The 65,962-nt window shown below is 40.2% G+C and overlaps 2 protein-coding genes across 4 annotated transcripts; one reads left to right on the top strand and one right to left on the bottom strand.

Moving 5' to 3' along the window:
* The first annotated feature begins 7,919 nt into the window (after positions 1 to 7,919).
* On the top strand, positions 7,920 to 17,687 carry LOC110603203 (retinoblastoma-related protein). 3 transcript variants are annotated; one of them, XM_043951886.1, is made up of 16 exons: positions 7,920 to 8,234; positions 9,196 to 9,274; positions 9,403 to 9,449; positions 11,530 to 11,728; positions 11,968 to 12,034; positions 12,124 to 12,303; positions 12,403 to 12,596; positions 12,725 to 13,595; positions 13,705 to 13,867; positions 13,978 to 14,050; positions 15,773 to 15,838; positions 16,052 to 16,171; positions 16,288 to 16,435; positions 16,524 to 16,636; positions 17,110 to 17,225; positions 17,324 to 17,687. In XM_043951886.1, exons 2-16 carry the CDS (start codon positions 9,242 to 9,244, stop codon positions 17,472 to 17,474), a joined length of 2,541 nt encoding a protein of 846 aa, XP_043807821.1. In that variant the 5' UTR covers positions 7,920 to 8,234; positions 9,196 to 9,241; the 3' UTR covers positions 17,475 to 17,687. The 3 variants fall into 3 exon arrangements, with proteins under 3 accessions (XP_043807821.1, XP_043807820.1, XP_021596599.2); XM_043951885.1 differs by having other exon boundaries at positions 7,921 to 8,234; positions 15,773 to 15,952; XM_021740907.2 differs by having other exon boundaries at positions 7,921 to 8,234; positions 9,179 to 9,274; positions 15,773 to 15,952.
* A 14,416-nt stretch (positions 17,688 to 32,103) lies between these two features.
* Positions 32,104 to 34,056, bottom strand: LOC122722070. Its single transcript, XM_043951720.1, has one exon. The coding sequence runs from the start codon at positions 34,054 to 34,056 to the stop codon at positions 32,104 to 32,106; it is 1,953 nt and encodes a 650-aa protein (XP_043807655.1).
* Between the last annotated feature and the right edge of the window lie 31,906 nt (positions 34,057 to 65,962).

Genomic DNA, 65,962 nt, shown 5'->3' with positions numbered 1-65,962 from the left:
AAGGAAGGCATAAACTCACCTGAGCTCGAGAATGGGGAGAAAACTCATCCATTTCCGATCTGAGGGCCCTTTATAGGTGGCCTGGTCGAAGACCTTCGGCAGCCTAACGTGCCCCCTAAACTCATGCATGTTCGGCGGCCGAACTTGACTTTCGGCGGCCGAACCTTGGCTCGTTCAAACAAGACTTTCGGAGGCCAAAGGCGCTCCCGAAGCCTTCCCATGTTCGGCGGCCGAACTTCACTTTCGGCGGCCGAACCTGGCAATTGCCTCCTTGGTCTTTTTCCTTTCAAAACTCAATTCTCTTTCAATTAAAACCATTGAAATCATTATAAAAACATTTAGAAAATACATTTTACCCCTTCTAGAGAGATCCAACACCCTAGATTCCGCCGGAGGGCAGGAATCCCGATGCCGGATTCTAGCCGGGTATTACAGCCTCCATCTTTCTAGCAGCATCCACAATAGAGTGGAGACTTTCCTTCTCCGCATGAAGAATCAAAGAGAAATACCTGGGATGAAGCCTTGTGGCATATCTCTTTGCCTTCTTCTGATCTGTATCATGTGCCTGACCGATCGACATATGGCAACAATTCCAGGAACTTATCTGTATATTCATCAACACTCATCTCTTCCGTCTGTCTCAACTGCTCAAACTCCACAACCTTTAGTTCCCTGGAACTGTCAGGAAAAGCCCATCCAGCAAATTCGTTGGCGAACTCTTCCCATGTCATATTCTCAAGTCTCGGGTCCACATAGTTCTTGAACCATTCTCTAGCTTTCTTGCACTTTAAAGTGAACCCTGCCATCTCAATGGCTCTACTGTCATCAGCTCCCAACTCACTTGTTATCATTCTGACTGCACTGAGATACTCAAAGGGATCATCTCCTGTATTGAATTTAGGAGCATCCAACTTTAAGTACTCGGTCATCTTCACCTTACTTCCCCCTGAAGAACTGGGTTGCTGTGCTTCCACAACAGGGGCTACTGGTTCAGGAGGTGGTGGTGGAGGCACTGGTTCCCTCACTACAGGCTGTACTGGACTTGGAGGAACAGGTGGGGGTGGATACATGTGATATGGTGGATAAAAGGAAGGATAGGGCATATATGGCATGTAGGGTGGATATGGGGCAAAGCTGGAGTAATCCGACGTGCCTCCCATCGGATACTCTGGGCCCTGAGGAAAGGGTGGATAGCCAAACCCCGAGGCCTGCATGCCTCCCTGGGACTCCCCCATACCTTCTTCTGACCTTCCTACACCCATGCTTACATCTCTACTCTGATCCTCTTCCATCACACCTCTTTCTTCTACTGACCTTCCCCCTCTGCTTACTCCTCTCTTGCTCTCGTCAGAAGACCTTCCTTCCCTGCTTGACCTGTGAGATCTTGCCCTTGGCAAGGCAGGTGGACGAGCAGCTGTACCCTCACTTACAGGTGGGACTCCAGTCAATCTCGCGGATCGACGAGTTCCTCGCATCTTCACTCTCTGGAAAACAACAAATCACATAACACATCAACAACACATCAAAAACATGCACATGCATAACTCATGGCATTGCACATCAGCATAACATCCTATCCTCATGGACATGTTTTTCCTATGGTGCTTGACCTGATAACCCTCTCTATGAGCCCAACTCTCTCTCATAGGTCCGACCATGTGAACCTAGGGCTCTGATACCAATCTATAACAGCCCGGAAACCGAACTGCCACCGGCACTAGGATCCAGATCGACTTAAGGTCGCCGGGACCCGTAGTAAGCCTGCTATCCTGTCTGTATACCTGTGAAATCCCATACATGATCATACATTTGCTGTAAAAACATAAAACTTTTCTTCATTCCAAGGCTTACCTGTGCATGCACTCTCTCTGTTCTCTACTAATCTCTACTAGAGCTCCTCATGGCTCTAGGCGGATCAAACTCATAATGTTAAGCCTGGTTTTGCTCATAAACATACAACAAGAAAGAAACATACATAAACTGATCATGTGACTCCACAAAGGGATTACAACTCTTATAAGTCAAGCACTATTCTAAACACTGACCATATACACTATCTCTATACATTTACATGTCCACATTAGCTATTACACCACTCTGTACTCTTCCTGTACCTTGCTGAGTTCTCTCTGACCTCTGAACCTGCACAACTGGAGTTAGGGGAGAGGGATGAGCTACTATAGCCCAGTGAGTAGAATAGTGATAAAAGCACAGGTGCTAAAACATGCTCTCATGGAATGCAACACATAATCACATCACCTCGGCCGGACGGATCAAAACTCCCTCTATCTCATCTGGGATACCGGAGTACCATGTGCCTGGTCCCCGTAGGGCTGTTCCAGGTCTTTGTGCCTGGTCCCCGTAGGGCTGTTCCAGGTCTTTCCTCTGAGGGCTAATGAATCCTCCCGAAGTCCGTGCCGTCTCATAGAAACAATGTACAAGGAGCAGTGCCAAGTACAAGGATAAATGCAATGCATCATCTTTGTGTACATTAATGCACTCACCCTATAGCATATGCATGATGCATGAAGCATGATAAAAGATTCAGTTCCATATTAAAACACTAAGTTAAGTTCCACTCACCTGTAGTTATCTCTGAACTGACTCTGCAGGTTCTGACACTGGACTCACTGCTGACCTCCCTGATTCCTCTGGTCCGTACCTACACAGGTGGACTCAAATGAGGGACCAAACTCACTCAAGACCATCTCTAAGAAACTCCCCAAAACCCCTCTAAACAACCTTAAAACCATCACCTAAAACATGCAAAAGAAAGCTGGACAGGGCACTTTCGGCGGCAGGTTCGGCGGCCGAAACCCCACTCCAGAGACGAAACTCATGCATGTTCGGCGGCACCTTCGGCGGCCGAAGGTCTCGTCCAGAGACGAAACTCACACACTTTCGGCGGCCGAACTCCCTCTTTCGGCGGCCGAAAGTCTCTTTCTAAACCGAAAGCCTAGCTTTCGGAGGCAACCTTTGGCAGCCGAACTGCCTCCACAAGGGGTTCGGCGGCCGAACCTTCCTTCGGCGGCCGAACCTTCCTTCGGCGGCCGAACCTGGTTTTGCCCGAAGGACAGAACCCTGCTCTGTTTCATGCAAACGTTGCCCAAAAACCTACAAACATGCATATCAACGACTCCCAACTAGCATAGACACATCTATAGGCACAAAGGGGTCTACACCTACCCTAAAACCCCAAACAAACATAGCACATAACATGGTGGAACACCACAAATCATCAAAACCCTCACCTAAACCTAAACATGCATACTACCCATACAAACTTCATAAAATCTTTCACAATCATCAAAGAAGCTCAGGATCTTCACTTACCTCTTACACCACTTGAGGATGAAGGATCCTAACGTGGAGATATGAAGAAAAGCTCTTCCAAAGCTCCAAGCTTCAACACTTGGTTCTTTTGCTCAAAACCTTCATAAGTCACCAAAACTCTTAAAACTCTTGAAAGATTTGATGAAAATCATGGAAAACATGAAAGTCAACGTGGGAGAGGCTGAAACTCACCTCTGGCTGCAAGTGGAGGAGAAATAACCTCCTTCCACCGACCCTTGGCCCTTTTATAGGTGGCTGGCCAGACCACCTTCGGCAGCCGAACGTGAAGCCGCAACCATGCAATGTTCGGCGGCCGAAAGTGACCTTCGGCGGCCGAACCTTTGCATTTCTCCCTTGTTGCTTTTCTTTCACAACTCAATGCTTTTAACACGTCAAAACATGAAAACAAGTGAAACTACTTTGGAAAACAAATGTATTACCCTTCTCGAGGGTTCCGACACCCGAGATTCCACCGGACTACAGGAATTCCGATGCCGGACTCGAGCCGGGTATTACATATATCATTTCAGCAAGTGGGCAGAGGCTGAGGCAGTACAGTCCATTACCACCCAACAAGTGATTTCCTTCATCAGCAAAAGCATATTCACTCGATTTGGGATATCAAATATAGTAATCACCGATAATGGAACTCATTTTGCAAGCTCCAGATTCAAAGACTTCTACAAGAAATGGAAAACTGACTTAAGGTTTAGCTCAACCTATCACCTTCAGACTGATAGTATGACTGAGGTGACAAACAGGACCATCCAACGAGGTTTAAAGAAAAGGCTCAACCAAGCCAAGGGCAACTAGCCCGAGGGGTTACCCCACATACTATGGGCTTATAGAACCACCTCCAGGACAGCTACAGAATAAATGCCATTTTCTCTTGTATATGGGGTCGAGGCAGTCATACCCGTGGAAATCTAAGTAGGCAGCTTCAAGACACAACACTATGAGATTTTAGGGAATCCCAAAGAGATGTAATTCAATTTGGACTAAGCAGAATTCCTGCGAGAAAAGGTCGTAATCAGAATGGCGGTTTACAGAAACAAGATATCCAAAAAATTCAACGGTAAGGTCAGGCCGCACGCCTTTAACGTGGGGGATCTAGTCCTTAAAAAAAAACAGATATAATAGGTGGCAACACCAGGTCTGGTAAGTTGGGCAAGAACTGGAAAAGACCGTTTAAGATCTTGAAGTTTATTTGCTCAGGGTCATATAAGCTGGCCAAGTTAAATGGTCAAGTCATTCTCCATTCTTGGAATATTTGTAATATGAGAAAGTGTTATCAATAATAAATTAATGAGGTATTTTCACATGTGGTGTTCTTCAGTAACAATGAACGATGGAATTATCTTCTTCGAAGAGAGACTAAATAAGATTACAAGGCAATTTTCGCTAGACTATTCGGACATTGATCCTACTAAGCAAGACCACAAGACAGTTTTTGTCAGGTTAGGTCATAAGGCAGTTCTCACCAGACTATTAGTGTAATATCCGAAATGATATTATATCAAGTTATAGTTTTCCATCAAACGTATTCTTAAAATCATTAAATCATCACATTTGCTCATATTTCCAATTACACATAATAGTGAAATATGCTTGAAAAAAAAAAAGGAAAGCCTGAATTTAGTTTGGACTAAAGTATTATAAAAATTATATTTAATATGGTTCAATATCCTGAATTTTGATATGAACTCTTTGACCATTGAACTTTTGGATATCTATTATGTTGATATGGGAATAAATACTCTATGATGATGGGACATAGTTGTAAGAAGATGAATCCAAAATAGCTTAATTATAATTCAGAGGTAAATTAATAGTCAATATTTAACTAAATTACTTTTTTAAAGAGTATTTATTAATTAAAAAAAAATTAAAATTAAAAAAAATAAAAGGAAAAGGAAACAAAATAGCTTTCAAAGGCTAAATAATTTTGATATAAGTAGCTTTTAAGTGAAATATTTTTTTTAAAAAATATTAATAATTTTGATAAGATTTATTTTTTAATTTAAAATCAATTCTCACGAAAATTTAAGAAAATTGAATCTTTATATTATTAGTTTTGTTAAACACAAAAATTTTAAAAAAAAAATTATTCCTTTTAAATTATTTTAAAATTAGTCATTACAAATAAGGGTATAAAGCCTTAGACTTGAAATATAAATAAACTAAGTATAATAATTTCGATAATGAAAAAAAATTCAGGTATCAAAATATAAAATAAATAATTTAATTATAATAATTTCGAAAATGAGGAAAAATTCAGATATCAAAGGTCCTATTATAAAAAAAATAAATGAGATTTATTTTAATTATTCCATCCATTAGAAGAGACATCCATTTATTTTTGTTGTTGTTATACAGTTGGCAAGATGGTCAAAAGATACAGTTTTTTAATTTCAAATTTATCCTCCGATACTCTCCCCTTTCCTCTCTCTCTCTCACCCATTGTGAATCCCATTCAAACATTTAAATATGAAATCTCCTTGTTTCATTTTTTAGTCTAAATATTCAATTAAATAATTTTTTTTAAAGTAAATCTACGGATTGTGTTAATAAAATTTCATCAAATAAATAGAGATATCATTCCAAACAGAGAGACGATTATGCCTAATAGATTCTCTAATCAAAATATGAGTAGTTGAGTAGTATTACGACGAATCCATCTAATAGAAATATTAGTTTTAGAGTCTAACAAAAATTTATAATTATTCAAAATTAAACCCTGCATAAGATAACTGGGCAAAGATGCTTCTCAAGTGTCTGTCTATACCCTGCATAAGATAATTTGGTAAAAATGTTCACCATTCTTTCTCATCTCTCGAACATAAATTATTAAAGTCTCCTAAACAAAGTCACGAAATAGAGTTTTTACGAAATAAAACTCAAATAAAAATTCAAGATTGACGTTGTTATTGCGATTCTGGAAACCCGTAATAACTAGTAAACCTACATTGAATATTACCTTCCGAAATAACTGAATCAATAAAATTTGAAAAAAAGCCAACTACACAAACAAACACACGATTCTTCCACATTAATGAAATGTCTCATCCTAATCCTTATCTATTGACTGATAACCAACTATCAAAATGTAAAAAATTACGAAAAAATTTTATACTAGAACTAATAGTTTTTATTTCCGTAAAAAAGATTGGAAATTAATGACTGAAAAAATAAAGACAAAAAAAAATTATAATTTATATTTTTAAATTTTTTAAACTGATGTTTTCATTTATTTTTTTTAAATGATAATTAATGAATAAATTAGACTTAAAAATAAAATTTAATATTTTTTGTTCTTACTCAAATTTAATTTTAACTAAAAAATTTTATGACTCAATAAAAAAAAGGGTAAACTTGAAATTGAAAAACTCTATCTTTCCATTAGCCATTTTGCTAGTGTTATAAACATAGTTTATTTAATTAATTTAGATTTAAATTTATAAATCACTTATGATTTTTAGAATTTTAAAATATTTATGCTAATAAAAGGTTTAAGTAGAAAAATACTGAATGAAAATATTAAATAAATTTATTTAAATGAGTTAAGTGAGAGTTTGTTATAAATATAGCATATTTAAATAAGTTATGAGAATGAAAAATAAAAAATTTCAAGAATTTTTAAATATTTATATTGTGAGAAATTTTAATTTCAATATAAAGTGTTATGGAAAATATTTTATAAGAATTCAAAATTGATAAATTATATTATAAATTAAAGATTTGACACTTGAAATCTAATTAATTCAGATAAATTATATTATAAATTAAAGATTTGACACTTGGAATCTAATTAATTCAGACAAATATTTTTCTCCAATAAATTATTTTTTCTTATCCAAATATATCTATACATGTTTGAAAACGTATTTCTAATAATTACAACCGTCAATGAATATGTCTATAACAGCTACTAATAATTATTCTAAATTCTATATATTTTTTCTTATTCTTCTTTAACTCTTCGATCTAAATTTCTTTTGAAAAATCAAAGAATTGCGATATGTGATTTTCTTAAATTTATTATATCTCGAGAGATTATTGTCACAATTTTATAATAAATAATATAGCGAGGGCAATTAATTTAAAAAAATATATTTTTCATTTAAATTTAAAACTAATTTATACACTTACCATTATAACAACTAACACTACAAATATAAAAGAATAAATAGATATCCTTTAATGGATGAAGTTAAATTATAATAATTTTTTTATTTAATTATCAAAATATTAATTATAATAAATTTTAAAAACATCATAATAATTCAAGATTTTGAATTAAATACCATTTCCTTAAATTTAAATAGCACTAAAGAGAAAAAAAACATTGTATTCAGGATGTAAGAACATAAAATTTCATGCATCACAAATTAAGTAACAATATCAACGTAAATCACTCATACAACGTTGTCCTTTTTAGTAAATCCCGCTGATTAGCGCGGGAAATTGCTTGTTGATGTCCCGCCGAATCGCCTTTTTATATTTCTCTTCCTTTAATGGGCACCATCAGATGAAGTGTAGATTTAATCTTCACCGTCCAATCAATCCTTTAAATGTACCTTCTTGTAATCAAACCCTATCTCCATTGTCTGATCTGCCGTTCCTTCCCTACGAATTCCTTCACTCTACCTTTTCCCTGTCAAACCCTAACCCTAAACAGCTAAACTCACACGTGTCGCCGCTGTCACCTCTGCCGCCGACGCCTACTTTCTCTCGCGGTCAACACATTTCCCAGTCTCCCAACACCCGACCCTCATCCGCCGGGATCCGCGCCAGTTCTGATATTCTCCTGCGTAATTCCAAGCAAAATCCTCTCAATTTCTTCCATATTCGCGCTCGGTGGTTTCAGCGACTGCTGGGTGCAGTCCTTAGTTTCGCTCTTGGTGAGTTAGCTATGTTGTAAAATTTATCTAACTGTAGTCGAGTATTAGTCTATGAGTGTCAAACACAATCCACTTCGGGCCACTTCTGCCATCACCGTAACGTACATTTTCCCGGGTTGTTCTTTTATTTCTACTCATGCACTTCTGAATTCTGCATTTTCTTGTTCATCCAAGAAATTATGAAAAAAAAAAATAGTTTTCTTGTTTAGCTCGTAACTTAGGTGCATTGACAGTTTTGGGAAATGGGGAATTGAAATTACATATTTCTACAGCTTAATCTTTCAATTTGAAGTAATATGCATAAGGATGAGAAGGTTGGAGTTCCAAATTTGTCATCTTGTATCCAAAGGACTTGCTTAGATTGGCTGTATAATGTGGTACATTTTTTTCTAAGTTCTTCGTGCTGGATTAGAAGCTTGGAAAACACAGTTTTTCCTGTTGGGTGAGGAGTGTTGTAGTTAGATTAAGTCAATAGATTAGTGTGGTTTATTTGATTGTCACACGCAGGTTACTATTCTTCCAACAGTGGAGAACATGGAAATGTAATCAAACTAACAGAGCGTTTCCTTGTAAAATTTAAGCCTTACCTTTTTTCTCTTTTCTTAGACGTCGATTTCTTATTTGTTTTTTTCACTTCTCCATCAGCTTATAACACTATTTTCAAATTCTCACCTTTTTGAAGATAATTCTGTAGACAGCCACTTGTCTCAGTTGAGCTGCTTGTTTCTCTTCCATACTCCGGCAGCTTCAATTTAGCACTTAGTGTTGCAGCACCTTATCCCTGCTTCTGCTTACTACTTTGTTCCAAGTGAAAAAAAATTATTGCTGCAGCTTGCTTGTGCTGCTTTTTTATTCGTTGGACAGTGAAGAGATTCACTGTTCATTTTCAAGAGCTTTACCGTTCAAGTTACAGTGTATGCTGTTTATAATATAACATCTTGCAGCATTTCAAATTCTTTAGGACGCTACCACGATATGTTATCAAGGCTGGTCCAATCTTGAGTAATATGTATGGTGCAGATTGGGAGAGCAGATTTGAGGTATTGAAATTGATGAGATTTATGGTTGCCTTTTAATGTGTTTCTGTTAATATTCTTTTTATATGCATTTTTCTGTATATTTGTTTGAGAAATATTCTTATGGTTTTATTTCCTTTTTCTTCTATCAGGCAAAGGAGCAGCAAGCCAACTTTGAGCAACTGAGCATTTTAAGCAGGTAGGAGTAATTATTTTTTTGGTTGCATGTGCTGCTTTGGACATTTTCCGGCATTAGCTACATTATTGATTGGCTACTTTATGATATTTATGCATCAATAAAGTTTATTTAATATTCTACAACTTCCTTTGAGGAAACAGTACAGTCTTTGCCAGTTTCTGTTGATTTTATTTAAGTTGCCCTAAAGCCCTTAGTAGAGAATTGTAAAAGGCTGACAGAAGGTGGTATGCTGATTTGTTGAATTTTTCTGAAGATATATTTTGCTGCACAGGGCATGCATATTGTTATATGTGCTAGTATACTTGAATAGGCTTAGTTGTTGGGTTGGGACTGCTTCTTGTTTTAATTTCTGGTGTGAAGTCTTCACTTGAATAATTCACTTATCTCTTTTGCTAGTTTCATAAGTGCCCACTTTCCCCACAGCAAATTTTTTTTTTGAGGAAGATGTTTATTAGCTGTTTTGCTTTCGATATTTCAAAAAACCCAATAAAGCTATTGCCTTTCTAAGATATGCCTATTTGTGTGATTTCTTTTATGGCGTAAAGATGGAAACTCTGTCATTACTAAATGCAAATTGATTTCTGAACAAATGGATGGGCAATTTCAACATCTCACATTAGGATTGATTTTTTAAAAACCATCTTCTATATTGTTGATGTGTTGTTTCAATTCAACTGGTTGTACTTGTGATGATAAACGGACAAAAAATAGTAAATGTGTTTTTTGGTACTTGTGAAGTCAACATCAAGCATTCTATGGGTCTATGCTTGTGCTTAATTGCAAAAGAAACTTTATATTTTTCACTGTTGAAAATTTGATAATTTTTATCACTGTATGGCAAATTATCCATCATGACTTGTATAATTTTTTTATTCTTTATTTTGATTTTCTCCAGAATTATATTGTCACATAAAGTTAATATTATGTGGTATTTTATTGTATATATTAGGGAACTCTTTAGGCCTTATTTAGCCATGAACAACATTTTCTGTTTCCATTTCCAGTTTTTCCTTTCCATTTCTTTAGTTTTTCATTTTCCAAAAATGAAAAATATAAAATAGAAAAGACTTTCATTTGTCTAATTTTTCAATATTTCTAATTTTATATTTTCCCTCACAAAAATTTGTAGTGAATTTTATCAAGTAAAATACTATTTTATTCAAAATACTAATCAACTTATAAATATTTTCATAGTATGGTCTCTTAAATATATTTTTTAATCTAGATTTACATTTCGCACCTAAATTTACTTTGACATTATTATAAAACAATTTATCAAAAACCCGAGGTGTGTTTGAATGTCCAAAATTTGTGTTTATTTTATTTTTTCTAACAATTTCTAAACACATGATATTAATGATAAAATCTTTATTTTATAACTTTTCTTGTACTTATTAGTGCTTTGTATATTGGTTTTTTTGATAGGTTTGGTTAAATAAAAATGCATCTATTATTATTTTATTCAATCTTTAATTTTTTTATTGAATTTTATTTTTTGCGCATCACTTCCTTCAAGTGTGCATCCGTGCCTTGTGCCTAGGCCCCAAGATATCTTTGTGCCTTAGTGCCTTGGACTTTAATTACTATGAGGCACTTTAGCTAGAGTTAAATAGCAAATCCTAAATTTGGATGTTAGAATTTGTTTGCATAAAAGTTAGATGTGAAAGGAAATAATGCTATTGCTGGGATTGAACCCAGCTCAAAGATGCTGATAAAATGAAACCCTATGTTTTTTGGAGTTGCTTCTGTATTGCATTTTGCTTAGAAAAGATGGAAATTAGATAAATAGAGTTTTCATATGGTACAAATTTGGAAAATTGAATTCTGATTTTGTATTTATAAAATTTTTAAAACTAAATACTGGATTTCAATTTTAGTTCTCTTGGAATAGTTTTCTGGAAAAGAAGGCTTGTTTACTGCAGCTAAACAGTCCTTTTGGATTTTGTTATACAAATGCTTTTTCTGATACAATGACAAGATATCTTTCATCATGCAACCTAAGTTTGACTGCAAATTTGCTTTCATGAGTTTTTTTTCCTTGGAGTAAATGACATTATATCTTGTTATTAATTGGTACAAGGCATTACAACCGTGCATATTGGGAACTTTTCTTGACAAGTGATGCAAATGTTGATAAGCAGTCAGCAGTTACCAGCAACACAGCACCCATGTCAGAATATCATCGTTTTGGATGGTTGCTGTTTTTGGCACTTCGTGTACATGCGTTCAGCCGATTTAAAGATTTGGTGACCTGCACAAATGGTTTAGTTTCTGTGCTGGTTAGTTCCAGTCCCTCAAAATTTCAATTACCGATGCTAGGATGTTGGTTTGGTTAAAAAAAAAATCCTCATTGTTGGCTCCCTTTTTTTTTTCCAATTATTTATGGATTTCATAAATTTTTTCCTAGCTTAGCTCTTGCCAAATGATACTAGTTGTATATTTTTGCCAAATGCCTTGATAAGATTATCTAGTGTAACAGCAGAGATTGACATTTTTACTATTTGCTGCAACTTGTCAGGCTATTTTGATAGTCCATGTTCCAATACGCTTCAGAAATTTCAACTTGAATGACTCTCAATGGTTTGGTAATAATCTTGCCTGTTTAGCAATTCTCTGTGAATTTCTTCTTTCAAATTTTGTTGATCGGTGTTTAAATGTTTTATGTATTGTACAGTTAAGAAGGATGACAAAGGGGTTGATTTACTGGCATCTCTTTGCAACAAATATGATGCCTCAGAAGATGAGCTGAGAAAAATAATGGAGAAGACTAACAATTTAATAGCAGATATTCTGAAGAAAACACCCTGTTTGGCATCTGAGTGTAAAAATGAAAACCTGGATAATATCAATACAGGTGTGCTTGAAAAGCTCTCCACACTTGTATCTGCAAATTTTAACGTTGGCAACTTGTTTTCATCATATGCTTCTAAAATTCTGATTCTCTTTGATGTAGATGGTTTGATCTTTTATGAAGATTTAATGGAGGAATCATCTCTGCAGTCCAGTTTGGCTATTTTAGAGAAAGATTATGAGGATGCAATTCGAGCAAAGGGTGAATTGGATGAGAGGGTATTTATCAATGAGAAAGATGGATCGCTTGGTTCAGGGAGCCCATCTGTAGGTGCCACAAATGTAACTGGCGCTAAAGTAAGTTTGTGCCAGCTGCAGATTCTATATGACAAAGATATGAAGTATTGTCCTCCGAATGTTTTATGATTTTTTTTTTTATTTTGTTTAAACTTAATGCATAGAACCCTTTTTTTTGTTCTTTGCAGAGAAAGTTTGATTTTTTTTCCTCACCAACAAAGACAATTACAAGTCCTCTTTCTCCTTTTCGATCCCCTGCATCAAATGGCATTTTAGGCAGCACAAATTCTAAGATGGCTGCTACACCTGTAAGTACTGCAATGACAACTGCAAAGTGGCTTCGGACTGTTATTTCTCCACTTCCATCAAAACCCTCATTACAGCTGGAACGCTTCCTTGCATCATGTGATAGGGATGTGACTAATGATGTCATACGTAGAGCACAGATAATATTGGAGGCTATATTTCCAAGTAGCTCTTCTGGAGAGCGTTGTGTAACTGGAAGTCTGCAAAGTACAAACCTGATGGACAACATATGGGCAGAACAACGAAGATTGGAAGCGTTAAAGTTGTATTATAGGGTTCTGGAAGCAATGTGCACAGCAGAGGCCCAAATATTGCATGCAACTAATTTGACCTCTTTATTAACTAATGAGAGGTTCCACAGATGTATGCTTGCATGTTCTGCTGAACTTGTCCTGGCAACGCATAACACTGTCACAATGCTCTTTCCTGCAGTTCTGGAGAGAACTGGGATTACAGCTTTTGATCTTAGCAAGGTGATAGAGAGCTTCATTAGACATGAGGAATCTCTTCCGAGGGAGTTGAGGCGGCATTTGAATTCATTGGAAGAAAGACTTCTGGAGAGCATGGTGTGGGAAAAGGGTTCCTCAATGTATAATTCCTTGACCATAGCAAGACCCTCTCTTTCTGCAGAGATAAATCGACTTGGGCTATTAGCAGAACCAATGCCATCTCTGGATGCTATAGCAATGCATATCAACTTTTCTTCTGGAGGTTTGCCACCTGTGCCTTCACATAAGCCTGAGTTGTCTCCAGGTATTTTTTCTAAATAAATGCTTAATCTGAGGCTGGCAACATATGTAACAAGTATTTAGTTTCATTTGTCTAATGCAGAATTTCATTGGTTGTTGTTTATCATTTTCAGGTCAGAATGGGGATACCAGGTCTCCAAAGAGACTATGCACAGATTTCCGCAGTGCATTAGTAGAGCGGAACTCTTTTACATCACCAGTGAAGGATCGTCTACTTGCCTTTAATAACCTTAAATCCAAGCTGCTGCCACCTCCTTTGCAGTCTGCCTTTGCCAGGTAAATTGCTTTTCTTAGGGGAACATGAAGTTGTATCTCTAATCTTTATGGTCAATGTTAATGCTCTCTTGTACCTCTAACTGTGAGTTGTGCATGGGTATTTGTTTCAGTCCAACACGTCCAAACCCTGTGGGAGGAGGGGAAACATGTGCAGAAACTGGGATCAATATATTCTTTAGCAAGGTAATGGACATGATATTTTAATATCAATATTGCAGACTTTACATCGTAAGATACTTGTTCTTATTCTTTTGAGTATTGGATGCTTAGCCCTCTCTGCCGATGATGGAAAAGAAGATCTATATTTCTGTAAAAAATTTGTTTGCATTGGTGGTTTATGGTGATGATTTTAAATGATGGCTGTTATGCCATTATTTAAGGGAATTTAGCTTGCCATTATTGTTATACCTGTTATTTAAAGGATTTTTAAAAATTGCACATGTGAAGACCCTTGTGTAAAGGTAATGGCCGTTATGGATCGTTATATGAAGTTGTAAAGTCCGTTACTTTCTCAACTGAGAATCATTGTAGAATTTTCACATGCAAGGCAGCAGCAGGGCCTTTTTTTAGGCAGAAAACTACCTTTGCTTTTTCATTGTAGCTCCTCTTCTAATTCTCTCTAGGCAACTAAGCCATTTTCTCTCAACTCTCAACTTTCCTCACAATAAACTCAAGTGATTAGAAACTCCTTAGCTCAAGATCATAGATTATCAAATACACAATGTGGTTTTAAAGTGAAGGAGAGCAAATTGTGTGCTAAAGTTTCTTTCTTTTTCCCCCTTAACTTTTAGCTTTTTCTTAATCAATTTTTGGTAAATACATAAATAAATAGAAAATACTAACAAAGTTTCAGGCTTTAATGCCTTTATTTGTTATTTTAGTTATATATCTTAATTTTAATTAGAGATTCGAATATTTTGTTCATTTTGGTAAATTTTGCAAATTCTCAAAAGAATTTCCATTGTGATAGACTATTACTGTGTCAACTAACAGATACTCAATAATACTCCTCTTTATACAACAGTAACCTCATTCTAAGTTTCTAACTTTTCCTCCAATTATTTCCCTCCAATTCTCATTGACTTATTGACCCTGCTTATTCCTCTTCCTCTTCCTGTGACATGTGACATACTGTTATGAGCTACGGGCGTAACAAGCTTGTTTCTGTTATCCGTGAATGCAACCGTGATTAGAACCATGTGATTGCTGGTTTGGAGACAATTCTAGGCGTATGCTTGGTTGGGTATGCAACCTGGCTTTGTCTTTGAGGTTACATGTCATGATGCTGGCAATATCTCATGCATGGTTCAAGAATTAAGGGTGCAAGCAAGCAGGGACTAGCTGATATTTCATTGGCTTAAGAGCCTGCCAAATGTTAAGAGCTAGAGGTTGGAGATAGTATATTCACGCTTGAACTCTTGAGCTCAATTTTGTTTAGAACAAAGTCCAAGAACCCTAAGCTTGGCTTTGTTTACTTGAGCAGGTTGTAATGGCTGCTCAAGTTCCAGTTGTATATCAGATCCTCTTTGCCTCTGCTGTGCCATTCCTTTTTTTTTCTTTCCTTCATCTATTGGATGGGTTATAATAATGTAGAGTCATACAACTATACATTTGCTTTTGAAGATGATAATTATTCTGAAAGACTATTTTTGTTTGTCTTTCTTAGCCATTTTTTTTTCACCTCTGGTTGAGCATATTAGTGGCATTTAGGGGATTTGTCTATCATTTTAAGTCTTAACTGATGTTGAAGAGTAAATACCAAAAATAATGTCCCCGTTTAAATCAAGTTCCTGACCAAGTATTTCCCACTGTACATAACTTTATCATCTATTGAAAATTACACCATGTTGCTTAATTTGATTTATTATGTTCTGAAATTTACCTGTCAGTTCTTTTCCTGCCCAGATTAACAAGTTAGCTGCTGTCAGAATCAATGGTATGGTTGAAAGGTTACAACAATCTCAGCAGCATGTAAGAGAGAATGTCTATCGCCTTTTCCAACAAGTCCTTAGCCAGCAGACCTTTTTGTTCTTTAACCGCCACATTGACCAGATTATTCTTTGTTGTTTCTACGGAATCGCAAAGGTTTGCTGTCAGTAACTCATGAGAGTTTATTGGCTGCTACTGATGAATGGTTTGCTTTCATCTTTTGATTTTCTCATGTTCTCATGTTTTTGCCTACAGATTTCTAAAGTGAATCTAACCTTCAGGGAGATCATTTACAACTATAGGAAGCAACCACAATGTAAACCACAAGTTTTCTGTAGTGTGTTTGTTGATTGGGCATCAGCACGGCATAATGGGGTATGATGCCTAATGTCGACTCTCTTTGCTGTACCATTTTGTAGATGTCTAACCCTTTAAATTTATCCTGCTAGAGGACTGGACATGACTAACACTTCAAAATTTTATCATAACAGAGGACAGGACAAGATCATGTTGACATTATCACATTTTATAATGAAATATTCATTCCTGCTGCAAAACCCCTGCTGGTGGAGGTTGGTTCTGCTGGAACAATTACAAAGGCCAGCCAGGTTCCTGATGCCAATAATATTCATAAAGATGGTACTTCTTTTAATTATTAATTAATTTGGTGCCCTGTCACTGTCTTTGCAGTTCACTGTTTAACATGCTTCTGTTTGTGGCCAATCAGGTCAATGTCCCACATCACCTAAAGTATCTCCTTTTCCAAGTCTGCCTGACATGTCTCCAAAGAAAGTATCTGCAACTCATAATGTGTATGTCTCTCCATTGCGGACATCCAAGGTACTTGTAGTTTTTTACCCCCTCAACGCTCCTGTTTTAGAGATAAATTTGTAGTTTGACTTTTTTAAAAGCCTTCATTTTACTCAAAACTAGGACTAGTCAACCCTATTTGATGAGCTTGCCAGAACCAAAAAGGAAGCAAGCTTTTAGAAAATTTGGGTCCTTTCTGTTGATTAATTGATGACTTGTTTGAGTACATATACCATTGCAGCTTGCCTTTTATTTTATATTATATTATTATATTATATTATTTTTTATTTGAGAAAAGCGTGCTTTTAGTTTATATGACTAAGGCAAAAATGGTGTATGTTTCTGATTATGTTGTCTTTTGTCAGAATGAGAGAGAGTTCAATGTTATGCGTCTTAAATATTAGTGTCCTTCAAAAGCTTTATTTCAGTTATTTACTTCTATGTTGAAACTACTTGGCTTTAACACACATGCTGTTAAGAATTTCTGCTTTCATGGTTTTTAGATGGATGCCTTAAACTCGCACAGCTCAAAAAGCTATTATGCATGTGTGGGAGAGAGCACTCATGCATACCAGAGTCCTTCAAAAGACCTGACTGCTATCAACAATCGATTGAATAGGTATGCTTTTCTTTTGGCAAAGCTATACATTTTGTTGTTTCGTCGTTCTAATGTTTTTTTTTTTTTGCACATGTATATGTTTATTTAAATCCCTTCAGTAATAGGAAGATCAGGGGGACATTAAATTTCGATGATGTTGATGTTGGTTTGGTTAGCGATACGATGGTGGCCAACAGTCTCCACCTTCAAAATGGGAGTAGTGCATCCACATCTGGTGCGCCTTTGAAAACTGAGCAACCTGACTCTTAAAATTCAATAGGTTTGGCTTTGTGTAAATTATAGTTATATTATCTAATTATTGTTTATATTATTAATGGTGAGAAATGTAAGGCGCAGCAGCACAGGGTGTTGTATGAGCAGTGAATTTGTAGAAAAGCTGCCACCACCCCCTTGTTTGTCATGTAATTTGGAAATTTACCATCTCATCCCTACTTAAATACTAGTCGAAATATCATGGCTTCAGTGTGGTGTTTCATCTCCCTCTCTCTCTCGTTTTATTTATTTAGTTTTTTGAAGTACAGCGTGGGGTGGCTGTTACTATATCATAGCATCTAGACCTGGCTCGGACCTGAACCTTAAATCAGGTGCCTGGTAACAGGCCTCCTTTTTCTGAACCAAAATCAGAATAGATTTGTTTTTTTATTTTTTTATTTTTTGAAATGGCAGAATAGATTTGTTTTAACTGGCAGTTTGGTTTGATTTTAATTTTTAAAGAAAATTATTTTATAAAATTATATTACTAAAAATTGTTACAATTATTAAATAATTAAGTTTAATTTTTTTTATTGTAAAAAGATATTATTTTCATATAAATGTAATATTATTTTAATTTTTATATACATAATATGCTTTTAGTTTTTATATTATCAAATGGGTACATTTTGTATGTACTTATTTATTCAATTATCAATTAAAAATGTTTGCAAAGTTGGATTGGAACTGTCAAAAAAATGAAATGATTTTCAAATTGTTATAAATCGGGTTAATTTTTATTTGATACATAAATTGAATCGAACCGTTAGATATCTCGTTCTCGTTAGGTCAAAACAGATGAAAAATAAAAGCATGTCATTTGTCAAGGTGAACAGACATTTCTAATGCTTGAATAGAGTAAATGTTAGCAATGATATATCGTTAGTTCCCTTTTGTTTTCTCGAAACCGTAACGGTCTTCTTGAGTAATCGTTGACAATCATTAGTTCAAAATAACATTTGTAGTTTCTTTGCAAACATCCATATCAAATGAAATTCAATTGTAAAATAATTTGTTAAATGAGAAACAATAATAGATGCAAGGAAATCCTCTTTTTGCTTGTTCAAAGAAACCAAAGCATCAGAAAGGGTAACAATATAGATTTTCTTTAATCAAGCGATAGATGCATGGAAACAAGCGACTCTTAACACCTTGTTTTGAGTTCCAAGACTTGGTCATGGTATCTAAAAGTGCATAAGGATTGAAAGCCCTAGTAGAGCATTAGTTTAAGAAGTTTCGTCTTGCGGGAGCAACAACGTTGCATAGAGATAGATGCATGGAAAAGAGAGGGAGTGCAACAAAAAAGAAAGAATGCAACTGCCGGGGGCTTGGGAACCCCCAGACTGTTCAGTTCCTTGAAACTCATACTTCAACATTGATCTTCTATTATTTTTCTTATGGAAACAAAATTAAAACTAAATGAATGTTAGAGGGATCGAATTAAATTCAGATATTTGTATGGGATATGTGTGGATTGTCACGGGGATAGCAAAAGTTAAAGTGGCGAATTAGGATTACTATGGGATGACTCTATTCGAGCTATCTTGGTTTCTTTTTCTTTCCATCATATCCAGATGAACATGGAATTTGCTACAGATTATAAATAATGATATTTTATTAGTATTCATGGTTGGTATGATTAATCTAAAAAATATAAAACCTTAGAATGACCATTTAATTCATCTTTCACTGGTGAAGATGTCTATCAAGCCTTAAAGCGCCTCTGGGCTTGACCGTATGCCTGCTTTATTTTATCAACACTTTAGCATATTGTAGGTCTTAATACCATCCACTATGTTTTACAAGTTCAATATTATTCATGAGACTTAATGTGCCTTCTTACCTAGTAGATTTCCTCAAGATAATGATCTTCTTGCCTATGAGATTTTTCATTGTATTCAACAAAGAAAGAAAGGCAATAAGGGTTATTTTGCACTTAAAATAGCATGCAAAAAGCTTATGACCGGAAAGAATGGCCCTTCTTAGAATCTATGCTTGTGAAATTGGGTTTTCATCCACATTTTGTTAATTTGATCATGCTTTGTGTTTGCACGGTTTCATATTCTCTCAATATTAATGGCCATGCCAATGATCAGTTCTTTCTCTCTAGAGGTATATACATTAAGGTGATCCACTATTGCCATACCTATTTATAATATATGTAGAAGGTTTCTCTTTAATGCTTAGACAAGTTGAAAGTAGAGATATCTTACATGGTATTCAAGTGGCCAGAAGAGCACCTCCAATCTCACACCATTTTTTTTTGTGGCTGATGATAATATTTATTTTCGGTCGTGCAACTGTTCGAGAGATAGATTTGCTTCACTATATACTATGTGCTTATGAATCAGCTTCAGGTCAACAGATCAATATGGATAAGTCTGAATTAACAATTAGCTGTAATGTGCCTGTTAGTAATTTGCCTTTAGTATTTGACTAATTCTTTACAGATTTTTTTTAATAAGTCTTTAAGCATGATTTACTTGTTGCTTGATTATAGGAGATTAGTTTAGATTTTTCTAGATTATTTACAGTAGTTGTTAAGTAGTAATTTTTCCTATAAATATTCATCAGTAAATAAGAAGCGAGTGCTTCTAAGTCCAATATATTCCAATTCTTTAAATCCTTTTTCATATAGCTTTATATCTATAAATACTACAAAGTGGTATTAGAGCATATTATCTTGAGGGATCTGTGAGAATGGAGAGTGATACACAATCAGCTTTCAGCCATCATGCTGCTCCACTAGTTTTTTATGGCCAAAATTATCAAGTATGGGCTGTTAGAATGACGGTCTATCTTGATGCTATGGATCTTTGGGAGGCTGTAGAAGAAGACTATGTCGTTCAATCGTTACCTGCAAATCCAACGGTGGCACAGATAAAAAATCACAAGGAGAGAAAGACAAGGAAGTCAAAAGCCATAGCTTGTCTTTACTCTGCCGTTTCAAGTATAATTTTTATCAGGATCATGAAGCTGGATTCAGCCGAAGCCATATGAGATTATCTCAAAAAGGAGTATCAAGGCAATGAAAGAACCAAGAGCATGCAAATTCTCAACTTGATTACAGAATTTGAGATGGTAAAGATGAAGGAGTCGGAAACAATTAAGGATTATTCAGACAAGTTGCTGGGCATTGTCAACAAAGTAAGGCTGCTATGTAAGGATTTTTCTGATGACAGAATTATTGAAAAAATTATTGTCACTCTTCCTGAGAAATATGAGTAAAAAATCTCTTCACTAGAGGAGTCTAAGGATCTGTTAAGCATATCCTTGGCAGAGTTGGTTAATGCTTTGCAGGCTCAGGAGCAAAGAAGGATAATGAGAAAAGAAGGAAATGTGTAGGATGCTTTGAAGGCTAAGTCAGAAAGTTTACGAGGCAAAGACAAGAAATTTATGAAAAAAATATAACAGCAGCAAGTTCAGCAATATCAACAAAGGTGCTAGTTCACCTTGTACACACAGCAAAAAGTCGAATCATCATCCAAAGAAGTGTTGGTGGAGGCCTGACATTAAGTGCAGAAAGTGTGGTATCATGGGACATATGGAAAAAGTGTGCAAATCCCAACAGTCCGAAGTAGCAAAAGCACATATAGAAGAAAACGATGAAGAACAACTCTTTGTGGCGACGTGTTTTGCAGCTAAGAACAACTCAAGTGATTCTTGGTTGATAGATAGCTGTTGCACTAATCACATGACCAACGATCCAACTCGCTTCATAGAGATCAATAAGACTTTTATCTCTAAAGCAAGGATTGGAAATGGCCAGTTTATTCCAATTAAAGGAAAAGGCACAGTGGAAATTGAAAGCTTGACAAGTTTACAACATATCTCTGACGTTTTGTATGTGCTTGATATTGATCAAAATTGTTGAGTATTGGGCAGCTTCTTGAAAAAGGCTACAAATTTTTTTTTTTTAGGATAAGCGATGCTTTATTAAGGATGCAATGGGTAGAAATGTGTTTAAGGTCATGATAAAGTCTAAGAGTTTTGCTCTGAATGTGCTGAAAAATGGACAAGTAGAACTTATATGTCACTTCAGCAATGCTGAGTTGTGGCACAAAAGGTTGGGACACTTTCATCATGCTGGATTATTGTTTATGTAGAAAAATGACTTTGTGAAGGGTGTCCCACCACTCGAAGAAGAGCTAGCTAATTGTGTGGCTTGTCAATATGGAAAGCAAGTCAGAAAACCATTTCCTCAAATTGTATGGTGAGCGTCACACAAGCTGTGGCTAGTGCATTCAAATGTTGGAGAACCTCAAAAAACATCATTTTTAAATGGTAATCAATATTATATTATATTTATTGATGATTACATAAGATTTTGTTAGATTTACTTCTTCAAATCTAAAGCTGAGATTGCTAGTATATTCTGGAAGTTTAAAAATTGGGTGAAAAATCAAAGTGATTGCAGGATACGAACAATAAGGTCTGATAATAGAAAAGAGTACAAGAATGCAGTTTTTGACAAATTTTGTGAGGATGCAGATATTGAGCACCAACTCACAACTCCTTACACTCCCTAGCAGAATGACGTAAGTGAGAGAAAGAACCTGAGCATCATGGAGATGGCAAGATGCATGCTGCATGAAAAAGGGTTGCCAAAAAATCTTTGGGCAGAAGCTTCAAGTACTGCAGTTTTCTTGTTGAATAAGCTCTCGACTAGAGCTATTGAAGGCAAAACACCATTTGAGGCTTGGTTTGGTTATAAGCAAGATTTACAAAATCTAAAAATTTTTGGTTGCCTATGTTTTTCTTATGTACCATAGGTGAAGAGAGGTAAACTTGATAAGAAGGTAGAATCTGGTATATTTATTGGATACAGTAGCACTTCTAAAGCTTACAAAATTCTCCAACCTCAAAATGAAAAAATTATTGTAAGTCGTGATGTCAAATTTATGGAGGACAAGCAATGGATTTGGGAGGAGCCAATAGAAAGAGAATTTCCAGAATTCTATCAAGAACTTGATGACAAGATAGATAATGTTCCTGTTCGTGGCACAAGATTATTATCTGATGTCTATGCAAGAAGTAATGTTGCTATTTTTCAGCCTGCAAAATTCAATGAAGCAATGAAGGATGACAAATGGATAGATTCCATGAAAGATGAACTACGAATGATCGAGAAGAATGACACCTGTGAGTTGGTGGACAGACCTCAAAGTAGAAAGATTATTGGTGTGAAATGGGTTTATAGGACCAAACTCAATACTGATGGTTCTGTAAACAAACATAAAGCCAGATTAGTCGTGAAAAGGTACAACCAAGTCTTCGAAGTAGATTTTTCAGAAACTTCTGCTTCGGTTGCACGTTTGGATACTATAAGGATATTACTGGCTTTATCTGCGCAAAAGGGTTGGAAACTTTATCAGCTGGATGTTAAGTCGGCCTTTTTAAATGGTTTCCTTCAAGAAGAAATCTATGTTGAACAGTCTAAGGGATTTCTAATGAAGGGAAAGGAAGAGAAAGTTTACAAACTAAAGAAAACTTTGTATGGCCTTAAACAAGCTCCCAGGACCTGGTACAGCAGAGTTGATGTTTATCTTCAAAGTCTTGGATTTGCGAAAAATCCAAGTGAAGCCACCTTATATGTGAAGAAATTTGATACTAACATAATTGTGGTGTCTATTTATGTTGATGATTTGCTTGTTACAGGAAGCGATGAAAAATTGGTGAATGAATTTAAAGCTGATATGTTCAAGACTTTTGAGATGATAGATCTTGGTTTATTATCTTATTTTTTGGGCTTAGAGGTGAAACAAAGTGCTCATGAAGTCTTCATATATCAGCAGAAGTTTGTAAAGGAAATTCTGAGAAGTTTCACATTAAAGATTGCAAAGAAATTAGCACACCAATGAATCTGAAGGAGAAGTTCAGTAAAGAAGATGGAGTTGAAAAGGTAGATGAAGGGTTTTACAGGAGTTTGATTAGTTGCTTGATATATCTCACAGCCACAAGACTGAACATAACTTTTACCGTAAGTTTGCTATCAAGGTTTATGAATTGTGCCAGTAAAGTTCATTTTGCAGCTGCTAAGCGTATTTTAAGATATTTGAAGGGTATAACCGATTACGGTATCAAATATTATGGTCTTAAAAACTTTCAACTCCAAGGTTTTTTGATAGTGATTGGGCAGGTTCTACTGTTGATATGAGAAGCACAACTGATTTTTGTTTCAGTTTTAGCTCAGATGTTTTCTCATGGAGTTCAAGAAAGCAAGAGGTTGTTGCTCAAAGCACAGCAAAAGCAGAGTTTATTGCAGCAAATGCTACTGTGAATCAAGCAATTTGGATCCGAAAAATACTTGAAGACTTGCAGATAAAGCAAAATGATCCAACAAAGATTTTTGTTGACAACCAAGCTACTATTGTAATCTCAAAGGACCCTATTTTTCATGAAAAAACTAAGTACTTTAATATTAGGCTCTATCACTTGAGAGAAAAGCAGAAAGATGGTGAAATCAAGCTAGTGTTTTGCATAATAGAGGAACAAACTAGAGATATCTTAACCAAAGGTCTTCCTAAAGCAAGATTCGAAAAGTTGAGGAATAAGTTAGGTGTATGTAAATACTAAGACAAGGAGATTGTTAGTAATTTGCCTTTAGTATCTGACTAAGTCTTTACAGATTTTTTTTTAATAAGTCTTCAAGCATGATTTACTTGTTGCTTAATTATAGGAGATTAGTTTAGATTTTTCCAGATTATTTGCAGTAGTTGTTAAGTAGTGATTTTTCCTATAAATATTCATCAGTAAATAAGAAGTGAGTGCTTCCAAATCTAATATATTCCAATTCTTTAAATCCTTTTTCATATAGCTTTATATCTATAAATACCACAGTGCCTAATAAGTTGCAACTACAAATCCAGCAAGGGGTCAGAGTTGACGTTAATGGACCATCCAAGTATTTGGGACTGCCTTTACTTTTGGGCAGATATAAAATTTCTATTTTTTAAAGTGTGAAAGAACGTGTTTGGAATAAGTTGAAGGATTAGAGTGTGAAGCATTTACCTTTTGGTGGTGAGGAGGTCATGATCATAACAATTCTACAGACAATTCTAACGTATACTATGACCTGTTTTCTACTTCCTAAGACCCTGTGTATTGAATTAGAACAATTATGTGCCAAATTTTGATGAGTGATCCTGAAAATCATAGGAAAATTCATTAGAAGGATTGGAGATCTTTGTCATTGCCAAAATCTAAAGGTGGCTTGGGTTTTTGGCAATGTTATTTAAACACATCTAAAGAATTCTTTCTGCACCTTCACCATTGCTTACTAGGATTATGAAGGCCAAATATTTTCTAAGGCGGTCTATTTTAGATGTATAACTTAGATATCACCCGAGTTATTTATAAAGGCGTATCTTACTTGCTTGTGATAAACTTGCCTCCAGCATACGATAGCGTACTAGAGATGGATATTTTGTGTATATTTGGAAAGATCAATGACTGCATGATAGATCTCATTTTCTGGTCTATCAACCAAGTGCACAATTACTTACTGATAGTTATATTACAGACTTGATTTGTCATGACATTGGGCAATGGAATATAAACTTAATTTCTCAATTATTCTCTCTTTATGATGCAAGAGCAATTATTCATACTCCACAGGTTACCATTGGATTCCCCTTTGTAATACCCGGCTAGACTCCGGTATCGGAATTCCTACCGTCCGGTGGAATCTCGGATGTCGGAGACCTCTAGAAGGGTAGAACCATGCTTTCATAAAATGTTTTCATGTTTTTAATGGTTTTAAAGTATGAAACTAAATGAGTTTTGCATGAAAATAGCATTGGAGGAAAACCCAGGTTCGGCCGCCGAAAGTCAAGTTCGGCCGCCGAACATGCATGCGTTTTGGAGGCACGTTAGGCCCCCGAAAGCATGAGTTAGGGAAGTACAGGTTCGGCCGCCGAAAGTCAAGTTCGGCCGCCGAACATTTCATGGATGCGGAGGCACGTTCGGCCCCCGAACGTGGCCTGGCCAGCCACCTATAAATGGGGCACTTAGCCGAAATGGGCGAGCTTTCTCCCATTTTCGGCCACAGCAAGCTTCCGACCTTCCCTTTGCAACTCTTGTGCTCTTCCTCCAAATCTCTACCATTTTTCTTGAGTTTTAAGCTTGCATTGAAGGTTTTGAGCTTTTAAACCAAGTTTTGGAGCTTTGGGAACTCAGGAGCTCATTTTCGTGGATCTCCAAGTTTGGGTCGTCTTCCTCTCGATCTTCAAGAGGTAAGGGCCGATCTTAAGCTCCTTATGTGTTTTAAGTAAGTTTTAAGTGATTTTATGGGGTAGAATGGCATGTATAGGGTTGTATGAGTTTTTAAGTAAATGTTAGGTTTTAGGTGATTTTTGAGCAATGTGGCATGTTTGAGTATGCTTGAAGTGTTGTAGTTGGGGTAATTGATGTTTTGAGGCCCCTAGGATCTTGTATGCATGTTTTGGTTGAGTGGTATGCATGATTGGTGAGTTTGGAGGCGAAAATGCACAAAGGAGCCAAGTTTCTGCCCTTTGGCAGAAACCAGGTTCGGCAGCCGAAGGCACTTTCGGCCGCCGAACATGGCTAGGGAGGCAGGCCTTTCGGCTGCCGAAGTTGCCCCCGAAAAGAGACTTTCGTCTCTGTCTGGGACTTTCGGCCGCCGAAGGTGCCGCCGAACCTACCTGAGTTTCGTCTCTGTCCAGGACTTTCGGCCGCCGAAGGTGCCGCCGAAAGTGCCCTGTTCAGCCACTTCATGCATATCTCTATGTGATGTTTTCAGGACGTTTAGGGGGGTTTTTGGGGAATATATTAGAGTTATGTTTATGTATGTTTGGTCCCTCATTGGAGTCCACCTGTGTAGGTTCGGACCCGAGGAACCAAGGACCCCAGCAGTGAGCCAGCTGCTACAGAGTTTGTCAGGGTCAGCCAGAGGTGAGTGGAACTAAACTTAACCTTTTTAAATTAAGAAATGAAATGCTTTTATCATGCTTCATGCATCATGATCATATTATAGGTTGTTTGCATTAGAATGCACGACTATGACGCATTGTATTGTTGTGATAGATGACAGTGGATGGACATTAGGATGATTCATTAGCCTTCTGAATACGAAGTCCTGTGGTGCCCATAATAGGGCCGGGCAATACAAAGTCCTGTGGTGCCCATAATAGGGCCGGGCATGGAGTTGAGGGATTTTTGAATCAGTCCATCCGTGGTGTGATTTATTTGTGCAGTGATGCATTCCATAATAGCATGTTTTAAATATTCTTTTTACAGTTCTACTCACTGGGCATCTAGCTCACCCCTCTCCCCTAACCCCAGGTTTGCAGGTACGGGATAGATAGAGAAGGCAAGACGAGAAAAAGTCATATGTATGTAATAGTTAGTTTGTGGACATGACAATTGTATTATGATGAAATGTAAAAATATTCAGGATGTTATGTAATGAGGTTATTGAGGATAGAGTTGTGCTTGACCATAATGTATTGTTAATCCCTTTTGTATATACATGATCTTATGTTATGATGTTTATGTAAACTAACTCAACACAGGTTGTTTTGCTTTAAGGCTTGATGAGATCCCACAGAGGGACTATGTTATGTATATGATCAGAGTATGCACAGGTTGAGTTAGTTGATGACAGTATGTATGAAGAAAAGTTTTAATTTTATGCATGTTGTTGATCATGTATGGGATTATACAGGTTTACAGGATATATGTCAGGCTTGCTACGGGTCCCGGCGGCCTTAAGTCGACCCGGATCCTAGCGCCGGTAGCGGTCCGGATTTCCGGAGCGTTACACCCTTACTGCCAGGTACTACAACGGGCCACTTTTTATTTCAGATCGTCTATCATTATGCCATGAGTGTTTCTGATATGTTGTAGTCTAGTTCCTCTACCAATCGGTCAGTTTTTTCTCTGAAGCTTTGCTATGTTAGTCCACTTCGCCTTTGCATTCTTGGAAATGTTGCTCGTAATGTGCCTACTTTTTTGAATTGGATGTTTAAGAATGTAGACCTAGACTTTGTTGAATTATTCCTCATGCTTTCTTGAAGTCTATGGTGTGAACTCAACAATTTAATTTTAAATAATGTGACACCAGATGTTGTCCTGGTCATAAATAAAGGTGTTTCTCTTTAAGGGGATTATAAGACATCCAACATTAATCCCTATCCTAATGTTACGACACCAATTCCAGTCCATTGGCAACCTCTTCTGGAAATTTTTTATAAGCTTAACATTGATGCAACATGTTACTGACCTCTAGTGTGGGTTTAAGTGTAACGACCCGGAAACCGGACCGCTACCGGCGCTAGGATCCAGATCGGCATAAGGTCGCCGGGACCCGTAGCAAGCCTAACATACATCCTGTATACCTGTTAAATCCCATACATAATCAAACATATACATAAAACATTAAACTTTTTCTTTCATTTACCAAGTTTAACCTGTGCATGCACAAAGTCATAAACATACAACACCACACTGGAGCCCTCATTAAATGCTCCAATGGGGTAACATATCATACAATAAGCTTGGTTTACATAAAACATTACATAGATCATGTATACAAAAGGGATTAATCATACATACTAGGGTCAAGCACAATTCTAATCCTCAATACAATTCTTTACATTACACTCACTACAAAAATTTACCGGATTAGTAACGGAAATTTCCGTTACTAATTATTAAAAATCCGTTACTAAAAGTATTTTGTAACGGATTAGTAACGGAAAATTTCTGTTACAGTGAACCTCGTTGCTAATGCATTAGTAACGGATTTACCAATCCATTACTAATTTAGTAATGGATTTGTAACGGAAAATCCGTTACTAAATTTGGTTTCCTTTTAGTTGATTTTAGTAACAGATTCAGTTAGTAACGGATTTGTCTGTTACAGAAATCCGTTACTAATTTTGAAAAATCAGTAACGGATTTTCTGTTACTAATCCGTTACTATTTTTAACAGATTAGTAACAACTTAATCCGTTACTAATCCGTTACTATTCATAAAATTATAATAAAATATATAAAATTATATATTCTAACCAGACAATTTAACCTGTAAATACACTTAATTATTACAAGTCATCTCAATAACAAATGTAAAAACCAAATGTTATATATATATCATGAATAAGCTCAAATCCAATATCATATATTATGTAAATCAAATCAAACATATATCCAAAAATCAAGTTGTGCAATTTTAAACTAAAAAATTAACAAATTATTTATTATCCTAGTACATATAAGTAATGAAAAAAACTGCAAATGTGTAGTGTTCTCGTCCTCTTCCTCGTCCTCATCATTAGCTTCATCTGGTTGATCAGGAGGCTGTGTAGAAGTTCCCTCACCAGGAGCTGATAGCTGGCTGCTTTGTCTTTGACTCACGAGCTGCATAAGTAAATCCTTCACTTGTGAGAGCTCAGAGGAAATCCGCACGTTTTGCTCACGCAATAAATGTTCATTATCCTCACGCTCCTGTAGCTTGCGTCTGAGATCAGCCATTTCATCTTGAAGATCCTGATTTTGCTGAGCTGATGTGAAGGCTGTACTAGCAGAACACTTGTTTGGGAAGAAAACTGAAGCCTGTGATCCAAGACCGTACACTCTTCTTTTTTTCTCTCCACCTACTGCCTCAAAGTATAACTGAGCCTCATCAATGCGAGATGCCTCAGTACTGTCATTATCTGTCTGTGATGCTTGCTCTTTCAAAGTCAGAAAGCGGTCCTTAAAAAAAAAAACCCATGTGATATAGCAATATAAACTATAAATCAAATAATTTACTATAAATTTATTTAATTTCTCACATGAATGGATTTTGAGCGTGCATCAACAAACTCTGAGGTACCCTTCTTCTTATAAGTAGCCTCAAATAACTCATGAGGTAAAGGATCTCTGCCTAGCCTTTCACGCTACAAGTTAAATATAAATAGTAATAACATGCTTGAATATAAATTCACAACAAATTGCAAAAAATTTAAAGCATTTGAAAAATTTAAGTGAATATTGAATACTACATACCATCTGTTGTTGATGCCTATACTGAGATATGGATCCTCCACAATGTCTTGATGGGCCAGCGCCTTGTCCACCTGTTTCACTCTTTCTGTTATTTGAGAATTTTTTGCATTTGTTTTGATACTCAGTTGCTCCCCAAGCAGATTGCTATGCATCCATTACTCCTTCCGTCAGTGATAGCCTATTCTCCTTCCCATTCCTTATGCTACACATAAGGCTACGATAGCGCTCAGCAGCTTTCTTTCTCCAAGCTATTTTCATAAGCCGTTCTAATGCCTTCTCCCATAAGAAGTTTTTTTGTAATTACTCACATTTAGCTACAAATAATGCACAGTAAAAATAATCACATATATTGTAAAATTTGTATTACCTTAAATTCTTGCCAATAGAATTCTTTAACCTCTTCTGGTACATTTTTCCAACAAAAGCCATCTGCTACTAACTTTTCCTTGAAGATCAAGGTAATCCGCCTAGCAATCGGATCAGAAGGCTGCATGCTGTAAAAGAATAATTGACAAAAAAATTATTTTGAAATAAGCATAAAAATTAAATGCATAGTTAAAAATACTTATAAATTTTACTCACATTGAGTTTACTAAGGAAATATGTGGTCTGAGCCCTATAGGTCCACAACTACCAGAAGCAGATGCAGATGCAGATGTAGCCGTAGATGCAATAGGTGGCAAACCTATGGGAGCTGAGGCAGTAGCAGATGTGTGCACTGAAGCAGGAATGGATGATGCAGCACCCGGTGTGGATCTCTTACCCTGGTCTGGTCTAGGAATCAAAGCAGTGTGTTGTACCAAATCTTGATTGACATTTTCTGATTCAGTTGTGTGGACACTACCCCTGCCATGGTCTCCTCGACCCCGTGATGAAGATCCACGTCCTCGTCCTCTCATCCTGTACAAATTTACATTAAAAAAATCATATGTAGTTAACATATTTAATAACTAAAAGTAAAAATAGATATCAATTATGTTATACCTTCTATTCACTATCTACATTTAAGTCATCATTATCATCATCATCATCATCATCGTCATCATCTGTTTCTGTTGCTATTATAGTTTCATCTTCATCATTTTCTTCACCATCATCAATTTCAATAACATCCCCAGTTGGATCATTTAATTGTTGTGTTGAATCATCAATTTCTCTAATTATGGCAGTGTGTTCCATTTCATCTTGTTGAAATGGTTCATCAGCAGGTTGTGTATTTTCTTGTGTTGGAAGTTGAATTACAGAACGTGCTTTGACTTTTATAGTAGCCCACCATTCAATTTTATCTCGCTTTAGGCTAGGATACGGAGTATATATCACTTGTATTGCTTGTACTCCCAGCACAAAAGGCTCATATCTATTAAAAGATCGTTTATGATTTACATCGACAAGTTTATATTTACTATAGATCTTTGTGGCTACATTTGGAGTGGGTCAAACCAATTGCATTTGAAAAGTACAACTCACTTGATTGGAAGACCTGGATACTCCAAACGTATAACTTCAAGCAATTGTCTATAGTAATCGATTTCTTCGCTGCTGTAATTTGACCCCTTAATACACACCCCACTGTTCATAGTTGCTCTACTTGCACAATATGACTTCGATTGAAATTTATATCCATTTACCATATATCCATTGTATGATGTCGCACTTCGTAATGGACCCATTGCAAGCGATATGATAAACTTGTTGGATATGTTACTGCACGAATCATGAGCAAAATTGTTGAACCATATAGAGAATTCACTCTCCAATTTGATGTCAATCTGAGAATCATTGACCAACAGATCATTTGAGCGCAATTGATCAATGTAAATGCTGGAAAAACCTCAACTCCATTAGAAAAAGTAATTTAAGAACATAATATATAAATTACTTATTTACGATAACTTACTCAATAAGGGTTTCACTTCTGGACAATTTAATAATATGTACACTTGTGCTGCTTTATACTCATCCTCCATAAGATATCTGGTTGTCCCTTTTCCTATTGGTCGACCGGACTGCATGAAGATTGATAGATTGCCTTCATAATTTTCAGTACTTTATGAAATATCAACATTCCTTGGCACTTTTCGATGTCTAGTTTGGACATACGATTCAAAGTAATGTGCACAAAATGAAGTTGCTTCTTCTACTAGGTATGCATTACATATTGATCCCTCGACTCTAGCTTTATTTCTGACATTATTCTTAAGCCGTCGCAGATATCTATAAAATATATGACCAACATTAGTAAACATTATTAAATAACTTAATTAAAGTGAAGTTAAAAGAACTTACTGTTCAAAAGGATACATCCATCGATATTGCACTGGACCTGCCAGCCATGCTTCATATGCTAGATGGACAGGGAGGTGTTCCATACAATCAAAGAACCTTGGAGGGAAAACACGCTCAAGCTTGCATATGATTAAAGGAATTTCACCATGCAACCGCAACATATCACTCTCACTTATAGTGGTAGATGTTAATTCCTTAAAAAAATTACTCAACTCTGTTAAGGGCTGCCACACATTTGACGGAAGCAACTCACGAAATGCAATTGGCATAATCCGCTGCATGAAGACATGACAATCATGACTCTTCATCCCAAACATCTTCAGCTTCTTCATATCAATACACGCCCCATATTAGAAACATATCCATCGGGAAACTTTAGATTTTTCAACCAATCACATAACACTTGCTTACTTTGCTTATCTAGAGTATAACAAGCTTTTGGATATCTCCCAGTGACTTGATCCATTTCCAACTCTGGCCGATTGCATATCACATTTAGGTCTGCCCTTGGCTTAGCATTATCCTTTGTCTTTCCCTCAACACTCATTATAGTGTTGATTATATTTTCAAAGAAATTTTTCTCAATGTGCATTACATCAAGATTGTGCCGAATCAAATTACTTTTCCAATACGGTAAATCCCAAAAGATACTTCTTTTTCTCCAACCGCATTGCTTTGATAGACGGGAATTTATTTCAAATGCATCTTCATCTATAACTCTCTTAAACCCCAATTCATCAATCTGTTTCAGTACTTCTTCACCAGAAATTGGTGGTTTAGCTTTCTTAGTAACAGATACATTCTTCCTAAAAGTTATTTTGTTTCTTCTAAAAGAATGGCTAGGAGGTAAAAATTTACGATGATTATCAAACCATGATTGCTTACCTCCTCTTGTCAATGTGAACGCATCACTATCTTCCATGCAATAAGGACAAGCGATCCGTCCTGCAGTGCTCCATCCAGATAATATAGCATAAGCAGGAAAATCACTTATAGTCCACAGTAAAGAAGCTTGCAAGTTGAAATTTTCTTTATTGAATGCATCATATGTTTCAACTCCATTATCCCATAAATCTTTCAGCTCAGTTACTAGGGGTTGTAAATACATATCCAACTTATCTTTTGGATTTCTAGGCCCTGGGACAAGTATAGTGAGAAACATATACTCACCTTTCATGCATAACCATGGAGGTAAGTTGTACGGTGTCAGTATGACAGGCCATGATGAATATTGCTGACCAGATTGTCCAAAGGGTTGAAAACCATCGGTGCACAGTCCTAGACGGACATTACGTTTCTCAGCACTGAAATGAGGCCAATTGTTATCAAAAACCTTCCATGCATGCGAGTCAGTTGGATGATGCATTAAATCATCATCAGTCCCATGATTGGCGTGCCAAGTCATATCCTTGGCTGTAGCATTAGATGCGTACAACCTTTGTAGTCTAGGTGTGATTGGCATGTAATACATTTTACTATAAGCAACTTGGGTTTTACTAGAGCTCTGACTATTTCGCAATCGTTTATACCTCGGATGATCACACACCTTGCACCTGAGCAATTCATTATCCTCACCCCAATATATCATACAACCATTTAAGCAACTATGAATCTTCTGAATTGGTAATTCCAAGCCTTCAAGTAATTTCTTTGTAGAGTAGAAATTATCAGTAAACAAATTATCAGTAGGTAAAATTTCTTTGATGAATTGGCAAATATTGTCAAAGCAACGTTCAGACAAATGATGTTCAGATTTGATATTCAATATCCTTGCCATAGCTGACAATTGTGAATGATTTTCACAACCTGGCCACAATTCCTGATTAACAGCGGCCAACATGTCATACAATCTCTGAGTAGATTGATTTGGAGGCTCATTACTAATTGATGGGGAGAAACTAGGTCCTGCTGCATCTACAACTAGTTGTTCATAAGCATTAGAGAATTCACCATGTTGATATTCCACATTGTAAGTGTTGTCAGTCGAATCATTACTTCTCCCATGGACCACATTGTAGTTTTGAATTTCGCCATGCAAATACCATACATAATAGTCTCTAACAAACCCATATTTCATGGGATGAAACCTAACTGTATTCTCATCTTCAAAACTCCGATTTTGGCACTTAAATCGATTACATGGACACCTAATTAATTCTCCATTCAAACAGTCTGGAAACTGTTTGGCAGCTGCTATGAATTCATTTAATCCTTCAAGGAATAAAGGATTTAGTAGACTATCTTTTAGTCTTGCATACATCCAACCTCTATCAGAATGCATATTGTACTTATTGTACCTAGAATATATAAAAGTAAATAAAAAATTGGTCAGAACGACATCCTAATCTAAAAAAATTGAAATCAAGATATTAGCTCTATTTAATATCTGAATGACATGAGGCGTAAAAAATTCAAATTAAGATCAAGATGTTAGCTCTATTTAACCTAATTACTAAAATCAAAAGTTTGTACAGTTTTCTTTGCTGAGCAACAAGGCAATATTTATACTTAAGGATACGTCTATAGAGATCTGTTCAATAGTTGATCCATGCACTCATTATATACAGTTTAATTAGTCATGAAAAAATCTCGATATCAAGCTTATATTAGGCTCACCCTATATTTAATTCCTTGTGAACTTCATTTTGCATCGTATCTAAGTGCTAACATACATCATAGCATAATTAGGACAAGAAATTTGTAAATGTACTCTAGTCTAACTTAATTAACAAAGAAATACAAACAAATTATTTTCACAACTTAAGTTGTTCAAGAATTGCCTATATGGGAGTAAATTGCAAATAAAGAGTAAATGAAATGGAGACATGCATGCAAAAAGCACAAAAAGAGGGGAATAACCATAGCTAAAAAATGAAATTCCTTAACTTTGCAAATAAGAAAGCAGAAGTACAAGTCTAATATTTCCATAAAAATCTAAGAGTCAATAAGCCTTCAAAGCTAATCACCATGTTTCTAAACTATTGCCAGCTATAAGACATGTCATGCGTGTTAGACTTTTGTAATATTGTATTCTTTTCGGTGGCATGTCATCTCTTACTTTAATTTCTTTATCATCTTTATTCATTTAACATTCCTCTGGAATATAATTTAATTTTAGTTTTATAAGCTGAAAATATATGTAGTTAAATAAAAAAATAATTAAAATTTATTTTATACTAATTATAACAATATTATAAATTAAATTCTAGTTTTTGTAGCAATAAATATATATATATATTGCACTAAAAATTATTAGCAAAGAATTAGTATGATTAGCTATTGTTTTATGTATCTGTTGACAAAGATACTATGCTTCTTAATTTAGTTTAAAAGAGTCAAAAAAAAAAAAAATCTGAAAAAAAATTTTCATTTTATTACTTTTAAAATTTTATTCCAGATTATATTAAAAAATGAAGTTATCCATTGTAAATTTATTTTTTTAAAAAAAGCACATAGCTTTGCCTTATACTAAAAGATCATGAAACACAATACAAAATAGTTCTCGAGGCAAACAAACCAGCCAATTATGAGCAAATTTGTCTTTGGAACTGAATTTAGCTATAAACTCTGCTGCTTTATTAGCAATGCTATTGATACAAGAGAAACTGATAAAATGAAAGGAGTTAGAAAGGTGTTTTATGGCTAGAACAATGGCCTTAATATCCCAAGGGTAACTTTCTGAACAACCATTCAAAGTAGAAATTAAAATTTCTGAATCAGTTTCTAAGATAATAGATTGAAAGCTCCATTTCATAGGTTAGTGGCCTAGATTCATTGGCTGGAGTAGGCTTAAGACAAAGCTCACATGATCTTGTCTTCCAAGCAATGGGTTGTAGTAAATTTTTTGCTTCATTGTGTTGTTGGACAATAGGCCTACATGCACAACTAGTGAGAAGAGCCAATGGAGGACCATCAAAAGATTGGAAATAGAGAGATAGATACTCGACGATGATTTAGATGCAACAAAGAACAAGTACCACTTGGATACTGGACATGCTTAAGACAATACGTTATGGGAATGCTTTCAAAGGAAGAGGAAGAAACAGACACGAAGTAGAGCCTAGCATTCAAAGAAAATGCCTGATTTTGTTTGTGATCCATCACATATAGATAAACTGATTTGTGAAAAAAAAAGGAGAAATCTGAGTTGATACAGGTAGAAAAGAGATTATTTTTGGGGTCTACTTGGGACTTGGTCCATGAGGGTATCACATGGTCTGGTCTCCCAATCACTGCGCTATAGGGGACCTAAGGATGAGCAACAGAGATCAACATCAAGCCCTACAGCTGCAGGGACAAACCAATGCAGGAGAAGCTAAAGATTGGAGATGAACAGTAAATTAATGCTGATATAGATGCTCAATTGTGTGAACCCTCCTAGATTGGAACATATTTTGTAGGTCAGGGAGACACTTGGGACATCTAATTCAGTTTCTTGTCCATACATATATAATGAAGGGAAGACATGAAGTATTTTATAATTTCAAGAGGAGAAAACGACTCAAAATTTTCAAAACATTTGTAAGTTAGGAACAAATGAAATCCTGAAACTAAGGACTAGTACTTGGTTTTGGAGCAGTTAGACAGTTGAAGTTCATAGGACTAACCATTGTTATTTCTTAACCCCTGAGATTGGTGCAGCTCCACATGCCTTTTTTGACCTATTAAATCTCATAAAATCAAGTTACTTCCTATAATGAAAAGATAGAAATGGGAGTGCTAAACGATATCTGTTCTGTAGTTTTAGAAAGAGCAAGAATGCTGTAAAACAGTAAGCCTAAAGCTTAGGCATCTGTTAACTCAAGAATTGTCTTCCACAAAATTGTTAACTCAAAGGCTTAACGCAGACAACAAATCCAGAATAACAAGAATTGCCATTCAGCTCTATTAGGCACCATGTAATACCCGGCTAGACTCCGGTATCGGAATTCCTACCGTCCGGTGGAATCTCGGATGTCGGAGACCCCTAGATGGGTAAAACTATGTTTTTATGAAATGTTTTAATGCTTTTGATGATTTTAAGTAAAAAGGGAATGAGTTTTTAGAATAAAAACACCCTTGGAGGAAACTCAGGTTCGGCCGCCGAAACTCAAAGTTCGGCCGCCGAACATGCATGCTTTTCGGGTGAGCCTTAGGCCCCCGAAGGCATAAGTGAGGGAAGCCCAGGTTCGGCCGCCAAACCTCAAGTTCGGCCGCCGAACATGGCATGCATGCGGAGGCACGTTCGGCTCCCGAATGTGGCCTGACCAGCCACTATAAAAGAGCCCCTTAGCCGAAATGGGCGAGCTTTCTCCCCATTTTCGGCCAAGGTGAGCCCTTCCGCCGTTCCTCACCATTCTTGAGTTCTTTCCTTCAAATCTTTCAAGATTTTCACAAGTTTTTACGTTGTTTTGAAGATTTTCGAGTTTAAAGCAAGTTTTGGAGCTTTGAGGTTCAAGAACTCAAAATCTCCCACCTCCGAGTTTAGGACGTCTCTCCCTCGATCTTCAAGAGGTAAGAGCCAATCTTAAGCCCATTTCATGTTTAAAGTAAGTTTTATGCAAGATCTATGGGGTAGAATGCATGTTTAGCTCATAGTTAGGTTTTTGAGTTAATGTTATGTTTTGAGCAATGTATGTTGGATTTGTGTTGTTGTTGTGTGTTGTAGTTGGGGTTTAAGTTAGTTTGAAGCCCCTAGGAGCCAATGTATGTATATTTGCATGGTTTGGATGAGTTATATGCATGTTGGAATGGAAAGGAGAAGTTTTTGTGCAAGGGAGCCAAGTTTCTGCCCTTTGGCAGAAACCAGGTTCGGTAGCCGAAGGACTTTCGGCCGCCGAACATGGCTTGGGAGGCAGGCCTTTCGGCTGCCGAAGTTGCCCCCGAAAAGAGACTTTCGTCTCTGTCTGGGACTTTCGGCCGCCGAAGGTGCCGCCGAACCTGCCCTGTTCTGCCTTCCTTTGCATGTTTTTACATGATTGTTTTGAGGTGTTTTAGGGGGTTTTTGGGGGATGTTTTTAGAGTTATGTTCTAGTTATTTGGTCCCTCATTTGAGTCCACCTGTGTAGGTTCGGACCCGAGGAACTGAGGACCTCAGCAGTGAGTCAGCTGCTTCAGTCAGTGTCTGAGCTAGCCGAGGTGAGTGGAATGACTCTTATGCTTTTAAATAAGTAAATAAATTAGTTTTGAGCATGTTCATGCATCACGGATGCCATGTGATATTTTAGGATGCTTGCATTAGAAATCACGAATATGTTGCATTGCATAATATGTTGTTGATGTGGATGAATGTTGAATGATCCATTAGCCCTCATATGTTATGACATGATGATATGATATGGAAGTCCAGGTGTGGCCTGCACTACGCCCCTGGCACTATGTAAGAGAAAGACCGGATGTGGCCTGCACTACGCCCCCGGCATCATGGATTATGTATGTTATGTTATGTTATGTATAAGAGAAAGACCAGGTGTGGCCTGCACTACGCCCCTGGCATGATTGGATTATGTAGAGGGCTAAATGGTGACAAGTTCATCCTTGATATGATTAGTTGTGATGTGATGCATTTCATGTTATCATATGTTTTAAATGCTTTACTATTCTGCTCACTGGGCTCTAGTAGCTCACCCCTCTCCCAAATTCCCCAGGTTTGCAGGTACGGGTTAGATAGAGAAGTCAAGAAGAGTAATGAAGTCATACGTATGTAATAGTTAGAATGTGGACATGACAGATTGTATAATGATGTATAGATATGTAATGTAATGACATTGAGGTTAGAAGTGTGCTTGACCATAGTATAATGTAATCCCTTTTTGAAACATGATCTTAATGCTATTGATATCCATGTTTAGCCAACTCAACACTTGTTATGCCACCCATTGGGGGCATTGATGAGATCCCACAGAGGGGTCAAGTTTATGATTATGTATATGTTCAGTGCATGCACAGGTTGAGTTTGGTGTATGATAGAATGTATGAAAGAAAAGTTTTTAAATTTTTAGGTATAATTGTTGATCATGTATGGGATTAAACAGGTTTATAGGTTGCATGTCAGGCTTGCTACGGGTCCCGGCGGCCTTAAGCCGATCTGGATCCTAGCGCCGGTAGCGGTCCGATTTTCGGGTCGTTACACACCAAGTCAGCAGCAATATCCTAAGCTTGTAAATCTTTTGATATCACTTCTTCCACGTCAATTTTTTTTTTCTCAGTTTGGTTACTGGTTTCCAAATCAAGGGAACAGATAACAATTTCAGAATAGAACAGATAGTCATAAATCCAGAGAAGAACAGAACATACAAATCGTAGGGGAATCAATCCAGAATAACAAATCCAAAACACGAGCATATCTTGTTTTTTTTTTGGGGAAATCTAAAACAAAGTAGAATAACAAATCCAAAACACGAGCAGAATAACAAATCCAAAATAACAAAAGTAAATCTTAAAGAATGAAAATAGAGTACCTGGAGAATGGAAAATGCAGATCTTAAAGAAGAGAATAATAAACGAGCAGTAGATGCGATGTACCAACGGGAGGGGAGGGACGACAACAGTGCCTTTAGAAGGGAAGCTGGGATGTACCGACGATGATGGAGGGAAGGTGAGATGTACTGACGATGATGGAGAAGCTGGGATGTACCAATGACGACGAAAAATTTGGGCGATGTACCGACGACGACGATAAATTTGGGCGATGTACCGACGACGATCAATTTGGGCAACGATGTCAATGGGTCCAAGAGGGAAGCTGAGATTGATGGGGAGAGAATCAGGGATTTTGAGGCGAGAATTAGGGATTTTGTTAATGAAAGCTCAGAAATGTGAATAACGGGAGGGAGAAAGAGGGAAATCCTCAAATTAGTAATTTTACGTTAGTAACAGATCTAATCCATTACTAACTGTTAAGTTAGCAACAGATATTACAATCCGTTACTAAAATACGTAAACAAATTGCATTTCAGTAACGGATTTGGATATCCGTTACTATACAATGAAAATCAAAACCATTTAGTAACAGATTAGTATCTGTTATAAAAATTAGTAACAAATTAGTAATGGATTTGGTAATCCGTTACTAATTTATTTCCTACACTAATATCCGTTACTAATCCATTATTATTTAGAAACCGATATTATCCGTTACTAATTTTCGTTATTGATCCGCTTTTATCTTGTGGTGACTACATTACTATACTTTACAATACAATGTCTTTCTCATGTCCACAGCTAGCTATTATATAAAACATGACTTTACTCTTGATGACTTTCTGATCTATCCCATACCTGCAAACCTGGAGGATTAAGGGAATGGGGTGAGCTACTAGAGCCCAGTGAGCAGAATAGTATAAACATTAAATTAAAATTCATGCTTTCATGAAATGCATCACATCACAGACAAATCACATTAAGGATGAACTTGTCACCAATAGCCCTCTACATTTCCATTAGTGCCAGAACGTGGAATGGGTCATGGTCTTTCTCTTACATAACATATCATAACATTCCAAAGTGCCAGGGACGTAGAATGAGTCTTCCTGGACTTCCATACCGTATCATCATCATATCATACCTTATAGTTTCATACAAGGGCTAAGGGATCGTCCAATGTTCATCCACATCAACAACATAATATGCAATGCAACATATTCGTGAATTCTAATGCAAACAACCTAATATATATCATGGCATTCCTGATGCGTGAATCATGCTAAAGCTTTCATTATTTGCGTTGAAACATAAAGAGTCATTCTACTCACCTCAGGCTAGCTCTGACAAGACACTGAAGCAGCTATCTTACTACTGGGGTCTTCGGTTCCTCGGGTCCGAACCTACACAGGTGGACTCAAATGAGGGACCTGTAACGACCCGAAAAATCGGACCGCTACCGGCGCTAGGATCCAGATCGGCATAAGGCCGCCGGGACCCGTAGCAAACCTGACATGCATCCTGTAAACCTGATTAATCCCATACATGATCAACAAAATACATAAAAATTTGAACTTTTCTTTTACCAAGCTCAACCTGTGCATGCCCATAAACATATACATATACATAAACATAAACATAAACATAAACCCCATATTGGAGCTCTCAACAAATACTCCAATGGGGCATCTCATCATACACAAGCTTGTTGGAACATAAACGTCATGAAATATAGATCATGTATACCAAAAGGGATCACCATACACATAGGGTCAAGCACAACCTCTAATCCTCAATATCATTTTTACATAACATAACTATTCATAACTTTACATCATTTTACAATTCATCATGTCCACATTCTAGCTATTTCATACACATAACTTCATCCATCTTGACTTCTCTATCTAGCCCGTACCTGCAACCCTGGGGGATTAGGGAAAGGGGTGAGCTACTAGAGCCCAGTGAGCAGAATAGTAAAACATTTAAAATACATGCTATCATGGAATGCAACACAACACAAACATTTCACATCAAGGATGGACATGACCACCAAAAATTCCTCCAGAGTCAGTATGCCTGGCCCGGCCAGGTCTTACAACCTTCGTATGCCTGGCCCGGCTAGGTCTTACAACCTCTGGATGCCTGGCCCGGCCAGGTCTTACATCATCTGCATGCCCTACCCGGCCGGGTCTTACAACAGCTCTAGGACTATTGGGGTCGCCTTGGTCCATCCACATCATCATAGTCATCATATTATGCAATGCGTCATATTCGTGGAACTAGTGCAATCAACCTACTACATATCATCATGATGCATGAACATGCTTTAGGCATTTGATTTCATAAAATAAAGATTTAGTTTAATTCTACTCACCTCTGACTAGCTCTGACAATGACTGAAGCAGTTGACTCACTGCTGGGGTCCTCATGTAATACCCGGCTAGAGTCCGGCATCGGAATTCTACTTTTCGGTGGAGTTCGGGATGTCGGAAGTCTCTAGAAGGGTTAGATTTATGTTTTTCTATCATGTTTTGCTATGTTTATCAAGTTTTATGCATAAGGAAATGAGTTTTTGAGTGAAATGAACCAAGGCAGAAAAGCCAGGTTCGGCCGCCGAAGTTGAGGTTTGGCCGCCGAACATGCATGGCTTTCGGTTTCACGTGTGGCCGCCGAAGGTGGTCTGGCCAGCCACCTATAAATGGCCCTCAGTCGGTTGAAGCGGTAAGAACACCGTTTCTTTTGTGTTCTGAGGTGAGATCCTGCCCTTTATGAGTCTTTCTTCATGTTTTCATTAAATCATGCAAAGATTTGATTAGTTTTCATGATTATTTGAAGGTTTTAAGTGAAAAACTCAAAGTTGTGAAGTTTGGAGAGTTTGAAGAAGAGTTGCTCCAAAACTCCACGTTAGGATCCTTCATCTACTTGTTTTCACGAGGTAAGTGAAGATCCTAAGCTTGTTTTTATGTTTTCTGAAGGTTTTATGGGGTTTATAGAGAGAGTTGCATGAATAGGTTAAAAAGAGAGGTTTTGATGATTTTGTGCATAGAGCTTGTTTCTGTGTTGTTTGTGTTGTATGTTTGGGGTTTTTAGGTAGTTTTTGACCCCTTTGAGCATATACATGAGTGTATGCAAGTGGAGGAAGTGTGGTGTGCCGTTGGAGAGGAGTTTGGTGCATTTGGCGAGAGGCAGGGCAAGTTTCTGCCCTGCTGATGAACTCAGGTTCGGCTGCCGAAGGTACATTCGGCCGCCGAACCCCTGAAGAGGTGTGAGGAGGTGGCTTCGGCTGCCCAAGCTTGCCCCCGAGCTTTTGGACTTTCGGCTCTGGAGGGAAGTTCGGCCGCCGAAGGTGCCACCGAAGGTTAGAGACTTTCGTCTCTGGAGTGCCTTTTGGCCCCCGAAACTTGCCCCCGAAAGGGTTCGGCAGCCGAAAGTGGAAGTTCGGCCGCTGAAGGTGCTTGAGTTTCGTCTCTGGAGAGGACTTTCGGCCGCCGAAAGTGTTCTGTCCAGCCTTCTTTTGCATGCTTTGCATGGATAGTTGAGTGAGTTTAAGGGGTTTCTTGGGGAGTTTAGGCGAGTTGTTCATAAGCTTGTTTGGTCCCTCATTTGCGTCCATCTGTATAGGTACAGACCAGAGGAACCAGAGAGAGCAGCAGTGAGTACTGCTCCAGAGTTTCAGAGCCTGCAGAGTTAGTCAGTACAGATAGCCAGATAGCCAGAGGTGAGTGGAACGAAACTTAAATCTTTTACTTGCACAATGGAATGTTTTAGCATATCTCATGCATCTTGATTATGCCATAGGTTGATTGCATTAGTATCCACGAATATGTTGCATTGCACCGTTATTTGATGATGTGAGTGAATGCTGAATGATCCAATAGTCTCAGACAGGAAGTCCAGGAGCCTTTGACTACGCCCTGGCAATGGTAAGTACAGAGGTGTTATATACACATATATCTATATGACAGGAAGACCAGGTGCTCGATTCTACGCCCTGGCACAGAGTTACTGGGACTATGTGGTGACAGGTTTACTCTTGATGTGGTTTGTCTGTGTTATGACGCATTCCATGAGATCATATTTTAATGAATTATTTTACTATTCTACTCACTGGGCTATAGAGCTCATCCCACTCCCTTAACCCCAGTTTTGCAGGTTCAGTGTACAGTGTACAGGGCAAGTCAGCAGAGCATAGAAAGAGTAAAGAGAAATGTACTAGTGTAGAATGGACATGTAATATTAAAGAGATGTAATAGTTATGTTTTCAGTTACAGATGTGCTTGACTTAGTAGTTTGTGTTGTAAATCTATTGTTATGTACATGGTCTGTCTATGTATATGTTTTACTGAGTATGTGAAAAACCAGGCTTAACAGGTATGAGGTTAACCCATCTAGAGCAAGCTCTAGTCAGGGGTACAGAGTACAGAGTACAGCGTACAGAGTACAGAGATACTGCATGCACAGGTTAAGCCTTGGTTCAGAAAAGAGTTTTTATTTTCACAGAAAATGTATGATCATGTATGAGATTACAGGGACACAGAGAGTATAGCAGGCTTGCTACGGGTTCTGGCGGCCTTAAGCCGACCGGAATCCTAGCGCCGGTGATGGTCCATTTTGGGGTCGTTACAGATTGGTATCAGAGCCCTAGGTTCACATGATCGGACCTATAGAGACAGTGTCGGGCTCATAGAGGTTAGAAGTGGTCAAGCACAATAGGAAATCATGTCCATTAGGATAGGGTCTTGAGTCCTATCTGTGATATGTCATGAGTTTTGCATGTGCATGACTGATATGTGATGTTTATGTGCTAAAGTGCTATGTTATGTGTAATACCCGGCTAGACTCCGGTATCGGAATTCCTACCGTCCGGTGGAATCTCGGATGTCGGAGGCCTCTAGTAGGGTAGAATCATGTTTTCATAAAATGTTTTGAGGTATTTCATGGTTTTAAGTAAAATGGAAATGAGTTTTTGCATAAAAACAACCTTGAAGGAAAACTCAGGTTCGGCCGCCGAATCTCAAGTTCGGCCGCCGAACATGCATGCCTTCGGGAGCGCCTTTAGGCCCCCGAAAGCATAAGTGAGGAAAGTCCAGGTTCGGCCGCCGAACATGGCATGCATGTGGAGGCACGTTCGGCCCCCGAACGTGGCCTGGCCAGCCACTATAAAAGGGTCCCTTAGCCGAAAACGGGCGAGCTTTTTCCCCATTTCCGGCCAAGGTGAGTTCTCCGCCACCCCTCACCGATCTTGAGTCTTTTCCTTCAGATCTTTCAAGTTTTTCACTAGTTTTCATCTTGTTTTGAAGATTTCCAAGTTTTGAGCAAGTTTTAGAGCTTTGAGGTTCAAGAACTCAAATCTCTTCCAACTTCAAATTAGATCGCCTCCACCCTCGATCTTCAAGAGGTAAGAGTCGATCTCTAGCTTACATTATGTTTTAAACAAGTTTTAAGTGGATCTATGGAGTAGAATGCATGTTTAGCTCATAGTTAGGTTTATGGGTTTTATTTGTGTTTTTGAGCAATGTGAGTTGCTTGTGTGTTGTAGTTGGGGTTCTTGATGGTTTGATGCCCCTAGGAACTTGTATGTTTGCTTGTGTATGCTTGGGAATGTTGTAGAATAGGTTTATGCATGATTGGTTAGTTTTGGAGGCATAAATGCATAGGGGAGCTGAGTTTCTGCCATTCTGGGCGAAACCAGGTTCGGCAGCAGAAGGAACTTTCGGCCGCCGAACATGCTTGTGGAGGCAGCCTTCGGCTGCCGAAGCTTGCCCCCGAAAGGAGACTTTCATCTCTGTCTGGCACTTTCGGCCGCCGAAGGTGCCGCTGAACATGCATGAGTTTCGCCTCTGTCTGGGAGTTTCGGCCGCCGAAGGTGCCGCCGAACCTGCCTGACTTTCGGCTCTAGAGGGACTTTCGGCCGCCAAACCTGCCGCCGAAAGTGCCCTGTCCAGCCCTTTCTTGCATGTTTTTCTATGTTTATTCCATGATGTTTTAGGGGGTTTTTGGGGGATAGTTTAGAGTTATGTTCATGTATGTTTGGTCCCTCATTTGAGTCCACCTGTGTAGGTTCGGACCCGAGGAACCGAGGACCCCAGCAGTGAGTCTGTTGCCCCAGTGTCTGGTCAGAGCTATCCAGAGGTGAGTGGAATAACCTATTATGTTTTAAAGCCAAGAATGAACTTTTTAGCATGTTTCACGCATCATGAATGCCATGTGATGAATTAGGTTGCTTGCATTAGAATTCACGAATATGTTGCATTGCATATTTTTATGTTGATGTGGATGAATGTTGGATGATCCATAGCCCTCGATCTATGATATGACGATGTGATATGTACGGTATGGAAAGTAAGACCAGTGGGACCCATTCTACGTTCGCTGGCACTATGTAAGAGAAAGACCAGGACCCATTCTACGTTCTGGCACAGTTGGACACTATTACGTTATGATATGTAAGGGAAAGACCAGGACCCATTCTACGTTCTGGCACAGTTGGACTATGTAGAGGGCTATTGGTGACAAGTTCATCCTTGATGTGATTAGCTGTGATGTGATGCATTCCATGATCCATATGATTTAAATGTTTTTTTATTATTCTGCTCACTGGGCTCTAGTAGCTCACCCCTCTCCCATTTCCCCAGGTTTGCAGGTACAGGGTAGACCAGGAGGTTTACAAGAGTAATGAAGTCACGTATATGTAATAGATAGTGTGGACATGATAATTGTATTAATGTTATGTAAAAGTACAGTTTCAGTCATGTAATGATATTGAGGATTAGATATTGTGCTTGACATTGTGTATGAGGTATCCCTTTTATTACATGATAAAAAATGTCTTATAATGTTTATGAAAGCCAACTCATCTTATGATGTATCGCCCATTGGGGCATTGATGAGATCCCACAGAGGGGTCATGATTATGATCATGACTATGTACATGTATGTTCAGGTTGAGTTGGATGTTTTAAGGAAAAGTTTTAAATTTTTATGTATGTTCTTGATCATGTATGGGATTAAACAGGTTTTCAGGATGTATGTTAGGCTTGCTACGGGTCCCGGCGGCCTTAAGCCGACCTGGATCCTAGCGCCGGTAGCGGTCCGATTTTCGGGTCGTTACAGAATGGTATCAGAGCCCTAGGTTCATAGGATCGGACCTAGAGTGTCGGGCTCATAGATGTTCTAGAAGGTCAAGCACAATAGGAAGATCATGTCCACTAGGATAGGATGAGGAGTCCTGTCTTGTATGATGATGTGTAATGCCATGATTATATACATGTGCATTGATGCTATGATATGAATGATGTATATGTGATGAGGGTTCATGTGTGCCCACATGAACCATATGATGCTAATGTTTGTATGATGTATACTGTTTTTCAGAAAACAGGATGAGAGGAACTCGTCGATCTGCACGATTGACTGGAGTGCCACCTGAGGATGAGGGCACGAGCGCCCGTCCTCCTACATTGCCTAGGGCAATGTCCTGTAGAGCCAACAGAGAAAGAGTGTCAAGGGACCCTAGAAGGTCTTTTGATGCTAGCAGAAGGGGGACAGATAGAGGAGGAAGTTCGGCAGATGTGAGGGAGGTTATGGAAGAGGAGCAGAGGAGGGATGGGAACCTGGATGTGAGCATGGAGGAAGAAGGGACAGGGGAGTCTCAGGGAGGCGTTCAGGCCTCGGGGTATGGTTTTCCACCCCACTATCCACCCTTCCCACAGGGTTCAGGGTACCCGATGGGAGGTACATCGGATTACTCCAGCTTTAACCCCTACCCTACCTACATGCCTTATCCACCTTTCTATCCACCTTACACATAGTACCCAACTTATCCACCCTCACCCTTCTATCCAAACCCGGCAAACCCCATCTCGGGGAATGCTGCACCCCCACCTCCACCACCTACAGAACCAGCAGCCCCAGTTACTCAACCTCCCAGACCTAGCTCAGCTGATGGGAGCAAGGTAAAGATGATAGATTACCTCAAGCTGGATGCTCCCAAATACAAGTCAGGGGATGACCCCTTTGAGTATCTGAGAGTAGTGAAGACAATAACTGATGAGCTAGGGGCGAATGACAGCAGGGCCATTCAGATGGCAGGGTTCACTTTAAAGTGCAAGAAGGCACGGGAGTGGTTCAAGTGTTATGTGGACCCGAGACTAGACGACATGACATGGGAGGAATTCGTAAATGAGTTCGCGGGATGGGCTTTTCTAGACAGTTCCAGAGAACTGAAGATGATTGAGTTTGAGCAACTGAGACAGTCAGAGCACATGGGTGTAGAGGAGTTCACGGATAAATTCTTGGAGCTATTGCCTTTTTCAGGGCAAGCTCTAGATACAAATACGAAGAAAGCCAAGAGATATGTTATGAAGCTGCATTCTAGGTACTCCTCGTTGATTCAGTCAGCTGAGAGAGAAAGTTTCCACACTGTGGTGGATATGGCTCGAAGGATGGAGGCAAGTGCTATAGTTGAGGGGTCAGTGAAGCAGTCAGTGACCCAGTCTTCAGGGGTTAAGACCCTAGGCAGAGGAGGGCCAGGTCTCTCTTCTCAGAGCTCAAGTAAGAAGAGGTGGGATAACACCACCAAGAAGCCGAAGAAGAATAAGTTTTGGAATAAGCTGAAGTCCGGTCTGGAATTTGGCGGTGGCTCGAGCTCAGGCTCAGATGGTACAGAATGCCAGAGATGTGGAAGACCGCACAGGGGAGTGTGTTGAGCTGGGACTAATACATGTTTCAGATGTGGACAGGAGGGACACATAGCTCGGGAGTGTCCTAGAGCGCCTTTTATGGGCCAGCCCCAGCAGACAGCTTCTGGTAGTGTGGCACAGCCAGCAGTTCCAGCCACAACTCAGGGCAGTGGCAGAGGTAGAGGGAGAGGGGCAGCCTCTTCTTCTGGTTCCAGAGGTGAAGGTCCATCAGCTCCAGCCAGGATCTTCACCATGACTCAGCAGGAGGCTAACACATCCAACACCGTGGTGTCAGGTAATCTCATCATTGGGTGTTCTGATGTGTATGCATTAATGGACCCGGGTGCATCTCATTCATTTATTACTCCGAGAGCCGTTGAGAGGTTGGGTCTGATAGTCTCTGAGTTAGAGTGTCCCCTATAGGTCAGTGGACCCAAGTGTGACCCGTCAGTGGCAGTGTCAGTCTGCCAGTACAGTCCAGTTTTTGTTGAGGGAAGATGCCTCTCCGCCGACCTTGTGGTTCTAGATTTGACAGACTTTGACGTCATTCTAGGGATGGATTGGCTATCTACCCATGGTGCTACCTTGGACTGCAGAGACAAGGTAGTCAAGTTCAGAGATCAGGACGGGTCAGAGGTCGTCTTCAGAGGAGACAAAAGGGGTACACCTAGAGGTCTGATATCAGCTCTTCAGGCTCGTAGGTTGCTTAGGAAGGGATGTCAGGGGTACTTAGCTCATGTGAGAGAACTAGTCAGTCAGGTCAGGGAGCCAGCCTCGGTGCCAGTTGTCAGAGAGTTTCAGGATGTCTTTCCAGACGAGCTTCCAGGTTTACCACCAGCTAGGGAGATAGAGTTCGAGATAGAGTTGGTGCCTGGAACTAGACTGATCTCTATCCCTCCCTACAGGATGGCCCCAGCCGAGTTGAAAGAGTTGAAAGATCAGTTGCAAGAGCTGGTAGAAAAGGGTTTCATCCGACAGAGTACCTCACCTTGAGGTGCTCCGGTCTTGTTTGTGAGGAAGAAGGATGGATCCCTTAGACTTTGTATCGACTACAGGCAGTTGAACAAAGTCACTACCAAAAATAGGTACCCTCTGCCAAGGATCGATGATCTATTCGACCAGCTAGCAGGAGCGGGTTGTTTCTCCAAAATAGATCTAAGATCGGGGTACCATCAGCTAAGGATAAGGGATGAAGATGTGCCGAAGATAGCTTTCAGGACCAGATATGGGCATTTTGAGTTCCTTGTAATGCCGTTCGGGTTAACCAACGCCCCTGCAGCATTCATGGACCTCATGAACAGAGTATTTAGCCAATACCTGGATCACTTTGTTATTGTCTTCATAGATGATATCTTAGTGTATTCCAGGAACGCAGAGGAGCATGCCCATCATCTGAGGTTGGTTCTGCAGACTTTGAGGGAACATGGCTTGTATGCCAAGTTCTCTAAATGTGAGTTCTGGCTGAGGAGCATTTCGTTCTTGGGGCATGTAGTGTCAGAGAATGGGATTGAGGTGGACCCCAAGAAGACAGAAACTGTGGCTAACTGGCCTAGACCCACTTCAGTGACGGAGATCAGGAGTTTCTTGGGTTTGGCAGGTTACTACAGGAGGTTTGTTCAGGACTTCTCGAAGATAGCAGCTCCTCTGACCAGACTAACCAGGAAGAATCAGAAATTTCTGTGGACCGACCAGTGCGAAGAGAGTTTTGAAGAGCTTAAGAAGAGGTTGACTTCAGCACCAGTTTTAGCTCTGCCATCTAGTGATGAGGACTTTACGGTCTTTTGTGATGCATCCCGTGTGGGACTGGGTTGTGTACTAATGCAGAATGAGAGGGTGATCGCTTATGCTTCTAGGCAGCTGAAGAAGCATGAGTTGAATTACCCCACACATGACCTGGAGATGGCAGCAGTAATCTTTGCACTCAAGATGTGGAGGCATTACCTCTATGGGGTAAAATGTGAGATCTTCACATATCATAAAAGCCTGCAGTACATCCTGAGTCAAAGAGATTTGAACTTGAGACAGAGAAGATGGGTGGAGCTGCTGAGTGACTACGATTGCAAGATTCAGTACCATCCGGGTAAGGCGAATGTTGTGGCAGACGCCTTAAGCCGGAAATCACTCGGTAGTTTATCCCACATATCGGCAGAGAGGAGGCCATTGGTGAAGGAGTTCTACAAGCTCATTGAGGAAGGTCTACAGATGGAGTTGTCTGGTACAGGCGCCTTGGTAGCCCAGATGAGAGTGACACCCGTGTTTCTGGAGCAGGTGGCTCAGAAACAGCATGAGGACCCGGAGTTAGTGAAGATTGCCAGGACTGTTCAGTCAGGCAATGTCAGTGAGTTCAGATTTGATAGTAAGGGGATCCTCCGCTATGGGAGTCGACTATGTGTACCAGATGACATAGGGCTAAAAGGAGACATTATGAGAGAGGCTCATAATGCAAGATACAGCATTCACCCCGGAGCCACCAAGATGTATCAAGATCTAAAGAAGGTTTATTGGTGGCCAGCTATGAAGAAAGAAGTGGCACAGTTTGTGTCAGCCTGCGAAGTGTGTTAGAGGGTGAAGCTGGAACATCAGAAGCCGGCTGGAATGCTTAACCCGCTACCTATTCCAGAGTGGAAATGGGAGAATATAGCTATGGACTTCGTAGTGGGGTTACCGGCAGTGTCCAACAGAGTGGACTCCATATGGGTGATTGTGGACAGACTCACCAAATCTGCTCACTTCATCCCTGTCAGGAGTGGCTATTCTGTGGACAAGTTGGCGCAGGTGTATGTGGATGAGATCGTCAGACTGCATGGGGTTCCTGTTTCGATAGTGTCAGATAGAGGGCCCCAGTTCACCTCCAGATTTTGGCGGAGTCTGCAGAATGCCATGGGTACTAGGTTGGATTTCAGTACTGCCTTCCACCCACAGACGGACGGACAATCAGAAAGGACCATCTAGACCATAGAGGATATGCTCAGAATGTGTGTGCTGGACTTTGGCGGTTCTTGGAGGCAGCATCTACCTTTGGTGGAGTTTGCCTACAATAACAGCCATCATGCTAGCATCGGGATGGCTCCATATGAAGCTTTATATGGAAGGAAGTGCAGATCACCTGTTTGCTGGGAAGAGGTTGGAGAAAAGGCCTTGGCAGGGCCTGAGCTTGTTGAGATCACCAGCAGGGTAGTACCCATAATCAGAGAAAGCATCAAGATTGCTGCAAGCAGATAGAAGAGTTATGCAGACATCCGCAGACGGCAGTTAGAGTTTCAGGAGGGGGATCTGGTATTGCTCAAGGTGTCTCCTATGAAAGGAGTGGTTCGCTTCGGGAAGAAAGGTAAACTAGCCCCACGATACATCGGACTCTTTGAAGTCTTGCAAAAGATTGGGAATGTGTCGTACAAGCTAGATTTACCTGCTTCAATGGAAAGGATCCATCCGGTTTTCCATGTTTCAATGTTGAGGAAGTTTGTGTCAGATCCGAGCAAGGTTCTTAGTGAGCCTGATGTGGAGGTCCAAGAGGATCTCACCTATGTTGAACAGCCAGTACGGATCATAGACACCCAGATTAGAAAGCTAAGAAACAAGGAAATCCCGATGGTGAAAGTCTTATGGAACCACCACAATTTGGAGGAATGCACTTGGGAGACACGGGAGTCTATGCTCCAGCAGTACCCCCATCTCTTTTAAGGTTAGATTTCTATGTGTTTATGTGCTATGTATGTATGTTATGTTTTATGCCATGTTATGTGCTAGTTGAGGTACATTCGGGGACGAATGTTCTTAAGGGGGGGAGAATGTAATACCCGGCTAGACTCCGGTATCGGAATTCCTACCGTCCGGTGGAATCTCGGATGTCGGAGGCCTCTAGTAGGGTAGAATCATGTTTTCATAAAATGTTTTGAGGTATTTCATGGTTTTAAGTAAAATGGAAATGAGTTTTTGCATAAAAACAACCTTGAAGGAAAACTCAGGTTCGGCCGCCGAATCTCAAGTTCGGCCGCCGAACATGCATGCCTTCGGGAGCGCCTTTAGGCCCCCAAAAGCATAAGTGAGGAAAGTCCAGGTTCGGCCGCCGAACCTCAAGTTCGGCCGCCGAACATGGCATGCATGCGGAGGCATGTTCGGCCCCCGAACGTGGCCTGGCCAGCCACTATAAAAGGGTCCCTTAGCCGAAAACGGGCGAGCTTTTTCCCCATTTCCGGCCAAGGTGAGTTCTCCGCCACCCCTCACCGATCTTGAGTCTTTTCCTTCAGATCTTTCAAGTTTTTCACTAGTTTTCATCTTGTTTTGAAGATTTCCAAGTTTTGAGCAAGTTTTGGAGCTTTGAGATTCAAGAACTCAAATCTCTTCCAACTTCAAGTTAGATCGCCTCCACCCTCGATCTTCAAGAGGTAAGAGTCGATCTCTAGCTTACATTATGTTTTAAACAAGTTTTAAGTAGATCTATGGAGTAGAATGCATGTTTAGCTCATAATTAGGTTTATGGGTTTTATTTGTGTTTTTTAGCAATGTGAGTTGCTTGTGTATTGTAGTTGGGGTTCTTGATGGTTTGATGCCCCTAGGAACTTGTATGTTTGCTTGTGTATGCTTGGGAATGTTGTAGAATAGGTTTATGCATGATTGGTTAGTTTTGGAGGCATAAATGCATAGGGGAGCTGAGTTTCTGCCATTCTGGGCGAAACCAGGTTCGGCAGCCGAAGGAACTTTCGGCCGCCGAACATGCTTGTGGAGGCAGCCTTCGGCTGCCGAAGCTTGCCCCCGAAAGGAGACTTTCATCTCTGTCTGGCACTTTCGGCCGCCGAAGGTGCCGCCGAACATGCATGAGTTTCGCCTCTGTCTGGGAGTTTCGGCCGCCGAAGGTGCCGCCGAACCTGCCTGACTTTCGGCTCTAGAGGGACTTTCGGCCGCCAAACCTGCCGCCGAAAGTGCCCTGTCCAGCCCTTTCTTGCATGTTTTTCTATGTTTATTCCATGATGTTTTAGGGGGTTTTTGGGGGATAGTTTAGAGTTATGTTCATGTATGTTTGGTCCCTCATTTGAGTCCACCTGTGTAGGTTCGGACCCGAGGAACCGAGGACCCCAGCAGTGAGTCTGTTGCCCCAGTGTCTGGTCAGAGCTATCCAGAGGTGAGTGGAATAACCTATTATGTTTTAAAGCCAAGAATGAACTTTTTAGCATGTTTCACGCATCATGAATGCCATGTGATGAATTAGGTTGCTTGCATTAGAATTCACGAATATGTTGCATTGCATATTTTTATGTTGATGTGGATGAATGTTGGATGATCCATAGCCCTCGATCTATGATATGACGATGTGATATGTACGGTATGGAAAGTAAGACCAGTGGGACCCATTCTACGTTCGCTGGCACTATGTAAGAGAAAGACCAGGACCCATTCTACGTTCTGGCACAGTTGGACACTGTTACGTTATGATATGTAAGGGAAAGACCAGGACCCATTCTACGTTCTGGCACAGTTGGACCATGTAGAGGGCTATTGGTGACAAGTTCATCCTTGATGTGATTAGCTGTGATGTGATGCATTCCATGATCCATATGATTTAAATGTTTTTTTATTATTCTGCTCACTGGGCTCTAGTAGCTCACCCCTCTCCCATTTCCCCAGGTTTGCAGGTACAGGGTAGACCAGGAGGTTTACAAGAGTAATGAAGTCACGTATATGTAATAGATAGTGTGGATATGATAATTGTATTAATGTTATGTAAAAGTACAGTTTCAGTCATGTAATGATATTGAGGATTAGATATTGTGCTTGACATTGTGTATGAGGTATCCCTTTTATTACATGATCAAAAATGTCTTATAATGTTTATGAAAGCCAACTCATCTTATGATGTATCGCCCATTGGGGCATTGATGAGATCCCACAGAGGGGTCATGATTATGATCATGACTATGTACATGTATGTTCAGGTTGAGTTGGATGTTTTAAGGAAAAGTTTTAAATTTTTATGTATGTTCTTGATCATGTATGGGATTAAACAGGTTTTCAGGATGTATGTTAGGCTTGCTACGGGTCCCGGCAGCCTTAAGCCGACCTGGATCCTAGCGCCGGTAGCGGTCCGATTTTCGGGTCGTTACATTATGTGTTGTTTTCCAGCGAGTAAAGATGAGAGGAACTCGTCGATCAGCTCGATTGACTGGAGTCCCACCAGAGAGTGAACGACCAGCTGCTCGTCCTCCTGCATTGCCGAGGGCAAGGTCTCAGAGATCTAGCAGGGAAGGTACGTCAATAGACCCGAGAAGGTCTGTAGACGAGAGCAGAAGAGGTACAGCTAGGGGAGAAAGATCAGAGGAAAGGAGGGAAGCTATGGAGATTGATCAGTCTAGAGATGACAGCATGGGTATAGGCAGATTTGAGGAAGGTATGGGAGAGTCGCAGGGAGGCGCTCAGACCTCAGGTTTTGGCTATCCAGAGTATCCGATGGGAGGTATGTCGGAGTACTCTAGTTTTGTTCCATATCCTCCTTACATGCCATATATGCCTTATCCTCCTTACTATCCACCATATCCTATGTATCCACCCTCCCCTACCCATTCAAGTGCAGCACACCCAGAGCCAAATGAACCAGTACCACCACCAGAACCAGTAGCCCCTGTTGTTGACAGACATCAACCTAGCTCCTCTGGAGGTAAAGTGCAAATGACAGAGTACTTGAAATTGGATGCTCCTAAATACAACACGGGAGATGATCCATTTGATTACCTCAGAGCAGTTAGGATGATAACCAGTGAATTGGGAGCAGATGATAGGAGAGCCATTGAGATGGCAGGTTTCACATTAAAATGCAAGAAAGCCAGAGAATGGTTTAAGAACTATATGGAACCCAGAATGGACAGCATGTCATGGGGAGAGTTCGCCAATGAGTTTGCAGGGTGGGCTTTTCCTGACAGTTCTCGGGAAATGAAAGTGATAGAGTTTGAACAATTGAGACAGACAGATGAGATGAGTGTTGATGAATTCACAGATAAGTTCCTGGATTTGCTTCAGTACGTGGGTCAAGCCTATGATACTGATCAGAAGAAGGCAAGGAGATATACTATGAGACTGCATCCCATGTATTCTTCCTTGATTCTTTCAGCAGAAAAGGAGAGTTTCCACACCATAGTGGATGCAACCAGGAAAATGGAAGCTAGTGCCAATATTCAGAAACAGTCAAAGGTACAGGCTTCGGGTCCTAAGGCCCCCAGTGCAGGCACTTCAGGCAGCAAGAGATGGGATAGAGCAAAAGGAACAAAGAGTAAGTTCTGGTGTAAAGTGAAGTCAGGTCTGGGAATAGGTAGTGGCTCAAGCTCTGGCACAGCTCCAGTCTGCAGAAGATGCGGAAAACCACATGGAGGAGTTTGTCGGTTGGGATCTACAGCTTGTTTTAGATGTGGACAGGAAGGGCATATTGCTCGGGATTGTCCTCAGGTGACTTTTGCACCATCCCAGCAGATGAGTTCAGGCAGTGTGGTACAGCCAATTGTACAGCCAGCAGCGCCAGTCATGCCTCAGAGTAGTGGCAGAGGTAGAGGGAGAGGGGCAGCCTCTACTTCAGCAGCAGGTTCCCGAGGTGGCAATCCGGTAGCCCCAGCACGGATTTTCACAGTGACACAGCAGGAGGCTAACATGTCGAACACAGTGGTGTCAGGTAATCTCATCATTGGGTGTTCAGATGTGTATGCTTTGATGGACCCCGGTGCTTCTCATTCCTTTATTGCTTCGAGAGCCATAGAGAGATTGGGTTTGATCAGTTCTGAGTTAGAGTATCCTCTCTGGGTCAGTGGACCTAAATGTGATCCATCAGTGGCAGTGTCAGTCTGTCGTTTCAGTCCAGTGTTTATAGAGGGTAGATACCTTCCAGCTGACCTTGTGGTTCTAGATTTGACAGATTTTGATGTCATTCTAGGGATGGATTGGTTATCTACATATAGTGCTACTTTGGACTGTAGAGAGAAGCTAGTGAGTCTCAGAGACCAGGATGGGTCAGAGTGTGTCTTCAGAGGAGACAGGAGAGGTACACCCAGAGGTATGATTTCAGCCCTTCAGGCTCGTCGTTTGCTTAGGAGGGGTTGTCAGGGGTTTCTAGCTCATGTGAGAGAGCTAGACAGTCAGGTTAGGGAACCAGCCACAGTACCAGTAGTCCGAGAGTTTCTCGATGTGTTCCCAGACGATTTGTCAGGACTACCACCTGATAGGGAGATAGGGTTTGAAATCGAATTGCTGCCAGGTACCAGACCTATCTCTATTCCTCCCTACAGGATGGCGCCAGCAGAGTTAAAGGAGTTAAAAGAACAGTTACAGGATTTGGTAGATAAGGGTTTCATCCGCCCTAGTACCTCACCTTGGGGTGCTCCAGTGCTTTTTGTTAAAAAGAAGGATGGATCCCTCAGACTTTGTATTGACTACAGACAGTTAAACAAGGTCACTACCAAGAATAGGTATCCTCTACCTAGGATTGATGATCTATTTGACCAGCTAGCTGGAGCAGGTTGTTTCTCGAAAATAGATCTGAGATCCGGGTATCATCAGTTGAGAGTCAGAGAGGCAGATGTGCCTAAGACAGCTTTCAGGACCAGATATGGGCATTATGAGTTCTTAGTGATGCCGTTCGGGTTGACTAACGCCCCTGCCGCATTCATGGATCTCATGAACAGAGTTTTTAGTGAGTTTCTGGATCACTTTGTCATTGTTTTCATCGATGATATCTTAGTGTATTCCAGAGATGCAGAGGAGCATGCCCAGCATCTGAGGATAGTTCTACAGACACTGAGAGAGCATGGTTTGTATGTCAAGTTCTCGAAGTGTGAGTTTTGGTTGAGGAGCATTTCCTTCTTGGGACATGTAGTATCAGCAGAGGGTATTGAGGTAGACCCCAAGAAGATAGAGGCTGTAGCTAACTGGCCCAGACCCACGACAGTGACTGAGATTAAAAGCTTTTTGGGACTGGCAGGTTACTACAGGAGGTTCGTTCAGAACTTCTCAAAGATAGCAGCTCCGATGACCAAACTGACTCAGAAGAACCAGAAGTTTGTCTGGTCAGACCAATGTGACGAGAGCTTTGAAGAGCTCAAAAAGAGATTGACAACAGCACCAGTGCTAGCTCTGCCTGTGAGTAATGAGGATTTCACAGTGTTCTGTGATGCATCTCGAGTGGGATTGGGCTGTGTATTGATGCAGAGTGATAGGGTGATAGCTTATGCTTCTAGATAGTTGAAGAAGCACGAGTTGAATTACCCTACCCATGACCTAGAGATGGCAGCAGTTATCTTTGCACTTAAGATGTGGCGGCATTACCTCTACGGGGTTAAATGCGAGATCTTCACTGATCACAAGAGTTTACAGTACATCTTAAGTCAGAGAGAGCTGAATTTGAGGCAGAGGAGATGGGTAGAATTGCTCAGTGATTATGATTGTAAGATCCAGTATCATCCGGGTAAGGCGAATGTTGTAGCAGACGCCCTAAGCCGGAAGTCACTAGGCAGTTTATCCCATATAGCAGCAAAACGGAGACCAGTCGTGATGGAGCTTTACAAGCTCTTAGACGAGGGATTACAGTTAGAATTGTCTGGTACAGGTGCGTTGATCGCACAGATGAGAGTGACACCTGTGTTTCTAGAGCAGATAGCTTAGAGACAGCATGAGGACCCTGAGTTGATGAAAATTGCCAGGACTATTCAGTCAGGCAACAATGCAGAGTTCAGATTTGACAGCAAAGGGATCCTTCGTTATGGGAGTCGACTTTGTGTACCAGATAGAAGCAGTGTGAAGGAAGACATTATGCGGGAAGCTCATAATGCGAGGTATAGTGTTCACCCAGGAGCCACCAAGATGTACCAGGATCTGAAAAAGGTCTATTGGTGGCCAGCCATGAAGAAAGAAGTGGCGCAGTTTGTGACAGCCTGTGAGGTTTGCCAGAGGGTGAAACTAGAGCATCAGAAACCAGCAGGAATGCTTAACCCATTGCCGATTCCAGAGTGGAAATGGGAGAATATAGCCATGGATTTTGTAGTGGGTTTACCAGCAGCGTCCAACAGGATAGACTCTATATGGGTGATTGTGGACAGACTCACGAAATCTGCTCATTTTCTTCCAGTTCGGAGTAACTATTCTGTGGATAAGTTGGCACAGGTCTATTTGGATGAAATAGTGAGATTACATGGAGTTCCAGTGTCTATAGTTTCAGACAGAGGACCTCAGTTTACCTCCCGATTTTGGCGAAGTCTGCAGAGTGCGATGGGCACGAGATTAGATTTTAGCACTGCTTTCCACCCACAGACTGATGGACAGTCAGAGAGGACCATCCAGACCATAGAGGATATGCTTCGACTGTGTGTGTTAGACTTTGGCGGTTCTTGGAGGCAGCATCTACCTTTGGTGGAGTTTGCCTACAATAACAGCCATCATGCTAGCATAGGGATGGCTCCTTATGAAGCTTTATATGGGAGGAAGTGCAGATCCCCTGTTTGCTGGGAAGAGATAGGAGAGAAGGCTCTTGCAGGGCCAGAGTTAGTCGAGATTACTAGTAGAGTGGTGCCCATGATCAGAGATAGAATCAGGACAGCTCAGAGTAGACAGAAAAGTTATGCAGACGTTCGCAGAAAACAGTTAGAATTCCAGGAGGGTAATTGGGTATTGCTGAAAGTGTCTCCAATGAAAGGAGTGGTTCGTTTTGGGAAGAAGGGTAAGTTAGCTCCACGGTACATTGGACCCTTTGAGATTTTGCAGAGGATCAGAAATGTGTCGTATAAGCTGGATTTACCTACTTCTATGGAGAGAATTCACCCGGTCTTTCATGTTTCTATGCTACGGTAGTTTGTGTCAGATCCGAATCAGGTTCTGAGTGAGCCTGAGGTGGAGATTCATACATATCTCACCTATATAGAGCAGCCAGTGCGGATTCTGGACACGCAGATCAGACAGCTAAGGAACAAGGAAATTCCGATGGTGAAAGTTCTGTGGAACCACCATAATCTAGAAGAGTGTACGTGGGAGACACGGGAGTCTATGCTCCAGCAGTATCCATATTTGTTTTGAGGTTAGTTTCCTCCTTTTGATATGTTATTTGTTTATTTTCGGACATTCGAGGACGAATGTTCTTAAGAGGGGGAGAATGTAATACCCGGCTAGAGTCCGGCATCGGAATTCTACTTTCCGGTGGAGTCCGGGATGTTAGAAGTCTCTAGAAGGGTTAGATTTATGTTTTTCTATCATGTTTTGCTATGTTTATCAAGTTTTATGCATATGGAAATGAGTTTTTGAGTGAAATGAACCAAGGCAGAAAAGCCAGGTTCGGCCGCCGAAGTTGAGGTTCGGCCGCCGAACATGCATGGCTTTCAGTTTCACGTGTGGCCGCCGAAGGTGGTCTGGCCAGCCACCTATAAATGGCCCTCAGTCGGTTGAAGCGGTAAGAACACCGTTTCTTTTGTGTTCTGAGGTGAGATCCTGCCCTTTGTGAGTCTTTCTTCATGTTTTCATTAAATCATGCAAAGATTTGATTAGTTTTCATGATTATTTGAAGGTTTTAAGTGAAAAACTCAAAGTTGTGAAGTTTGGAGAGTTTGAAGAAGAGTTGCTCCAAAACTCCACGTTAGGATCCTTCATCTACTTGTTTTCACGAGGTAAGTGAAGATCCTGAGCTTGTTTTTATGTTTTCTGAAGGTTTTATGGGGTTTATAGAGAGAGTTGCATGAATAGGTTAAAAAGAGAGGTTTTGATGATTTTGTGCATAGAGCTTGTTTCTGTGTTGTTTGTGTTGTATGTTTGGGGTTTTTAGGTAGTTTTTGACCCCTTTGAGCATATACATGAGTGTATGCAAGTGGAGGAAGTGTGGTGTGCCGTTGGAGAGGAGTTTGGTGCATTTGGCGAGAGGCAGGGCAAGTTTCTGCCCTGCTGATGAACTCAGGTTCGGCTGCCGAAGGTACATTCGGCCGCCGAACCCCTGAAGAGGTGTGAGGAGGTGGCTTCGGCTGCCCAAGCTTGCCCCCGAGCTTTTGGACTTTCGACTCTGGAGGGAAGTTCGGCCGCCGAAGGTGCCGCTGAAGGTTAGAGACTTTCGTCTCTGGAGTGCCTTTTGGCCCCCGAAACTTGCCCCCGAAAGGGTTCGGCAGCCGAAAGTGGAAGTTCGGCCGCCGAAGGTGCTTGAGTTTCGTCTCTGGAGAGGACTTTCGGCCGCCGAACCTGCCGCCGAAAGTGTTCTGTCCAGCCTTCTTTTGCATGCTTTGCATGGATAGTTGAGTGAGTTTAAGGGGTTTCTTGGGGAGTTTAGGCGAGTTGTTCATAAGCTTGTTTGGTCCCTCATTTGCGTTCATCTGTATAGGTACAGACCAGAGGAACCAGAGAGAGCAGCAGTGAGTACTGCTCCAGAGTTTCAGAGCCTGCAGAGTTAGTCAGTCCAGATAGCCAGATAGCCAGAGGTGAGTGGAACGAAACTTAAATCTTTTACTTGCACAATGGAATGTTTTAGCATATCTCATGCATCATGATTATGCCATAGGTTGATTGCATTAGTATCCATGAATATGTTGCATTGCACCGTTATTTGATGATGTGAGTGTATGCTGAATGATCCAATAGTCTCAGACAGGAAGTCCAGGAGCCTTTGACTACGCCCTGGCAGGTATAGTAAAGTCCATGAGCCTTTGACTACGCCCTGGCAGGTATAGCAAAGTCCAGGAGCCTTTGACTACGCCCTGGCAATGGTAAGTACAGAGGTGTTATATACACATATATCTATATGACAGGAAGACCAGGTGCTCGATTCTACGACCTGGCACAGAGTTACTGGGACTATGTGGTGACAGGTTTACTCTTGATGTGGTTTGTCTGTATTATGATGCATTCCATGAGATCATATTTTAATGAATTATTTTACTATTCTACTCACTGGGCTATAGAGCTCATCCCACTCCCTTAACCCCAGTTTTGCAGGTTCAGTGTACAGTGTACAGGGCAAGTCAGCAGAGCATAGAAAGAGTAAAGAGAAATGTACTAGTGTAGAATGGACATGTAATATTAAAGAGATGTAATAGTTATGTTTTCAGTTACAGATGTGTTTGACTTAGTAGTTTGTGTTGTAAATCTATTGTTATGTACATGGTCTGTCTATGTATATGTTTTACTGAGTATGTGAAAAACCAGGCTTAACAGGTATGAGGTTAACCCATCTAGAGCAAGCTCTAGTCAGGGGTACAGGGTACAGAGTACAGAGTACAGAGTACAGCGTACAGAGTACAGAGATAGTGCATGCACAGGTTAAGCCTTGGTTCAGAAAAGAGTTTTTATTTTCACAGAAAATGTATGATCATGTATGAGATTACAGGGACACAGAGAGTATAGCAGGCTTGCTACGGGTTCTGGCGGCCTTAAGCCGACCGGAATCCTAGCGCCGGTGACGGTCCATTTTGGGGTCGTTACACCTCAGTTCCTCTGGTCCGAACCTACACAGGTGGACTCAAATGAGAGACCAAACAAACTAGAACAAGACTCTAAAACATTCCCCAAAAACCCCTAAAAACACCTCAAAACAATCATGCAAATCATACAAAGGAAGGCTGAACATGGCACTTTCGGCGGCAGGTTCGGCGGCCGAAAGTCCCTCCAGAGCCGAAAGTCAGGCAGGTTCGGCGGCACCTTCGGCGGCCGAAACTCGCAGGCAGAGACGAAACTCATGCATGTTCGGCGGCACTTTCGGCGGCCGAAACTGCCCTCCAGAGACGAAAGTCCTCTTTCGGGGGCAGGCTTCGGCAGCCGAAGGCTGCTTCCACAAGCGGGTTCGGCGGCCGAAAGTTCCTTCGGCGGCCGAACCTGAGTTTCTCCAAAGTGGCAGAAACTCAGCTCCAACATGCACATTTGCCTCCCAAAACCTTTAATCATGCATAAAGCTCAACAAAACATGCTTAAACACATACATAAGCTCCTAGGGGCTTCAAAATATCCTAAACCCCATCCACAACACATCAACATATCCACATTGCTCAAAAACACACATTAAACCCATAAACTCAAAACAACCTAAACATGCATTCCTACTTCATGAAACAACTTAAAACTTGTTTAAAACATATAGTGAGCTCAAGATCGGCCCTTACCTCTTGAAGATCGAGAGGAAAATGACCCTAGCTCGGAGATGGGAGAGATTGAGTTCCTTGAACTTCAAAGCTCCAAAACTTGCTTTATACTCGAAAATCTTCAAAACAAAGTTGCAAACTCATAAAAATCATGAAGAATGGAAGGAAGAAACTCAAGATCGGTGAGGGACGGCGGAGAGCTCACCTTGGCCGAAAATGGGGAGAAAAGCTCACCCGTTTCGGCTAAGGGACCCTTTTATAGGTGGCTGGCCAGGCCACATTCGGGGGCCGAATGTGCCTCCGCATGCATGCCATGTTCGGCGGCCGAACATGAGGTTCGGCGGCCGAACCTGGACTTCCCTCACTTATGCTTTCGGGAGCCTAAAGCACTCCCGAAGCGCATGCATGTTCGGCGGCCGAACCTGGGTCTTCCTCCAAGATCATTTTCATGCAAAAACTCATTTTCTTTTTTGATTAAAAACATAAAATACATTAAAATATTTTATAAAAACATGATTTTACCCTTCTAGAGGTCCCTGACACTCGGGATTCCACCGGACGGTCGGAATTTCGATACCGGAGTCTAGCCAGGTATTACAGGACCAAACGTACATGAACATGACTCTAAACTACTCCCCAAAAACCCCCTAAAACACCTTAAAACAATCATAGAAAACATGCAAAGGAAGGCTGAACAGGGCACTTTCGGCGGCAGGTTCGACAGCCGAAAGTCCCTCCAGAGCCGAAACTCAGCCACTTTCGGCGGCACCTTCGGCGGTCGAAAGTGGTTCCACAGCCGAAACTCATGCATGTTCGGCGGCACCTTCGGCAGCCGAAACTCCCTTCTAGAGCCGAAAGTCCACTTTCGGGGGCAGGGTTCGGCAGCCGAAAGTTTGCCTCCACAGGCAGGTTCGGAGGCCGAAAGTCCCTTCGGCTGCCGAACCTGAGTTCTTCCAAAGTGGCAGAACTCAGCCTCCACATGCACATTTGCCTCTCAAACCATTCCAACATGCATTTAGCTATTCTACAACATGCATACACAAGCAAATAAGCATATAGGGGTCTCAAACTAACCTAAACCCCAACACAAACATATAAAGCAACCCATACAACACACATTATCCAAAAAAACTCAACATAACCTAAACATGCATTTCTACCCCATAACCCCTCAAAACTTATTTAAAACATACAAGAAAGGTCGGATCTAAGCTTACCTCTTGAAGATCGAGAGGAGAGACAATCCTAACTTGGAGATGGGAGAAATCTAGCTCCTTGGACCTCTAAGCTCCAAAACTTGCTCTTAGCTTCAAAAATCTTCAAAACCAAGTTAAAGCTTGTTAAAACTTGAAAGATTTGGGGAAACTCATTAAAATCAACCATGGGAGGGCATGGACTCACCTCTGGCCGGAAATGAGAAAGAAACTCGGCCATTTTCGGCCATGGGGCTTCTTATAGGAGTTGGCCAGGCCACCTTCGGAAACCTAAGGTGCCTCCAAAACTCATGCAAGTTCGGCGGCCGAACCTGGATTTTCTTCCATGGTCTTTTTCATTCAATACTCAATTTCTTTCTTACTTAAAACCATAAAATATATTAAAACATTTTATAAAAACATGATTTTACACTTCTATAGGTTTTCAACATCCGAGATTCCACCGGACGGTAGGAATTCCATTACCGGAGTCTAGCCGGGTATTAGAATCTCCCCCTCTTAAGAACATTCGTCCCCGAATGTTCACCAAACAAGCATACATAGCATAAAACGTAAACATATACATAAAACACATAGCACTAACCTTAGAAGAGATGAGGATATTGCTGGAGCATGGACTCCCGTGTCTCCTAGGTACACTCTTCGATGTTATGGTGATTCCAAAGGACTTTCACCATCGGGATTTCCTTGTTTCTTAGCTTTCTGATCTGGGTGTCTAGGATCCGCACCGGCTGCTCAACATAGGTGAGATCTCCAAGGATCTCTACATCAGGCTCACTAAGAACCTTGCCCGGATCTGACACGAACTTCCGTAACATGGAAACATGGAAAAATGGATGGATTCTCTCCATTGAAGCAGGTAATGTAATACCCGGCTAGACTCCGGTATCGGGATTCCTACCGTCCGGTGGAATTCTGGATGTCGGAGGCCTCTAGAAGGGTAAGAACCATATTTTTATAAAATGTTTTAATGTATTTTATGTTTTGAGCATGAAAGAAAATGAGTTTTTGCATGAAAATAGCATTGGAGGAAAACTCAGGTTCGGCCGCCGAACCCTAAGTTCGGCCGCCGAACATGCATGCACTTCGGGAGTGCTTTAGGCCCTCGAAGGGCATAAGTGAGGGAAGTCCAGGTTCGGCCGCCGAACCTCAAGTTCGGCCGCCGAACATGGCATGCATGCGGAGGCACATTCGGCCCCCGAACGTGGCCTGGCCAGCCACTATAAAAGGGTCCCTTAGCCAAAAACGGGCGAGCTTTTTCCCCATTTTCGGCCAAGGTGAGCTCTCCGCCGTCCCTCACCAATCTTTGATGTTTTTCCTCTAGATCTTTCAAGATTTTCATTTGTTTTAACTTTGTTTTGAAGATTTGAGCTTTTGAGCAAAGTTTTGGAGCTTCGAGGTTCAAGAACCCAATCTCTCCCCAACTTCGAGTTTAGGTCGTCTCTCTCTCGATCTTCAAGAGGTAAGAGCCGATCTTAAGCTCATTGCATGTTTTAAGTAAGTTTTAAGTAGATCTATGGGATAGAATGCATGTTTAGGTTATGGTTATGTTTATGGGTATAAATGTGTGTTTTTGAACAATGTGGATGCTTGATGTATTGTAGATGGGGTTTATGATGGTTTGAGGCCCCTAGGAACATGTATGCTTGTGTTTGTGTGTTGTAGAATAGGTTTGAGGCATGTTTGGAAGGTTTGGAGGCGAAATGTGCAAAGGGAGCCAAGTTTCTGCCCTTTGGCAGAAACCAGGTTCGGCAGCCGAAGGACTTTCGGCCGCCGAACATGGCTGGGGAGGCAGCCTTTCGGCTGCCGAAGCTTGCCCCTGAAAGGAGACTTTCGTCTCTGTCTGGCAGTTTCAGCTGCCGAAAGTGCCGCCGAAAGTGCCGCCGAACATGCATGAGTTTCGTCTCTGTCTGGGAGTTTCGGCAGTCGAAGGTGCCGCCGAACCTGCCTGACTTTCGGCTCTGGAGGGACTTTCGGCCGCCGAACCTGCCGCCGAAAGTGCCCTGTCCAGGCCTCCTTTGCATGTTTTTCTATGATTGTTTCACGATGTTTTAGGGGGTTTTTGGGGAGTAGTTTATAGTTATGTTCAGGTGTGTTTGGTCCCTCATTTGAGTCCACCTATGTAGGTTCGGACCCGAGGAACCGAGGACCCCAGCAGTGAGTTCAGCTGCTTCGGTGTTGTCAGAGTCAGCCAGAGGTGAGTGGAACCAAACTTAATCTTTTAAATTGAGAAATTAAATGTTTTATCATGTTTCATGCATCATGATTATGCAATAGGATGATTGCATTAGTTTTCACGAATATGCCGCATTGCATCGATTGTTGTTGATGTGGGTGAATGTTGGATGACCCAATTAGTCCATGACAGGAAGACCAGGACCCCATTCTACGGCCTGGCACAGAGTAAGGAAAGACCAGGACCCCATTCTACGGCCTGGCACGGTTATGGGACTCAAAGACTAGGAGCCCAGAGGAGGCCCTGAGGCAATAGTAAGTAATGTATGTTATGACAGGAAGACCAGGACCCCATGCTACGGCCTGGCACAGAGTTAGCTTGGACTAATTGGTGACAAGTTCACCCAACCCTTATGTGAATTGTCTGTGTTATGATGCATTTCATAGAGCATAGTGTTAATATGTTTTATAATTCTGCTCACTGGGCTTTTAGCTCACCCCTCTCCCTTTACTCCCAGGCTTGCAGGTACAGTATAGAGCAGGAGTCCGGATAGAGTAAAGAAGTCATGGTTATGTAATAGCTAGCAATGGACATGATCAAATTGTAATGTAATGTCTTAATCAGTTTAGATATGTAATGAGAT

Source organism: Manihot esculenta, chromosome 16 (genome assembly GCF_001659605.2).
Source record: "Manihot esculenta cultivar AM560-2 chromosome 16, M.esculenta_v8, whole genome shotgun sequence".
NCBI classification, from domain to species: Eukaryota; Viridiplantae; Streptophyta; class Magnoliopsida; order Malpighiales; family Euphorbiaceae; genus Manihot; species Manihot esculenta.
The sequence above is the reverse complement of the archived record's forward strand: the minus strand, read 5'-3'. Positions and strand labels throughout refer to the sequence as shown.

What these genes read in the sequence shown, in the direction of transcription:
- LOC110603203 (XM_043951885.1), top strand. Translation starts at nt 9,242, where the DNA reads ATGTATGGTGCAGATTGGGAGAGCAGATTTGAG. An exon ending in GTTTCTACGGAATCGCAAAG is followed by an intron (nt 15,953 to 16,051) that starts GTTTGCTGTCAG and finishes TTTTGCCTACAG; the next exon opens with ATTTCTAAAGTGAATCTAAC. An exon ending in ATCAACAATCGATTGAATAG is followed by an intron (nt 17,226 to 17,323) that starts GTATGCTTTTCT and finishes AAATCCCTTCAG; the next exon opens with TAATAGGAAGATCAGGGGGA.
- LOC122722070 (XM_043951720.1), bottom strand. Translation starts at nt 34,056, where the DNA reads ATGCATTCTGATAGAGGTTGGATGTATGCAAGACTAAAAGATAGTCTA.